General features: G+C 41.8%; 5 protein-coding genes across 5 annotated transcripts in view; 2 read left to right on the plus strand and 3 right to left on the minus strand.

The window, feature by feature from the left end:
• Positions 1-4,044: 4,044 nt before the first annotated feature.
• On the minus strand, positions 4,045-41,067 carry kcnc3b (potassium voltage-gated channel, Shaw-related subfamily, member 3b; the record flags this gene model as incomplete). Its single annotated transcript, XM_084567203.1, is given in 7 exon segments — positions 4,045-4,343; positions 10,464-10,484; positions 12,366-12,560; positions 13,649-14,630; positions 32,848-33,480; positions 33,482-33,535; positions 41,020-41,067. Coding segments are annotated over 7 exon segments (2,088 nt in total). The 3' UTR covers positions 4,045-4,188.
• Positions 41,068-48,791: 7,724 nt separating this feature from the next.
• rexo4 (REX4 homolog, 3'-5' exonuclease) lies at positions 48,792-52,945 on the minus strand. The gene is made up of 8 exons (XM_084567208.1): positions 52,431-52,945; positions 52,002-52,333; positions 51,769-51,915; positions 50,528-50,721; positions 50,303-50,391; positions 50,136-50,210; positions 49,961-50,035; positions 48,792-49,841 (listed from the first exon to the last, which is right to left on the minus strand). The coding sequence occupies exons 1-8, from the start codon at positions 52,635-52,637 to the stop codon at positions 49,695-49,697; spliced, it is 1,266 nt and encodes a 421-aa protein (XP_084423334.1). The 5' UTR covers positions 52,638-52,945; the 3' UTR covers positions 48,792-49,694.
• Positions 52,946-53,027: 82 nt separating this feature from the next.
• pigp (phosphatidylinositol glycan anchor biosynthesis, class P) lies at positions 53,028-55,014 on the plus strand. The gene is made up of 5 exons (XM_084567216.1): positions 53,028-53,407; positions 53,496-53,580; positions 53,787-53,859; positions 54,004-54,122; positions 54,413-55,014. The coding sequence occupies exons 2-5, from the start codon at positions 53,499-53,501 to the stop codon at positions 54,526-54,528; spliced, it is 390 nt and encodes a 129-aa protein (XP_084423342.1). The 5' UTR covers positions 53,028-53,407; positions 53,496-53,498; the 3' UTR covers positions 54,529-55,014.
• Positions 55,015-55,501: 487 nt separating this feature from the next.
• LOC311504201 (putative nuclease HARBI1) lies at positions 55,502-57,941 on the plus strand. The gene is made up of 2 exons (XM_084567210.1): positions 55,502-56,579; positions 57,145-57,941. The coding sequence occupies exons 1-2, from the start codon at positions 55,892-55,894 to the stop codon at positions 57,573-57,575; spliced, it is 1,119 nt and encodes a 372-aa protein (XP_084423336.1). The 5' UTR covers positions 55,502-55,891; the 3' UTR covers positions 57,576-57,941.
• A 33-nt stretch (positions 57,942-57,974) lies between these two features.
• Positions 57,975-71,089, minus strand: part of LOC311504189 (receptor-type tyrosine-protein phosphatase H-like) — a 15,527-nt gene continuing 2,412 nt past the window's right edge. The window contains exons 3-24 of the mRNA XM_084567195.1: positions 71,062-71,089; positions 70,439-70,693; positions 69,442-69,693; positions 68,864-69,118; positions 67,865-68,116; positions 67,287-67,541; positions 65,563-65,814; positions 63,827-64,078; positions 63,203-63,457; positions 62,605-62,856; positions 61,966-62,193; positions 61,488-61,751; positions 61,281-61,374; positions 61,147-61,197; positions 60,871-60,952; positions 60,620-60,710; positions 60,406-60,482; positions 60,064-60,198; positions 59,760-59,882; positions 59,425-59,585; positions 58,750-58,885; positions 57,975-58,137 (exon numbers count right to left, since the gene is read on the minus strand). The exon at positions 71,062-71,089 is cut by the window's right edge and continues 44 nt beyond it. Of these exons, the coding sequence (XP_084423321.1) occupies positions 57,991-58,137; positions 58,750-58,885; positions 59,425-59,585; positions 59,760-59,882; positions 60,064-60,198; positions 60,406-60,482; positions 60,620-60,710; positions 60,871-60,952; positions 61,147-61,197; positions 61,281-61,374; positions 61,488-61,751; positions 61,966-62,193; positions 62,605-62,856; positions 63,203-63,457; positions 63,827-64,078; positions 65,563-65,814; positions 67,287-67,541; positions 67,865-68,116; positions 68,864-69,118; positions 69,442-69,693; positions 70,439-70,693; positions 71,062-71,089 (3,897 nt within the window). The 3' untranslated portion in view covers positions 57,975-57,990. The remainder of the gene's footprint in view (positions 58,138-58,749; positions 58,886-59,424; positions 59,586-59,759; positions 59,883-60,063; positions 60,199-60,405; positions 60,483-60,619; positions 60,711-60,870; positions 60,953-61,146; positions 61,198-61,280; positions 61,375-61,487; positions 61,752-61,965; positions 62,194-62,604; positions 62,857-63,202; positions 63,458-63,826; positions 64,079-65,562; positions 65,815-67,286; positions 67,542-67,864; positions 68,117-68,863; positions 69,119-69,441; positions 69,694-70,438; positions 70,694-71,061) is intronic.

The following is a 71,089-nucleotide window of genomic DNA, read 5'->3' on the forward strand; positions in this document are numbered from 1 at the left end:
ACTTTTACATGTAAACGAATGTTCATTAAATTCAAGGCCCTGTCAAATAAGTTTACACAAGTACTTCACCTAATCTGAGCCAGGTAAATCTCCCAATTTGTTCAATCTGTTTTCACGTCAACAAGCAATGATTGCTCGCCAAAGAGAGAGACAGAGTAATCTACAACAGCCAGGAGCACGGAGAACCCGCGGTGGAGAAACGGGAGTTACTAATGTAACTTGGGTTCTGTGAATTCAGAATTTTGGGCAGCTAATAAGAAACCAGCCAAACTTGGGAAACCTCTAAGAGATGTTCCTAATGTGTTAGATGAAAAAGAAACTGCATTCTGTGGAAGGATTACAATTTAAAAACGATCAAAGGCAAGGTCGACAGATTACCATTGTTGTGGCTTGTCATGACTCCTCAAATGAGAGCAGTGAAAGAACAGATGAGACTGAGGGACAGTATGCTCTAGGCTTATGTCATATGCCCATGTTGGAATTACTCTCATTACTAAAGGGGAGAGACGTACGTTCTGCACTGCAGCTTTAAGTTGGGATTACAAAAGAATGAATGACAATATGCATTTAAACATATCCATATCATGTGAAAACGGTGCAGTAAAATAATAATAAAAAATAAACCTATTATGTCTGTATGTAGATAGTAAGTCTGGGATTTCACTGAGCAGTTTGCAGGGTAAAACCAAACACGCTGACGCCATATATCAGTTAGAACAGTGGTTATGAAACTGCCTGCCCCCACATTCACAAAGTATACTGTACATAGATGTGTTGACTTTATATGACTTTAATGTCTTCACATGTGTAGATACAGATATGTACATATCCAATAATAACCACTGACCTATTAAGCATTGCTTCAAAGGTTTGGCTAGTTAAATCTAGCTAGTTTGCATCCTAAATTGACATCAAAGCCTACAGGGGCCTCATAGAGGCACTTAGAACAAATGCCTGTTTTGTTTCCTTCAGAGTGTGCCAGGTAATTTGCAATGGCCGCAACATATGGCTCTTTTTAACTCATCAGATAAATCACTAAACAAACTTCTACACAATAAGTGTTCCAATTAAAGTGGAGATTGTGTTACTTCTCTCATCCGTTGTCAATTACAGCATTGAAAAACACTCCCCTGCAGATAAAAAGGATGGACATTTTCTTTCACTACAACAGAAAATGCACATTCCAAATAAAGTGACACACCAGTGTAAGTCTTTGCGTCTGCAAACTGTAATATCCACACTGTGGAGTCATTTTATGATTATACAGTATGCATGTGCGCTTAAAAGATATAATGAGGCTTTGAAAACTGAGAGACCAAAATCAGACCAACATTTACGTTTGCTCAAGTGGACTAAGATTAGCTTTGAGAATTTAAACCAGGTCAATCAATGTATGTCATCATGCAGTCGTTACATGTTCATAAAAGGTTTCTCTACAGGTTAAATCACTTTAAAAACCTACTATCCCAGAGTTTTCCCTACCTTTAACTGTACAGCTTGACATTATATATCAAAAATGGTTGAATTCACTAGAGAAACAATTCTCTGCATGCTGTTTCAGATATTTTCAGACAACACTCAATTACTGGAATTTTCTGACATCGTTACGGTGAAATGAAGCAACACGGAGAATGGCTGCCACTACTTTGCAACTTTGGTCTGAAAATATGTGCAATGGACTTCAAACAAACTACCTATCCTAGATGACACTCTACAACTTCAGCTGAAAAAAAAAACATTCACATGATGTCTTAGCTTTCCTATTAATACTGCATATTTAAGTTCTCAGAGTTATCTGGAAGCACGCTGATTTTTAGACAAAATGGCAATCAGGACTCTAGATTATGACAGTAGGGGTCTCAAGACCAGGCTCTAACGAAACATGGAAATATTCTCCATTTAAACCTGCAAATAGCTAGTTGACTCTGATGCACTTTTTTCCTTGACTTCAGTCTTACTACAGTTTTGCTGATTAAAGATGTTCAGGACAGTCAACATCATATGTCTTTGACAAATGTCCAGTGGTACAGAAAAAACATTCTTTACAATGAAATACACATTACCAGTACAAAATGAAGAACATATAAAACTGTTACAAAACCAAAACAATTAAAAAATGGCAGCTAGAACATCAAAAAGTCTGACGGACAACACTGGCTTGAAATAAAACGAGACAGATAGCTCATGGTACCGTCATATGTTTGCACACTTACAACTGGATCAGCTGAAGTCAAGATGATAACTCTGCTAAGTCTGTGCATTTTTTAAGATTAAAAATATATCTGTGTATTTACATATGTATGTGCACAGCATGTTTTCCACCATTAAACTAATATTGCACGTTTATTGCATATGTGAATGTGACATTTTAAAAATATTTTTTGTTGTTGTTGCTCAAGTTATAGCGTCTATTCAGATCTATTCACACGTGAGGCAATCTGAAGGAGGTAACCTAAGTTACAAAATTAAAAGCAATAATGAGCCTAATAAAAAAATATTTATTTTAAATTAATGGGAGAAATATTAAATTGTAACCACTGTCATATTTTTTTCAAAATGAACCAACAGATTGGTCATTTTAATTTGCAGTTTTGGATAAACATTTAAATAAATACAAAAAAAAAAAAGAAGAGTTAATAAGTAAATAAAATGATTATAAAAAACAAATGATGATGAAGTAAAACAGATAGATCCAGAAAAGCTGAAGGGATGAGTATGATTGTGTGTGATTGCTTTATATTCCTATTCTTAAAGGTAATTTGCTTTGTCATTTCCTGGAAAATGACTTAACAATGTTGATGACTCATCCTGCACTGCAGGGATGTGTACTAACTGTGCATCCAATGAAATGCTTTCTCTAACTTGCTCCCTCCCCCCGTCTCTCTCCTTCACCAGCAGCGCTGCTGCCTTCAGCTCTCTGCTCGAACACAATCGGACGGTGCATGTTCGGAACACTGAAGCTGACCTATCAGAACAAACTCTCCCTACCTTTCTGTTATTATAGGAAACACAAGCCAGGGCTCCACCTGCCATTTCATGGGGCCTTTGAGTTCGTATGCTTTAGCTAAGGCTAGTAGTATTTAACAAGCTAGTGCTAGCTCAGCTACCTTTATTGATCACATGGCCCTTGTCTTGTGCCCTTTAATTCCTCTTCCTCCTTCTTCCAACTCCAACTAACCTCATCTTTCTCCTCTGATTGTTTAAGTGAGTCTTTTCCTTTTGACAAAAAAACTAATATTTAATTTTTTTCTTATTTCTTGGAGCATCACGTGAAACAAATTGTTTGGTCTTGGGCGATTATTATAACTGTATATAGGATAACTATGACGATGGCAAAATCCTAGGATTGTATTAGATAACAGACTAGCAGCTACTAGCATAAAGAAATGAATGAAAAGAGGTTTAACTGTATAATTCATGGTAATATGAGATCCTGGCAGCAATGTAATAAAAGAAATACATGTTGTGCATTGCTGTGTAAAGATAGATTGCATGGTTGCATTTTTTTCTTTTGCTTTGCTATGCTCAACTCAGTGTTGAATGTTGTCACAGGAATAGCGTGCAAAATGAAGTTCTAATACACAAAGACTGAGTCAGTTTTATTTTTTTAGATTAAGAAAATTATGTTTAAGTTGTACTTATATTAATACTCACAAAGGACATAAAGTAGAAACCTGTTAAACATTTATCTAATTAATAAATGTTTATTTTTTCTTTGGCTAAATGAACAGAAGTATCTTGTTTCATGGTCATTTCACTTGACAGTGCTGTGAGCTTAGTTTAGTTTGGTCCAGAACACACAAAAATGGATGTCCATAAGACATTTAGTTCTAAGTTTTAAAATGTAACTGTGCGTGTTTACATCGTGTTTTTTTTAACCCATGATACTATTTTATTTACTACCCAATCCAAGTATTATTTTACATTTGTTCTAGTAATTTAAAATAACTATTTACTTTAAAAACTTTTTTTTTTATTTGTATTTTCTTTAATTTAACTCCATCCGCTAACCTGATGCATGCGTCATAAACCACTGGATTCACGAGACAAGAGGTCATTCTTCCTACATTCAAGTTCCTTTTATGTTATTGCTATTGTATTTGCACAAAGCAAATGGAGGCTTTAATGTGATCGGTCCGTAGCTAAACCGCTGCCACTCTTATCACCCAATCATGGACATCCTTTCTGCTACAAAATGGAGGGGATGGGGGAACGACAGCGGCGCAGGGGTCCTGGGGCCTCATAGGTCTCAAAGGGTGGGCTAGTGATAGGAGCGAGCCGCAGTGATGACCCAGCCATTCCCGATATGTTATTGAGACTGCGAGATTTCTCGTAGCCGGTAGCTGTGAGAAAGTAATTTAACCATCAGTCGATTGATTTGATTACATTACGTGTTGGTGTTTTGATATTAGATCAAATAAAATGGAAATCATAGTTGAAATGCATATTATGACAAATTTTCCACAGTCAGGTGAACATGAGGTTTAAGATGATAGTAGAAGTCAAAATAGAAAAAAAAAAAAAAAGCACATAGGTGAAGAGAACACGTTAAGGATAAGAAATTGAAAATGTTATTAAATAATAAAAACATATAAAGGAGAGACAGAGACAAGACAGACAAGACAAGACAGAACAAGAAAATGCGAGTTATGATATGTCTTTTTTTTTTTTTTAACAAAAACACAAAAGCAAAAGATTCTTTGATATTGTGAAATTTAACACCACCAGTAGTAGGCCCATTGCATAAATCACCCAACATTTTATTGTGAGAAGTGTAATGTGCAATGTTTAGGTGTTTTAGACAACCGTAAGGCCACAGTTTAACACAAACACGCGGTAGAACGTACGTATATCACGGATACATTGTAGGAGTTGACCACAGGAAGCTTCATATGAAAGAGCTTTTACGTAGCGTATACCACTAATTAATTTATGGAAAATATTTCTTCATTAAGAGTCCATTTAGTATTTGTCTCTGATTCTTGTAAACTTCAAATGGCCAACGCAAAAATGCCCCTTACAGTTTAAAAACACCTTCCATCCCCCAATCATTGCATCCTGTTACGAAGTCGATTCATTTTGTGTTTACAGTGGGAAATGACACCAAAGAGTGGTTCAGTGACTAAATCCAGCTGCGCAAGTTACTTTAAAGCACAGTTCATGGCTCTTGGCTCTCAAGATATCTTTACCGTAACCAATTTCTCAATGAATAGCACGTGTGTGTCCTTTCCCGCTGTATTTCTGGTATATAACATAGCATGCAGATGTTGAGTTCTCCCTGTAGGAAGCAGCCACAGAGAAGGTTGTGCTGACGTAGTGTTGTTGCATTGGGGGAAGTGAAATACGCCATTGGTAGGTAGCAGTTACCTGCGCTAGCAATGGCTAGCTGACATATAATGGGTGGAGTTTTACGGTTTTGTTTACGGAATGTATTATTAGCTGATATTTTAATGTAGTTGTAACGCTAACAGATTTCATGGCAGTTGCAGAAGGTGAAACTCCAGCCATCACAATGCCAGCGAGACAACAAAGAACACCCATTGGTACATTATGACGCCCTTTGTGCCTTCCTGCTGAAATGGAAAAATGCATCAATGCTGCGTTGCACAGTGGTCGACTCCGCCGCTCTAGATAACGCATCATTTGAGCCAACCATGAATAAAAGTCCTTTTTTTATTCTGACCAGCTCGGGAACATTAGTCGGATGGCAACTCGGTAAAATATTGATGATGCGCCTTCCCCGGGCTTTTTAGACTTCACGTCACACAAAGGTTTCAGGGGAGCGGTCTGGCAAATCTGTTTTGCTGATTCATTCTCAAGTTCAGACCCAAATATCGCAAACAAATTATAAGACTGCATCAAAGAGCAGCTGTATGCAGTATTTGACATAGACAAAATAGTTAAGAAACCCCAATAGGATAGTACATGGCTTCATACAGACAAGGATTTCTCAGGAAGTGATCTGCGCATGTAGTCCAGAGTATCTGCGTCTAATTTATATCACCCTCACTGTTTAGTGCTTACACTCTGACACAAGAAAGAGCTGAATTAAGCTTCTTCTAATGTAGCATTTACTGCTGCTGTTTCACATTAAAAGCATTCATCTGGTGAAACATGACCTGGCCTTTATTGCTGAGCAGTCGCAGGAAATCAAATGTGTTTGTGTTATAAATGTGACTATGATGGAATGCGAATTGGCATCTGAGTGACAGACTGCACGTCTCCAATTCCTCATCATGCTCATGCTGCCAAATCGGCTACGACAGAAACCTGAAGGACACTCTACTGTATATTAATTAACGAACCACGAAGCAGATAGTTTTAATATCTTGCTTTTGCCATAAAAAATAAATAAAGATAAAAACCTACCTATTGACTATGCTGTAGTATTTACTTGTATATTCATTCAGCTCTCATAGGAATGCCCCAAAAACATATATGCGACAAACTGTTTGAAGCTGGGTCAACTGCTTTACTTGCATGCTGCCGTTGATTAACATAGTTGAATGCCCTGCAGATTTGAAGTATGCATTTGGGGACTTATGAAGAATGTATGCATAATGTTTATATATGCAACTGAGAAATTATTTAAGATATATTCTTGGTAATTATTAAAAACTTAGCATGCATCATGCCTGGGGGAGAGAGAAAGAAACACTGCTCATGTGATTAAAAAACAAAAAATACTAATAACACTATTTTTGCGTAACTATGATGTAAAGGTGTCCATGTTCGTGTTATTTCGTCCTGGCTACGTTTTCATGTAGAATTAGAGATTTTGTAACACTTGCCAAATGGGATATCAATAAAATGTGAAAAGAAAAAAAAGGAAAAAGTTCCCATCTGTTGACCGGATGAAAGGTGAGAGTGATGGAAGATAATGAGGGTCAGGCAGTAACTGATGATTTCTGATGATCGTTTGGCTGGCTGCTCTGCAGTCAGGAGCTGACTGACGTTAGCTTGCTTTTGCTAAAAAAAAAAACATTGCACTGCAAGAAAATCTCACAGATGACAACCAAAAATGCTTCTAGAGTTAATCACGTGTCAGCCACTGCAGTTTGTCACAGTCCGCTCTCCTCCTCCTCCTCCTCCTCCTCTCTGTGCTACCTAGTGTATTTACAACATCAACAGGGGTTTTGTGCACTGGGATTCTTTGTCAGGGGAAAGCGGCGAGGCTTGCCTGTCACTGTATTCAGTGATGACATAATTCCTGCCCAAAGTCACACTTAATTTACACTATGGAGGGAGCATGTACCTACCTAGAGTCAGACTTTAGTTACACTTGTACTGCAGTGGCGGCCTGGGGATGGGATGGAGAATGAGTGTTAATCACAGAGGGAGAAGGTTGTGTAGAGGGACGACACAGAACAACGGAGAAAGGACTGCAAATACTGCGGCCAGAGTGTTTACCAGGGAAATAATCAGGCTCGTGTTCTTGTATGTACTGTATGCATGCAGAAGGCTGAGGACCACCTGACCACGTCTATCTCTTACTTCACATATGGCCTGCAATTTCAGGAGGGAGCACATGATTTGCTGACTCTTCAGGGTCTATTCTTAGAATGGCCATATGGTATCATTCTTACATGGGATCAATTGCCTGTTAATGATGGCGTGCTCTCCCGTTACCCATAATTAGACATATTGATCTCTTTATAACCATTTCTGAAGCCGCAGTGGGTGCATACATACAGTACCTGACGTGTCTTTTGGGGAAACTAAATGACATGCAACCGTATCCCGCAACTTCTCGTTAGCTGTATGTAGGTCACAGGGACCTATACAGTGTGCGTCAGATGTTATTATTAAAGCTTCGATACATTTAATATTTTATATATATTCTTCTCATATATATGCCTGAATATGTACCATATGTGCTGCACGTACATATGAAGGGACTGTGTATTATTTCCTCCGCGAGGTAAAACTCTGGCTCTGACAGGATATTTGCAGGAGTGTTGAATGATGAAGCAACACGGTAAGACACACAGTGGTCCTGGTACACATACTGGAACATGCATGACAATGTCGAACAAATTTTTACATACTGCGTAAACCTAAAAGAGTACACACAAGAGGACTGACAAGTGTTACCACATGAAGCACATTTTCACAGAAATTACTTTAGACAAGAACGCTTATTTATTTGTATTTGGCTGCAGCCTGTTGTACTAAGCCACTTGATGTAATAAAGACTGTCTACAAAAGACTGCAGGGAATAATTTAGACAGAAGCTAAAGATGCACCGTGGTTGCAAAATCTCTGAGCTCTGGGCCTGAAAATAGTTCCGTAATTTATAGTCTATCCTAATATACTGTAGTCTATCCTAACCAGAATAATGAATGGTAAAGGCTAAATAAGGCTGGGATGAATAGCAGATGGGGAGCAACTTTATAGGCATTGGTTGAACCTCTACCTCTCAGTTTATGAATGGTGGGGGTTGATAAGTAAAGTATTATCACAGTTACTTGTTTAAAAATATATAATGTTTTTGTCAAACGTGTCATTGAGAATGTCCTTAGCCAGATTTGCACCACTTTATGCTAATTCGCTAACTCCTTTTTTTTTATGTTGGCAGTTCCGATTCACAGAAGACACAGAGCAGGTGATGGTGAAACAAAGGAGAACACAGGAAGAACATAGAGGAGGTCAAAACACAAAATAGCCAGTTGTACAAAACTCAAAGACATCAAGAGAAAAAACAGACCACAACCACAGACAACGGCAAAATACAACACTTTGAAATGAATATAACTTAACCGTATACACTTCAACGAAGCATTCAGACTCAGAAAAAGAAATCTCTACAAAACTGCTGCATAAAACGAAATAATACACACCATAAATAACCACAAATAACACAAGAAAATAACAAAAAAAAAGAATACATTTATATTAAGGACAGAGAGTGGAGAGAGCAGAGAGACATAGGAAGAGACAGAGCCCGGTATGACTGAGATCCTTGAAGGAGGTCTGGAGGAGTGTTTTGGAGTGAGCAATCAAAGGGCTGATTGACCGTTTGACCTTTGTGAGCCATGCATATAGCACTGGGTGCATAGGAAGTCAAACAATCAAAGAGGAGACACTGAAAAGCTAAGAAATTAAGTTGGCAAAGACATCTTACGCGCATATCTACGAAATAAATCACAAATGAAGCACACAGGAAGGAGCTGTAGGCAGCGACAGAATCCCTCTTTAAAAACAAGGAGTCGCGTGTGTCATCACCAGCTTTGTGGACACATATACATTTAAATATCTTTGATTTCCATTAAACAAGATGTGGATAGCACCGTGGGCAGGTCATTTGTCTTTCACAAGGTTGTATACACATGCCCTTGTTATGAAATGCTAGAGAATCCGGTTTCAGAGAAAGCAAGATCGGATTTCTATGGTTTTGGAAGTTGAGTCTCTTTCTCCGGAGCACAAGGGTCATCATCTACGGACTAAAAAAAACACAAGGGCCTTTAGAGGTCCCCAGTGTAAAGGTACATCCTAGTGGCACTTATTTCCCTTAATGGACTCCTGATTTGTTTTAAAGAGGGATTTTTGCAGCACTTAAATTGCAGTTTATACATAAGAACAATTGAAAACTGTAGTGATGTCAGCGACCTCTATGTGATAGGCTTGGACAGCTCAAAGGCTTTCTTACCTTAGACAGCACGTGGCCACTTTTCAGTCAAATCTGTCACAGCGTGTCTGTATGTCTTTCTGTCTGTCTGGTCAGTAAGTGTTTCAGTCACCGAGTGCAGCTTATGTTCCTTTTGATTTCTAACCAGGTCTCCACATTGCAAATACAAAAAGGTCCTGAACTTTTGGACTACACCAGGCACTGAAAGCACGGTCACACGGTCTAGGGAATAGTATTTCAGATCCATTACACGCTCATTAGCACCACATTTTGTAAGTCAGCGTTGCAGGGTTGCAGCTGATTCGTGAAGTTGAATTGGGTTTGTTGCCGTCGTAAGACAGCCTCAGATGCTAGTTTCCAGCGTGCCATGTCTCAAGAGGTACTATCCCTCGACACAGATGGCTCCACTGACCCCAGTAACCACAGGCCTTGGAAATATGATGTACAGCACTGCACTCAGAGTCACATCTCTGTGACGCTTTCAAGGCTGGCCAATTGATTATCACATCAAATCTAACATATGTACATGTAAGTGTGCACATATTTGAGCCTGAAGTGTACTGTAGAAGGAAAGGGGCAAGTATGCCGTGCCTGAGTACATGTACATATGAGAGTAAGAAATTATTTTTTTTTTTGTTTAGGTAGCAACACAGTTCAAAATTGCAGTGCGTGCTTTTGTTTGCCAAGGAGGAGGTCTGTGGGGCAGGGAATAACACGAATAAACACAGTAGAAGGGAAATTAAGCCACGCACAACAACACAAACACGACACTCAGACGGCATTGAGAGGACAGAGACACAGTGTATAACACGTAGGAATGAAAAAGCCCACATACACACGCGTGATATGACACAACCTGAAGAGAGAGACAACAACAACACAGAGGCACATCAGACAACAACGTGACCCGCCGTTCCCGTTCATTCTTCTTCAGAGTGTGTTTTATTAGTTATTGACACAGACACAAACACTGGGTTATTTTTCACTTGAGCTGCTGGATGTATTTGCACATGTGCAGGGGATCACACGGACGCCCTCTTGCACTCATGGCTATTATATGCAGGTTTTAAGCTCTCACTGAGACACATACACAAACATTTGTCTGCTTATTGTGTGTCACAGGGCAATCCCATTTTCTTTGCATATTTTTTTTTTTTTTTTACATTCTTCAATGAGATTGTCGCTGAGTTCACGAAATTATAATAAATCTGATTCTTCTGCAGGTGGGATATTGGGCTGAGGTTAGGTTTCATTGTAAAAAATAAATAAATAAAATGAAATAAAAATCCCCACAAATCACATGGTGAGCCCTAAAATACCATTCGCCACCCAAAACCTTTACATTCATGTTAGCACCTAACCTGAGCTCAACTGTTTGCATATGCTTTCCACACTTTCAGGCACATGAGTCTACTTACAGGTGACACTACAAACTGAACACTGAGACACAACACAGTGAAAATATTGGTGTACCTGTGATTTGAAGTCATACATACTGTGTGCAGCTGCGTCTGTGTTAAAGTGGGTGCTATATTGCTGTGAAATAGTTGCAAAGCATGCTATGTCATGGAGAGGCAGATTGCTGATGTTTCCACTTAAGTACACTATGGGCTTTTTTTTTTAACTTGTTTCAGTGTTACCTCTGGTCTATGGTTTGATCCAGGAGGAGGTGGAGTTTGCATTGAGGTCCTGCTGTAACAGAGACCCTTCCATCTTATACCAATCCTCAGTCAGAGGGGAGTCTGGGCTGGGTGCCAGGGCTGCCGCCTCTAGTTTGTTGTCAACAGGGGGTGTTAAAAGTTTGGAGGGAGTGTGAGGGAGTGTTTTGGTGCAGGTTGGCGGCAGTGGTGGTGGTTGGATTGCAGTAGTAAATGAATCGAGGTGTCAGGTTGTCATGGGCATGAAGATAATGTACATGGGGGCAAAAAAAAAAAAAAGGGAAGGAGTTATGGTTGGAGCACAAAGGAAAAGAAGAGGAGGGGGGGGGGGGGGGGGGGGGTGAGGGTAAGGATGGAGGGGAGGGAAAGGGGAGCCAGGAGGGAAAACGTGGGGCAGGTTAGGAAGGAAAAGTCATCAAAAGGAGTGAAGGAGGGGAGGCAGGTCCAAATTTTTTTTTAAAAAAAGGACGATGCAAGGCAGGAGAGAGAGAGAAACAGAGAGAAACAGACAAGGAGAAACAGAAGTGACGAGAAGTAAATTAATGCATGGTCAACTGTCTGAGTCCAGAAGACAGAGAAAGACAGAGATTGTTTTTGAGCATGAATGAATGTGACATTATGGGACGGATAACAAAAACGCACAGACACCGTGGAAAGATGGACGATCGAGGCAGTGAAAAGAGAACGAAAATGGAGAGAAGTAGAGGGACAGAAAATCTGACAGAAGAAATAAAATATGATTCCAAGCGGTGATGGTAATACAGACAACATGAATGTGAGAAGGTGGAAACAAAGAGAGCAGAGCAGAAGAGCTAGCTGTGTGTGCTGTAAGTGTATGACTGTAGACGTGTGTGTTTTGTTGCTAGCTGTTATCGGACTCTTTTGTGTCCTCCCATCCAACCCATCTTTCCTAAATGTTCGATGTTAAAAAAATACACTGATCTATATGTGCTTTATCTGCATTGGCTGCACACTTGGCTGACAAATATGTGACTATATTGTTCGTGGCATCTTGCTGTGTGGCTCTGTTTGCATAAGGCGTGCGTGTTTACATATCCGTCTCATGGTGCGAAACATACCTTTCCGCACATTCCCATCTGTGGCACGGAATTCCCTGGTGTTGAGTAGGAAGCAGGCTCGGTCCTGCTGGTAGCGCTCCCGGGTAGGACCTCGCCCAATAGGGCTCCTCTCGTCTGGGCTCAGCACCTGGTCGATGGTGGGGCAGTCCTCGTTCGCCAAGGCAGCCGAGGCCGCGTCGCCGTTCTGCTTGGAATCTAGACGGGGCGAGGCAGAGGGAAAACCAGGAGGGGCTGGTGTCAGCGAAGAGAAGCATGTTGAACGAATGTGAGACAAAAATAAAAAGAAACTGATTACTTATTGTTAAGCAGATTTCTTTAACGGTCTTATTCATTTTAAACCTTGGCAACGTCAAATTTTAAGGCTAAACAGACAAAGAAAGCAATCACTACATCGATATATACAGTAGACATGAGCATTAGTAAACAGCGACCATAAAACTGTCAAACATGTCCGCTGCAGCAGTAACCCTCCTGTTCACCGAGGCATTACGCTAAGATATGTTGAGCGGAGAGAGAGCAGCATGACGATGCTGCTCTCTTGGAACCAGTATTCTAAAGTTTGACTAATACGACTTCCTTCAAAAAATAAAAAAATAAAAAAAATGAAAAGAAATCTATTGACACAACCTACAAACTGACTGGAAGAAAGCCAAGCAGACAAGATGTAGTAAAAGCACTGATGAAACCAATATTTTCTGGCTCTCTGATGACTAAGCAAAGACTAAAGAGATGCATTAAAAGGTGCATTACTGCTGCATGCGACTGACGCCTGATGCATGTAAAAAGCAGGCGATTTACCTCTCCTCCTGATTTTACCGCTAATGCCAGAGAGAAAACTTGCTAAGTCAGCACAAATTGCGACGCATTAAGCGGTTTTAACAGATAATTGAGTTCATTTTCCTTCCTTAGTGTTTGCTCATCACCGACAGATGGGTGCCTTAAGGCAACTGTGAACCTACCAGTTGATGGTAAATTACTCATGAGTTCTGATGGGCGAGTGATTTCTCCAGAGCGACTCGAGAATCAACTATGCATCACTTCTTCTCCCACTCCCACTCATTCTCTTAACTCTTTGACATTTTTAGTCTCCACCAGACCTTTAAGATCACTGTGACGCCCTAAAACCTGCCATCACTAAGCAGTTACATGTGGTAGAGGCATGTTGGTCAGTTTTAAAGAATTTAGTCTGAGTTGAAAAAAGCACACAAAGAATCTGACTCCTAATATAGATACTTCAACTGTTTAAAGAAAAAAGACACAACATGAAAATCTATATCACTCACCTCTGTTGATCTCTATAATTTCTTCTTGGGCGAGAGGACAGTCACCCCCTATGCCTCCAGACCCCATCACTCCACCTAAAACATTTCCCAAGATCCTCTGCGGTGACGCGGTGGCCATAGCCAGGGCATCTGGCTTGCAGTAGTTGGGGGACCCTGGTTGCGGCGCTCGGGGGATATGTTTGTTCTTCTTTTTGGGCAGCTTTTGTTTGGCCATGGCCAGAGAGTAGTACATGCCGAAGTTGTTGACAATGACAGGCACAGGCATAGCAATGGTTAGCACACCAGCCAAGGCACACAGCGCACCCACCAGCATCCCTGACCACGTCTCTGGATACATATCTCCATAACCCAGCGTGGTCATGGTCACAACGGCCCACCAAAATCCTATGGGGATGTTCTTGAAGTTGGTGTGGGCGCTGGCTGTTGGGTCATCTGGGTCTGCGCCGATTCGTTCAGCATAGTAGATCATGGTGGCAAAGATGAGGACACCAAGGGCTAAGAAGATGATGAGCAGAAGGAATTCATTGGTGCTGGCACGAAGGGTGTGGCCAAGGACACGGAGACCCACAAAGTGACGGGTCAGCTTGAAGATTCGGAGGATACGGACGAATCGGACAACACGGAGGAACCCCAGGACATCCTTGGCAGCTTTGGAGGACAGACCACTCAGGCCAACCTCCAGATAGAAGGGCAGGATGGCAACAAAGTCGATGATGTTGAGGGTACTTTTGAAGAATTCCAACTTGTCCGGGCAGAAGGTGACTCGCAGGAGCACCTCTATGGTGAACCAGATGACGCACACACCCTCCACATATGTCAACCAGCTGTCAGTCACCACCTCGTACACAATCTCCTCCCGGGTTGTGTTGCCCGTCGTGACGTTCTCCGTCCTGTTGTAGATGGTGTTGAAGGCCTCGTGCGTCTCCATGCAGAATGTGGAGATGGAGATGAGGATGAAGAAGAGGGAGCCGAATGCCACATACTGGAAGAAAGGAGGAAACCAGCGAATGAAAAACACACAGACAAAAAAAAGAAGAAAAAAAAAACAGAAGAAAGAGTCAGTTGCGAATTAAGAATAATCAGCAAGGACTTTTTTTTTGCTAAGTTTTTAGCCAAGTATGAATCCTCCAGCAAGGGGGAAAGAAAACCAACTAGTGCATGTCAAAAACCAAATACAAAGAAGTGATACAAAATCAAAATCCACTGCAAAAAAAGTGACACATGAGTTCATAATTGGGGCGGCTGTGGCTCAGTAGGTAGAGCGGGTTGTCCACGAACCAGAGGGTTAGCGGTTCGATCCCCAGAATGTGCCACATGCCGAAGTGTCCTTGAGCAAGACACTGAACCCCCAGTTGCTCCCAGTGCCTGGCACTGGTGTGTGAATGTGTGAGTGCTTGTGTGAGCGAATGGGTAGATGTGTCTATGACTGTAAAGCGCTTTGAGTACCAATAGGTAGAAAAGCGCTATGTAAAAGCAAGGCCATTTACCATTTACCATAAACTACAAAACTACCTCTCACTTTGAGACTGGCAGTAGCTACTTAAGTTGGACCTACTTTAATAATGAACCCAAATGTTTTCACCAGAACACCAGAACAAAAAATTCCTAAACTCTGAAGCCTATATATGATATTAATACTACCATCATCTTAACATTAAACTAATTTTTTACTATGTACCATGGTATGATGAGAGAGAAAATGAAAGCTGAAAGGCTAAAATGTAATCCCGAATCTAAACCGGAAAACACAAGTGGTTAAAAGCTCATTATAAACAAGAACATGGGGTAGGATGGAAAAACGATGAATAAATAATTGATCGTCGCACGATAAGCCCAGCAACTACTTGAGATTCCCGTCTATTCCCGTGGCTCAGCACGTAAGTTAGGTGAATCTTTGAGTTGAACTTTTCCAGAAACAAAACGCTTGTTTGTAGAAGAAGAATACGACGCCAGGGCCCATGAATCAGAAGTTGATTTGTGCCTATTTGAAGCCTGAGTTCAGGCAGATTCAACAACTAGGTCTCCAGTGCTTCAGACAACATTACCCTTCACTCAATCATGCTATCATTTAGCCTGCTTGAGTTGTCAATTCAAATTAGACCTCTTTATGACGAGCAGGGGATGCAGAGTACTCAATGTTTTTCAAGCATTGGAAGACAATTTGTGGATTTACTTGGAAATAGTATCGACCAATGCCAATGCTGCTGATGCATCCAAAATATGAAGTGTCTCAACCTTGAATTATATTTGAGGTTTACATGAAACATATTTGTTTCATATGAAAATACTTCTATAAGACCTCTTGGGAGTATTGGCACACTTTCTATAAGTGGCATCCTTTCTAAAGAAAAGTGTCCTGCAGCTTAATGTTCACTTCCAAAATGATATCCCTCGGGGTAACTTTCCTGGACACAAAGAAAAAAAGAAAAAAAAACCCAGCAGCCCAGCCACAGAGAACAAAATTTTTTCAGTGTCTCAAATTTGCTTATATTTCCACAACTTAAAGGGAATTTTCTTGCCATCTGTGTCATCTCCAAGCTCATTGCTCATTATTCTACTGCAGCCCATTCAGCTGTCAGAGAACCAGCTACAGCGGCGTGACAACACCAGTGTGTGAGTGGCTACTGCCCGGTCTTTTCCAGTGGCGGTCCACTGCCACAAGCCCTGCAGTGTATTTATAGGTGCAGTATACTTTGTGCTCTATCAAATAAATAATAAAACACAGACATGGCCTGAAGAGCAAAAGAGAAAGGTAATTCATACTTGAGTGGAGCCCATATATATAAGAAGCCTGAGTGCCATCAGTGCATTGTGCGTGTTGCCGTGTATTTTCAACATTATGCACTTATGTAATATCAAGAGCAACATACTTATAAGAGGAGGCCTTATAACTAAGCAAATGGAGGGAACCAGTGTCACTTATTTTTCTTGAAAGGTCTCGCTTCTCTCTCCCCCCTTTTCTTTGAATTGGAAATTGGATGAGGGCCTGCACATATTTTCTCTAAGTGCCTTTATGACAACAACAGATTAAGCGGAAGACTTAAGACTCTGAGCTGCTGTGTTGGTTGAGGAGATCGGCCGACAAGCATTTAGACAAGGAAGTGACCTTCCAGGAAAGTCAGTGTCCAGTCTGTCGTTCTCACATCGATTATGTCAGCATTCATGTATTTTTATTAGGGCATTCCATATACTTTAGTCATTAATGTTATCAGGTTAGCTCCAGCTTTTCCTTCTCTTCTCTGATCCGTCCCTCTTCCCCTTTCCTCTCCATCTGGATTCCCTACCTCGTCTCTCCTCTGCTATGTTTCTCACTAGTCTGTGTCTGACCTACTTTCTCAGATTGCTGCAGTGCTCTCCTCCTCTGTATCGTGAAAACACGCACACACACACACACTGTGGTTCTCAATCATCCTCCTACCTCTACCCCGATACCAGCTCCCCCGTCCCAGGGAAGCAGGATAGCATCAGCAGGACCGGCTCAGGATGCTCCCTTATTGGCTGAGCACCAGAAACTCTTCCAGTGTACAAATCAGGGCAGTGAGGAGAAGGGTTGTGCTCTCTGTATACATTTCTGCTATCTATATGTTACTCTACTCGTTACGATGCCATTTATTATGTATGTAATATATTAAGGCTTGGACAGAGGGAATGAGCAGCACTGGTGGTTTGGAGAAATTCATGTTGAGGATAGTTAGATCTGTCTTCAAAGTTTTTTTGCATGGTGTAGTATGCTCTTAACTATCATATATGTTAGAAAAAAGTGGAAAACCTGCTGTGTCTTCTATATAGGCTACACAGGTGGGGAAAGAGAGGGGGACAGACAGGTGGGAGGGAGACCAGACGATGTGGATCCATGCGTAAAGAACCACAAAGGGATGAAGTTCAAGGCAGTTCAGGAGAAAGGACAGAGTACAAAACAGGCGAGAGAGAGAGCGAGAGAGAGAGAGAGAGAGAGAGAGAGAGGAACCGAATGCCAAAATAGTTCTATTCAAACACTGGACTGAGTGGAGTATCAGAGAAGGTAGATCGTCGTTTTGATGATCTTGATGCGATGCGACTGTGTCATGAGACAAGGAAAGGGGCAGAAAGTATGACAGAAATGACAGTGAGGGGAAGAGAGAGAAGCAAAAAAAAATAAGCCTTCAAGAGGTGGAGGGCTAATGGCGAATGACAGGCCTTAGACATTAAAAAACAACTTCTGTCAAGCAGAAGGACAGATGGGAGTCCTGTGTGGGGGTTTTTCCAAACATGTAAGTCCATAAAAATCACTTGATCTTAACGCAGGTTGAGCCTTCATGTAAAAGCAGTTCCAGTGAATGAATCTGACTCAAAGCTGCATTGTCCCGTGTTTTCTGTGACACACAAGGAGGTCCAAGATATAAGAGACTATCTGAGACTAAGAACTATCATACTTAATGTTAATAATAAGTTGTAACACTAAAACCTCCAGGTAATGGGAAGTAAAAAGAAAAGCGATTTTTTTTTGATATTTTATCTATTTTATCTAAAATGAATAAGTACAGCTACAATACAATAACCTTGAACTATTATTCTTTACTTGGACGTGGCTGAATTAATGTCTCTGGCAATCTCACAGTTTGATTCAATTCAAATTGATTCTTGATTAAATAAGGACTAAGAGACGTTTTGGCCGCTGATCAGCGTGCACAAAACCATTGACTCCCGTCCTCTGCCGACTACCTGCAAGTTAAAAAAGTGATGAGGGACAATGGCTGCAGAGAAACAGAAGAAGGTGTATGAGAGTAATGATTATTTTGAAGTTATAGGTTTAAGTTCACTGAAAGCAACTTATTATAGTGTACTGTTCTTATCTCTTTCCAGATTGAGATGCAGTGTGTGTCCACTAACAATCACTGATAGGGTAATAAGTATTACTAAAATGCTTCATCTTTGTCTCATTAAGAGAATTGAGAGACTACAATATTACTCCAGTACATGCATGCCTTTATTATTCTACAACATAACAATAGTGATTACTGTTATTAAAAAAGAAACACTTTATTATATTTTTGATACAGATTCAGATGTGAACCACTCTCCCTTTAACCAGCTGCACGCATTAGCACACCGACACCAAAGAAATTCTGTCACATCTCGTCTAGCGGGTGCAGTACAAATACAGCAAGCACACCAGAGACTTGTGATGCTACTGCAAAGCCTCCCCTGACTTGCAGCTTCGCCCTCCTTCTCTAAATTAAACTTTGGCTGTTTTCACTGGCGGGAAATCTTATACACACAGGAAATGGCACGTCCGTATTCTAATCCGAGAACCTGAAACACAAAACGCGCACTCAAAACGGCAGCAAAGGAACGGTCGGCACGGCGGAAGCTCGACCTCGCGGTGGCGGCCAAATGTATCCCAGTCTAGAGCGTTACTACTGGACACAGCCGTAATCTATCAGCAGTTAATGTGACCCTGATTAGTTAAAAGCTGCAATCGAATGTTGCTCCTGATAAAACAAACGTTCAATTGTGGTTTCAGTAATTAAATCAAGCAGTATTTTAAGTTGACAGCGCACAGTGGATTACACTGTAGAGCCGAACGTCACATCAATAGTGATCAATCCATCACGGAGGACGGCCTATTTAAAATATACAGCAGCGTGTCAAGCAAAGGATTTCTGTCTGACAGAGAAGGAGGGACAGAGAAGAACTCCTGCTGCTGGAACATTAACTCAACTATTAATCAAACCTGTGGATGACTGTATACTGTATGTGTATACATCTGCTGGCGTAAGTGCCTGGCACCAGTGTGTGTGTGTGTGTGTGTGTGTGTGTGTGTGTGTGTGTGTGTGTGTGTGTGTGTGTGTACATGACTCACAATGTGAGAGAGACAAACAGCCTATGGGCACAGGAGGTGTGTGTGTGCACACTTGCTGATCACAGATAGTGAGTGGTAGCTGCAGGAGCACTGCATTGAAGTGATGGAGAGGGATGACCGGAGTGACGGAGAGAGAGAAAGAAAGAAAGAAGGAAAGAGGTGGAGGAAGATGATAAAAGGAGGAGTAGCAATCTGTCACTTCACACTTATTTATCTCCTCAGGCACTTTGTCACTGTTCTTTCCCCCCATCTTTCTCGTTTCTGGTACGGGAAGGTGCGTGTGTGTGTGTTCCGGTTCGAACAGCCATGTTAATGCTCTGAATACACTGTAATGCTGGTGGGGGGGCGCAATGTGCTGAATTCCCTGACAGTAAAGCTCCCATGTGTGACACCTGCAGCCCAATGACCTTCAAGGTCCGATAGAGTCCCCCTCTCTGTCTCTCGACTCTGAAATTAGATTTGGGAAGATCATCAACATAAATTTAAAAGAGCAGGAGTCAGAGACGGAGAGGGGAAGGGAGAGAAGCAAATGAAAGAGAGCCTTCGAGAAAGAAAGAGAGGAAAAGGGGGGGGGGGGGGGGCGGGAAAGGAAGTTGATGATAGACAGCGCTGATTGTGTTTCGATGGATGAATGAAGAAGGGAGAGTGAAGGAATGGAGGGGAAGGAGATGAAAAGATGAGCAGAGGAGAGAAGACAATGATGTGAATCGCACCAATCAAGAGGAGGGAGAGAGAGAGAGCAGGGCAATGGAGAGTGAGATTGCAATAAAGAGATAGAGAAGAAGAAAGGAGGAGGTGTTGGGAGAGCATGAATGTAAGTGATATAACCGAGGGGAGATTGCCGGAGCTGATATTAGCCCTACAGGCGTTTTTGCATGCACGGCGGTGCGCTGCGCTCTTCCTTAACGGGACCCTAGTGGCGCTGTGTTTACTGCGGCACCATCCAGAAGAGCTTTATCATTACAGTATTACCACAGCCCTGCCTGGCTCTCAGTCACCATGACAACCACTGCGTTAGCCTCTGCTTTCAGGCACCAAGGACAAGACTAAGCCAAATACTGCTCCTACAGCTGGAGTAAAGGGCTGAATATAGAGGAGCACGAGCCAAATTGCGATCGTTCTGTGATCACTCTGTCCGGCTCTTGATTGTTCAGGGAAAGACTGTAATCGGTCAGGTCAGGGGTGAGTGACCTTGGCAGATATAAAAGGCACATAAAAGATATTTTTTCTCCCCATTAACAGGGCTTTTGTTCAACATACACTGATGACAGTGATGTCTGATCACCATTGGTATGGCGAGCGCGCGGACTCTTCCTCTGAGGGCGAAGCAAATGGGCGACCACGGCTGCAGAGTCAGCAAAAGATAAGGAGACGTTGAAGGATGATCGGAAATCTGCGCGCGAACGAGGCATAAAAAATGAACATTTAAGCGACGTGAAACCCGGGACGTTCTCCTGAAGGGCAAGCCGAGCAGTGGTTAAGACTGGAAATGGTGTGATTAGTCTATTATCTCAGGAATGACTGGGGCCATCCTTCAGAGACTTCCGAAGTAACCACTCAGTGTGCAGCGTGAGTGTAACCTTGGGTGGGTTACAGGAATAGCCTTCATTTGTGCCATCATTATCACCGGTGTCATCACCGCTGCAGAGCAACATTGAAATAGAGAGAAGGTTGCGCCGCCCGCGTTGCAACGAGATTCCAAAAAAAAAGAGAAAAGAAAAGAAGTCTTGAACAGGACGAAAAGAACAACTAAAATGTCAAAAGAGAGAGTTGCCTTCAGGGATATACCGTGTGAAATGGACAAGCAATAAAAGTGTGTGGAGAGGCAGAGACAGGATTACAGACTTTTAAAATGTGGCATAGGTGGCAAAATGTATGATCTGGTTAAATCAATGTATTCGGAAAACATGTGTGCTGTTAAAATTGGAGACAAATTAACTGATTTCTTCCCCCAGAGAAGAGGTGTTCGGCAGGGTTGCAACCTAAGTCCGACGTTATTTAATCTGTATATAAATGAACTGGCTGTTGAGTTGGATAAATGTGCTGCTCCGGGCCTCTCCCTCCTAGATAGAGAGGTGAAGTCTCTGTTCTATGCTGATGACCTTGTTCTACTGTCTCCTACTGAACAAGGACTACAGCTACAGCTGGACGTAGTAGAAAAGTACTGTCAGAACTGGGCCCTGGCAGTAAACATGAAGAAAACAAATGTCATGATTTTTCAAAAACGCCCCAGGTGTCATGAGAACAAACACCAATTTACCATCAATAATCATGTCATTGAACACAGCATGAGTTATACCTACCTTGGTATAACCATAACAGCATCAGGGAGTTTCAACATGGCAGTGAATGCACTAAAAGAAAAAGCTCGAAGAGCTCTATATGCAATTAAGAGAAAATTTTATAATGTCCATATTCCAATAAAAATCTGGCTTAAAATATTTGATAGTGTCATCCAGCCCATTGCGCTGTACGGTAGTGAAGTATGGGGTCCACTCAGTCATCAGAGCTTTATCCGTTGGGACAAACATCCAACAGAATCTCTACATGCAGAATTCTGCAGATACATTTTACACGTACACAGAAACACACCAACAAATGCATGTAGAGCAGAATTAGGCAGATACCCACTGATAATCAACATTCAGAAGAGAACGCTCAACTTCTTTAACCACCTGAAATCCAGCCCCAGAGACACCCTCCACTCCAAAGCCCTCCAAACCCAAGAGCTTAGCCCAGAGAAGAGTCCCCTATGTCAGTTGGTACTGAGGCTAACTGCCCCCTCTCAGACACAGTCTGACCAGCCTCACAACAACACTGCTCTACAAAAAGTAATCAGGGTAAATCAAATTATAGCACAATGTAAAGAAAGCTATCTGGACCATTGGGAAGAAACAACTAAAAGCCAAAGTAGATTGGAATGTTATCTTGCCCTTAAAAGAGATTATGAATTAGCAGAATATCTCTCTACTGTCAGAGATAGAAAGCAGAGACAGATCCTAACCAAGTACAGGCTCAGTGACCACAAACTGGCAATCCAAACAGGAAGACACAAAAAATCATGGCAACCAAAAGAAAACAGAAAATGTGGTCACTGTTCGACAGGTGAGGTTGAGACGGAGATGCACTTTCTCCTACAATGTACAAAATTAAATGACACTAGAAAAATTTATTGGAACAAGTTCAGCTCTTTGGTTCCAGGTTTCAAAGAGCTGGACGACCTCTCCAAATTAAAAATACTCCTCGGAGAAGGAGAGCGGGCACACCTTGCTGCCCAGTATGTGTTAACATGCCACACCCTGAGGGACAGTGAGTGATCGAGGCACACACACACACACACACACACACACACACTGTATATAACTAATAGAATGTTCATAATGTATATATCTTTGATTTATTGTATTGTACTTTAATGCTCTGCTTTGGCAATATTGTTTTTTTTTAAGAAACTTTCATGCCAATAAAGCCCATTTTGAATTTGAATTTGAATTTGAATTTGAATTTGAGAGAGAGAGAGAGAGAGAGAGAGAGAGAGAGAGGGCACAGTACAGAAAGATGTGTTTCTTTTTCTTTCCTCTATGATGAATTAGTTCAGCTGCTTTTAGCCTCTTATGACCCCCCCAAAACCTTAAGGCCTCTCCACATGAGTTTAAGTTATGGTGACTTTGCTCATCCAATGTGTCAAAGAATGTTAATCACACTTATCATGTTGTGTCAGCTCCATCTAAAACAGCTGATACAGACTGCTCTTCATTAATCTGGGGTTTCCTGTGGCTTAGAGGTCTAGAACAAAGTCCGAATCTGTGCTGACCTAGACGTCTCTCCTACGTGTTGCAAGTTAGATGCACTGATTACTCTTGTGTCTGCCAGCAGACAGTCAGCTTAACTCAACACCAAGCCCAGGTAAGAAATGGTGAAGCAATAGAAATTCATTTTGTAAATTGTAAATGAACAACAAGACAAACACTTTTCATTTTCGAGTGGTCTCAGTTTCAAGGTGCGCTAATCCAAGGGCACCTCGGCTTATTTTAACTATGCATGACTGTGATGCTGAAAATGACAGACATGACAATTGGCAGAAAACAACAGCAGCTGAGACGTCTTAATTCTTGCAACTCTGCCTTCCAACCCTGCAGCCACCTCTCGGGTAAACAACACGGATGGGCGACGGCGGTGTCCGAGCCGGGGCGGGCAGTTAAAGTGGACAGCCCTTGTTAGGGGTCACCCAGCACCCAACACCACGGGACACTGCGGAATTTAAAGGGCGGGAGAGCTGAGGCGTGATAAAAAAAGGATGGGAGTGGTAGACGTAGGTGCGGGATGGGCAGGGGCGGGACGTAGCGGGACAGCTGCGTGATTGCATATGTGCAAAACACGCGGCTCGGTGCTGTCCTCATATGCATGCATCAGGAGGATCTAAACACCTTAATGCAGGAGGAGGAGGAGGAGGAGGAGGAGGAGGTGGAGGAGGAGGGATGTTGGAGCGAGGTAGTGAGATATAATTAGCTCCTGCTCAGGGTAATCCTTGCGTATATTTTATTTTCTGACTGCTAGAAACACTGACTCTCTGAGGTCAGTGCTCTTGGAAGTAATCCTGGTAAAATTTAAATTGCAACGCCGACTCCGTTTCAGAGATTCCCCGAATGACTGAACTTGTCGACATGAAACAGCAGAATTGATGAGCTTTCCTGCACACACTCTAGTCGACACGTCACAGTGTCGTATACACTCTGCAGCATTTAGGCCCCCTCCGTGTCGTTCCCACTGAAGTTCTGTCCAACATTTCTCAAGACAAATGAACTCTCTGTGGAGGTGAGTCAACTGTACTCAAGGCTTTTCGGTCTCATCTGCTCACTATTTTCTGATTACCGCAGCATACAGGAGCATTTGTCCAAATATTTCTTTTCTTTCCCACCGTCCTCCACCTCTTTCTCCAACCGTCCTCTCTCCTGTCCTGTTTGTACTGTTTGACACTAAAGCGAGTCTGTTCTATTAGCTGTGATGACCGACTGTGTTCACGCCGCCTCCTCTTTTTTTCCCAACTCCCTCTGTCCTTTCTCCCGCTGAGCTTCTGTCCATAATGAACCTCGCTGCTCTGTCATAAAAAGACAAGGACATGCTGCTCAACAAAAACACCCAGAACTTTGTGAAACTGCTGATTAGTGAGAAATTTCCCGTTCTAAACAAACCTCCACGGCACAATCTGACACATTCCCATCCAAATCTGCTCCCGGATCAGACTTCTCCGTATCGTGTGTCTATTTAAAGTGGTCATTCGCTTGCACGCGCACTCTGCCTCCACTCTGCTGCCACTTGGACAGGAGGGACAATCACAAGGAAGCAGATGGTCACACAGGAATCGTCCCAGTATACGCCCTCCAATGTCATTTTCCAAGGGAACGAGCAGGGATCCAGTTTGACTGTTTAAGTGCCACATGATGACATGCGGCCAGCCATGCAGAGACACCCGCAAAACCGGAGCGGCGCAAGCAGACGGTTTAACGACGGCACGGTAACCGTCGGCAGATCAGTTCTGATAGATGTGTGATTTATTCTGTGCAGTACTAGTCAGCTTAAACAAATGATTTAAACAATCTATTTGGTGTTTTGAGATGTTGGTCACACTGATTTACTCAATTTTGGACATTTAGTATAGTATTAGGAAATTAGGAAACTAACTGATTGGCTGTATGACCAGAAAAATAATTTTCGTCTTCTTTTTGCATCATGTGAAAGAGATAAAATAAGCAATTTGTTTGAGAAACTGTGTCTGGAAACACTTTGAAATAATGTTTCTCCTATTTTTTTCAATGCTATTTTTTTAATTAAATAAAATTAATTAAAAATGCAGGTACATAATGCAATAATTTGCTATTTTCTCTGCGTCATTATGAACCGAATTTAAATAAACTGGGCTTTGGACAGTTAGTGAGAAAAATGAAGTTACTGACTTAAAAATGAACTGACAAATTTCAAACATATCAACAGAATATTTAACATCAATTAGTTTGGTCCTACAGGAAATATATCTGCAGCTTGATTTCAAAAGCCGCTCGTAGCCGCATGACATACGCGTGTGTGAGAGTGAGCTCCAGGGCGACATGTGGAGGCACGTCAAATGATGTGATTCATCTGTGCGCCGTAAGTGTGAGCGCTCAGCCGAATGGTTTATGGGCGGCTACACTTACAGAGTATGGGCCAATGTGCAAAGGTGAGAGTGCTGAGAATGATTTATGTTCAGCCAGGTGTTTGCAGGGGTCAAATGAAAGATGCATGCTGTAGTGGAAGCAGTTAAATGTGCTTCCCCGCCATGTAAGGCCTTTCTTTACTTACTGGATATTGTTTATGAATAATTGACAGCCCCGATGCTGTAAAGGGACTCCTGATTCAGCACGCAATTAAAACAATTCTTCCCTGTCAGTTCTATGTGCACGCTGTGAGCTTGTTTGTTTCCATATACATGTGTTTGTGATTGTTGCACACAATGTGCTGCTCCCTCGTGCGACTTGACAAGACTCCCATTTAGAGAATTTAGACCTACCACCGTAATCGGCCCTGGCACCGTGTGAGCCCTCAAGCCGCGCCACTGCTCTGACTCATTTCAGTTCCTGAGCACACGAGCAAAAATGTCCAGGGTTTACCACGAGGTCCGACTAATTGACCGTCCGTACAGGGCCGTCCGGCTCTGATTCAGCACTTAACCGGCGTGGCTAAATGGACAGGGGCTAAGATGAAGGAGGAAAATGGGGAAGCTGATTTTGCAGTATAAGTACATAAACGCGCTCAGCGCTGCCTGAAATGTAATGTATCACAGGAGTTTGACATTTTGTGAGGTCGCTCTAATGTGTTGCCGAAAGTAACAAAATCCTCATATGCGCTCCTAGAAACCACTGATTATGTCTTATTTGTTCTAATCTCTACAAAACCCAAGTGTTCAAAAAAAAAAAAGAAAGAAAGAATACAATTCACAGTTTTACAGAGGGCTATGTGTCAGACCAGATCTTGGCTCTGAGCAGTTGCCAGGCAACCAGAGGAGACTCCGGATAGTCACTGGTCCTGGCTAAGACATCCAACATAACATACCCCACTGTAAGGTGGTGAATCATTGTTTTTACACTTCAGTTTTCACACGGGTCAAAGAAACTAGATCTAATGTGTTACAGTGAGCTTCAAGAGGTGCTGGTAGGTGTAGTTTGTCACTGGGCAGAGCCAGGCTAGCCGTTTCCACCTGTTTCCAGTCTTTATGTTAAGCTAAGCTAACCGTATTTACTGTAGAGACATCAGAGTGGTATCAGTTGTCTTGTATAACTCTCATCAAGGCAGGGACTAAGTGTATTTACCAAAATCTTGAAGCATTTAACTGACAGCTGCTAAGTATTTTGGCACTGCAAAGTCATCCCTGAATAAATAAAGCAGTCAGGTTTTGTGTGGTACTCAGAATATGAAACACCCTACATGTAAATATAACCTAGAAAATGTATTCACGAAACATATTGTGTTACCGTACACTAAGCCAAACCAAACCCTGGTTGATTTATTTACTTGAAGGGCTTCTTGCTTATTCAACACAGAAATCCTGTCCCTGTCCTTGTTATGAGACATGGAGCATCTATCCAGTCAAGTATCGCCAACACGCAGCGCTCAAGTTACAGGCCAGCAAGCGGAGCGGACGGTGACTTCCGAGGATGCAAACACAATATGAGAAGGACTGCGGTACAAAACCTTGTCAGGGAAAATTGAAACAGAACGCGACACATTTACCAATGGCAGGCACGGGCGAGGCAAGTTGACTAATCGGCACGCCTCCTCCAGCAGCAAGTGCTCCAAAACAACCTTACCTTTACCTTAATTAACTCAGTGAGCACCTAGGAATATCTGTTTTTCTCCGTCAAGACAGCTTGGGCGCTTTAGCTATTTTCAGACTTGTGTTGTCTTAAGTATTGTTTGCCAAATAGTCATACAGGTGTAGAGTCTCATCCATCTCGCATCAGTAATGGAGGAATAGATTTGCCACCAGAGAATGAAATTAAGGCCTCCTTTCTTTTTCTATTTTGCTATTTTCAGATGCAGCCCACAGGCAGAGGAACAAGAATGGAAGTGGGAAATAGGGCTTTCAGCCGGGTCGGATATTGAATGGAGACAACTTGGATGCACGCATGACAGGCCCCATTGCTAAGTAAAATTTTAAATCCATGCACTTAAAACCTTTCATGAGATCACAATAGAGAATATTAAAGTAACAAAAAAATCCTCTCAGTTTCACCACTGACACAGAGGGAAGCTACCGCTTCGAGCTTCAAAAAAAGGATGTTAGTAGGGTAGGAAGAGCGCTGTAATGTGTTGGGCGTGCACAACAAATAACTGAGCAATAAAACAAGGTCAAGCCAGAGATTGGCTACAATTGGCTGGGGCCTGCACAGGCAATAAACAGTCACCTTCACCACTGCACCCATTAAGATCCGACCAGGACTGGGAGGTACTTGGAACTGCGTGGCTCTGGGGCAAGCAAAACTGGTGCAAAAAAATCTCACAAGACTACGCTAAATTAGAAGTGACCTAGTATTGAACAAAGGCCTGTGTCTGATACGATTAATACCAAAAAAAGGGGCGGCACGCTTTATTGAATATTGTTGCCAAGGAAATATTTGGATTCAAATCATATAAATGAAGCTGAATGTTAAAATCCAACAAGATTCTTTGCCCAGACTCACACAAGTCTGTATTTTTACTTCTGATTAGGCTACTAGCACTTTAAAGCTGCTAGTCTTAATTAGATTCTTCCTTCCCTGGATTCTGTGGACAATCACTGATCGAAGCAACAGTCCAGACCTCCCATCTGGCCGTATGGTGTTTAAGAGGGTTCTGAACTTCAGCAGTCCCATAGTTGAGCTTCTTTGGCCCACAGCTGGGTACTGCTGAGGCTCTAGGGCCTACCCTGGTTTCAGAAATGCTCCTCTTGGCAGCTGATTCTTTCCAGGAGTCTTTCGATCATTGACATGCTTTAGTCAGGGCAATGGAGTGTCCCCAAACCCTCGATAAACGCTCTCTGCTTCTCTATTCTCCGTACAAGGACATCCTGCATTAATTCATTCACAGGTGCTAAATTCGTGACCTCTGTTTTAACAAAAACAAACTATTCTGGTTCATTCTTAAGCAATGTACCCAATGTTCAGGTCACGGCGACCGCGATCCTGCAGCTTTACTGATTTGTTAACCTCGCACTCAAAACGAAACTCAAGCATGTCCCCTTCTCTCACAGAATTTCACTTCCCAGTTTCACTGTTACATTGGACCAAAATACTTCTTTTGGGGGTTACCAGGTGTTAGTGACATGCAGTGGAATAGTCAACAACCCGTTCTTGTCGTTCGATGGTCTGGACTTCCTGTGTTGGAATGGGCTGGCTCAGGTTTCCTCCATTGCTCAATATTCTCTGGGCTAAGGCATGGCTTTCTCTGTTTTAACTGAATCTACTGGTAAAAACCTTACTTTTGTCTTCTTCTGTACACATAAAACTTCCTCTTGGACATACTAAAACATCCTTTTTTTCCATTCACTGGTCTAGAGTTGCAAATTTTCCACCCGGAGATGACCTGCTCTGAGGCCGTCCGGCATAGTGGCACGTCACATTTGTGTTTATGACAGCGCTGCACCCTTTAGCACCGAACGCAGTGAGAAAAGAAAAAAAAACAGCAAACAATGAACCACAAGACGTGACCTTCAGGGATAGGTGGGCTCAGGATACGGTGCCGTATCCCCAGAAACGAATCACATGCAGGCACGCAGGGCCCGATTCGGAAGGGGCAAAGGGCCGTCCCGTACACGCTGAGCTACAAATGGTGCTGTCAGGAGTTTGCTGACAAAGACGACCATGCCCTTCTGGTGCAAAACTGGAAGTAACCAAAACACAGATAGACCTGTGAGACAGTGGGACGAGTAGAATGAATGTCGATGAAAAATGTAGATTTTAAGCAGAAAGCAGTGAGATGTGTATGAATTTACCTTGTATTATTGTACCGTATGTTGCGTTAGAGTCCAGAATTGACAATAATACAATCTTGAGGGCTAATTAACATGAATTCAACCCGCCAAGTGACAAGTGGTCTTCAAATTCCATTACCTCTGGATCAGTGACAGAACACTGACAAAGAATTACCACAGTTCATCAATATTAGCGAATCCTAGGGTATTCACTTAGGCTCGCTGTCGTTTAAGCAAATTTGAGTTTAAAAACTTTAAAGTTTATCAAAAACACATCAAACAAAGGGCGTAAACGGCCCCCGGGAACAAAAGCCGTCAAATAGCGCCATGCCGCCTCGCCTCCGCTGGGAGATCTATGCCGAGCAGGCGCGGATCAATAGGGAAATCACATGCAAATCATATTGTATAACACCTCATCAAGGAGAAGCGTTGTACGGCCATAAATATTGTCAATGGTTCAACGGTCGTACGGCTGTTCAACAGTGCCAAATGAGCCCAAGTGCCTGTGGACTTTGAAAGGTGACAGGGAAAGACAGAATGGCTTTAAAAAACAGACAAAAAGAGAAGATAATCAATAAAATATCAATCAATGAGCAGCCAGGAGGGCCGGGGTAGGAAGATTGGATGGCTCAAGCCTTCACAGATAATCGAACATGCTAAGACAAGGGTGCCCACCCCCATCATGCAACGGCTCTCTTTTCTATGGATGTCACCTCCTCCCTGTTTGTCTCAATAGCCTTCTTTTACCTCTCTGTCTTCCTCTTTCCCCGTCCGTGTCCCTCACAGGCTCCCCTTCAGCCCCCGTCCCTCCGTTTCTCTCCACTATCTCACCCCTTCTCCATTTCTCTCTCCCTCCCACCCCCTCCACCTCTCTTCTCTTTCTCCAGTGCTCCCCCTCGCCGCCCCCCACCTTCTCCTCCTCCTCTCTCCCGTGTCTACTGCAGCAGAAAAGCCAGCACAGGCACCAGCATGTGTGCGTTGGTACATGTCTGTGCTACTACGGTAAATCCACGAGTGAGCCCCCTCACGATGACGAGCGGCGGAGGTGAAATTAAGATAAAGCCCAGCGTGGCCGTCGAATGCTCTGATCAACACATTGATTGCTGCTGCGTTACATCACAGCCATGCAAACAAACCCCCCCTTTAAATCACTAGAGTAATGTCTCTCCTCCTGTCTCCCTTTATTTCCTCTCGTCTCCCTCTGTCTCTCTCTCTCTCTTTCTCTCTCCCGCTCTCATCTGCCTTGTTGTATTTCCACATCAGCATCTCATTTTTTTTTCTGTTCCCTAGCATTTCTTGGCGTCTCTGCCTTTTCTCTTCATATATCATTCTCGAGACCGAAAGGTTCTGCCACATTGGACAGGAAAAGAAAGAAAAAAGAAGCAAGCAAGGGTGGAAAAAAATAGCGATCTGGGTCACATCGCTGTTTGACGTATGGTGCTGGCATATTAGACCTAAACAGTGAAATGGGGCTACGTTTCCCCATAAATGGAGCCAGCGTCATGCAGCCACTGAAATGAATCCCACCTACCACCTGCTCTGTTCTCTCCATAACCCCGCTAGTGTCACAAACGACACTATGTGCACCGTTTGTTTTGTTTTTTTTGTAAGATTCATGATCTTGGCCAGTGGATGCTGTGTTTAACTGTACATTGCATAATATAGAGCAGCTAGACGGCAGGTACAGTTTGCTTGCAGTCTTCTTTTGCTGCAAGAATCTAAGACCGGATCTGTGCATGGGCACGCTTGCAGCATCCAAATTTGTTTTGTTGAATAGTCAAACACTGAAGCTAGCTCCCTCTCATGCAACACCTGCACCATCTGTAAATAACACCCCAATGAGCTGGGGTTTTTTTTGTTTTTTTTGCATGGAGTAGGGGTAGAGAGGGTTGAGGTAGTGAGAAATCAATCCGATGATGGTTAGAGAAGCACTTCCTGCCAGATCCCAAGTCCAGAGAAGCAGATCAGGTGGCCTAAACCAGACTATGTGTCCGTCACAGTCAAGCACTTTCCATTTCCTCTGGAGGAAACTGAATCTAGGTATGTGGGTCTTTACCTGCTGCCAGAACAAGTGTGAATGAGAAGAGAGGGGAAGAGCTTTTGTGTGCCAGTATTATCCTTATCTGTGCTTGTACACACAGTATATATTGCTGAGTGTGCACTCATTTATGATTTCAGATTTTGACTTTCTGCTATATTTAGGGAGATGGCATGAGTGCCTGGCCACTGCAGGTGTCTGCTGACTGTCTGGTTTTGCATTTTGGACCTACAGGATGCATGCATTCCCAGTATCGACGGGTTCTCACACACTCATAATAAACAACGCTACTAAGAAAAGCAAAGACAGGGTGAAAGATGAGGATGATCAAACCACAACACCAACAAAAATCAAAGCAGCTATGATCAAGCAGCTGGATTCGACTGAAAAAAAAAAAGAACCAGGAGACCACTGTAACTGTTTTCACGTAGCACGGATCAAAAACACAGTGAGGGATACTTGTTACTCGTACACCTGTATGATCAAATGCAATCAAACGGTAGTTTTTAGGAGGTACCCCATCAACTACATGAAAACAATAAGGCGCGAGTTATGCGTAACTGCAATAAAGCCCGTGCGTAAAAGGCATGTAGCAATCAACTGGGAGACGGAGCCCTGACAAAAACCAACACAGCAGAGTGCAGCTACACCAAGGGCAAATGTATGAGAAGACATGCACTCCAGCGCGGACGATCGGGCGTCGCACAAGCCTCCTCTGCGATGGGATAAAATAAACATGACTACCGTGAAATACGGCGCATTGATGTGCATCGTAAATGGACAAGTATCACCTAATGAAGGCGTTTGGATGCAGGAGGCGCAGCGGATGCTGTGTTTGGACGCATGTATCATACCCGCTTAAGCAGGAGAATAGGACGATGGGAGTTATGATAGCAATAAAAACGGTATTCAGTGTGAATCCGGCTCGTCTATACCGCCGTATACATCATGTGTAAGACGTGCAAGCGATGGGTTTGACACCCTTGCTTGTCCCTTCAGCAAGTGCCCATCTACCAACACAGATGACATACCATTCTCCAATTTTTCCTATGCTATCAACATTAATTATTCAATATCAGTAGGTCTACAGCATATCTCGCCTCTTAATATGAGCTATGCTGTGAGAGATAACATACCAGCAGTCAGTGGCATGCACATGATTATGAGGGAAATTTTTTTTTCCCGTTCTGCAGTGATATCTAATGGCAACACAATGTTTAAAAACAAAGTTTATAAAACTTATCATGACTCATGCAGTGGCCTGAGACATCAGGAGGCAGAATATGCAACAGTACAGACACAAGTTGGTCCCTCCAGGAGAGACGTGGGAAACTCACCCGGGCATATTTGGAGGAATACGGGTCTTCAAACAGTGCCCAGATTCTGGGCTGCCAGGTTTTCCACCAGCCCGCTTTCCTCGCGTCCTCCTGCATGCACAGTCTTTTCAAGTCCCCATCCGCACCGCCCAGAGCCGGGTCGTCGTCCGGCGCGTCTGGTTCTGGATTCTCGAAGCTGTCCAGCGCCTCCTCTGCATCCCGATGCTGCCGGTAATTCATCCAGCAGCACGCCTCCACGTCCGTCTCATCGATGCCCCAGAACGCCAGCTCCTCTTCGAACAGGGGACCGCACACATCGTTGGGACAGTGCAACTTCCCGGTGCGGTAATAGTTGAGGATGAAGGAAAACACTGACGGGTGGCGGTCGAAGAAGAACTCGTCTAATTTGGGGTCGTAGTCGAAGTTGCTGAACGCGTCCGGCTCGGTGAGCCACGATAAGCGGGTACCGGGCAACGTTTTTAGGGTGCTCCGGTATGTCTCATGCCGCACCCCCCCGCAGTTTATCACGATTTTCTCGCTTTCCGACGGACAAGTCATGTCTGCGCTGTAACATGCTTTGTTGGACGACTTGTTCCCACCCTTGCGCCCTTTGAAAGAGGATACACACACCGAACTGAGCATAGAGGACCGGGGGGGAGGGAGAGGATGAGAGAAACCGAAGGGAGGAGGAGGGAGGAGTCTGAGGAGTCTGCGGGGAGAGAAAAAGGGTAGAAATTTTAGCAGAAGGGAGAAAAAGATGTGGATTATCAACATTGCAATACAAATTAAGAGTCGAACGCCACGGCGGTGCCAGCTGTATGTGCAATTATTCACTTGATAATCGACTGATGGAAGGGCACAGGACGACCTTGTGCAGGTGCAGAGGGTGACGGGGGGGGGGGGGGGGGGGGGGGGGGGGGGGCGGCAGGGAGAGGATGGGTGGCAAAGTTGTTTTTAACACAAGCATCCTGGAGCAAAAACGTGCCAGTGCCATCACATGAAAACAGGTGGCTGTGGACACATTCATGAGTCAGCATCCTCATGGGCTGATTGTTGACACCAGCTCAGATGAGGAGATTTGAGATCCCAGCCTTATCTATTATGATTTGGGTCCCAGGCCTGCTGCCGTCCCTTTATTCCCTCAGTGGCATGCTTCCGTTTAACCACCTCTGAATTCAAGTCCATTCAAACCTTCTCTCTAATTAGGCCACCTACCACTCACCCTCACTCCACCTACAGAAAAACCGCTTTAATGTTTGCATTGGCACCCATGGGTATGTGAGAAGTGAGAGAAATATGGGGGGGAAGAGAAGAAAACTGGGGATCCATCCTCTCTGACGTGGTGGTGCAGCACTGTGTGTGTGTGTGTGTGTGTGTGTGGTGTGTGTGTGAGTGTTAATTGCCTCCCGAGAGTGCGGTGTCCGTACTAATGTTAGATCTCCTCAATCAGCCTGTGTGCGTGCTACACACACTGCTGCAGCCCCCTCCGACCGCACCGAGATTCATGCGATGCACAATTATGTCAATGCTCTCTCTGCCACTTCTCCCATGTACTCTGTGTGTGTGTGCGTGTGTGTGTGTGTGTAAAGGCATGCAGATAGACGGGAGGAAAAGGGAGGGAGGAAGGTAGAGGGTGAGAGTGAGAAAGGTTGAGGGGGAGGATCGGGCCATAAATCCATTTTTAATGGAATGATCGAAAAGGACAGAACAATCAGGAAAAACAAGGCAGGCTCAAACAAAGACACTAAGGAAGGGGACAAAAGAGGGAGAAAGGGGAGGATGTGGGGGGAGAGGAGAGGGAGAAAGTGGATGCAGCACACTCACTGAGGGCAGTTACAGTGAACAGCTAGTGTAATATTGTCTCTACTCTAGTAATGGAAAAAAGGGGGCAGAAGAGAGTGTGCAGGGGGGAGGAGGAAGAGCATCGAAAGGGAGAGTGCACTATAAAAGTGAATGAATTCTGCTGCAGTAAAAAGCCTGAGTTATTTGCTCTCTCTCTCTCTCTCTCTCTCTCTCTCTCTCTCTCTCTCTCTCTCTCAGAGAGGTCTGATTGTTCACCCGTGGGCTGCGTTTACCATCCAGAGGGGCTCACGACGCTTCAGAAAAGACACGCGTTCACAGCTTTAAAAAAAAAAAAAAGCCCATACACGGCACTGTATCTATGTTGTTAACCTTTTTCTCTATTCAAAGAAATGCACCACTCTCCTCCTCCCTCCTCTGCTGCGAGCTCTCGCTGGCCCTCCCCCTCTCCCTCACTTTCTCTTCCTCTCCCGCTCTCATATTCCGCATAAAGGAATCACATTTCATTGAAGGAGGGGGAATCAAGGCTTCATCTCTCCTTCCTCTCACAACAGTCACACTCCTCTCCGGTGTCCCCTTCTTTCTCCATCGGTCTCTCTCCATCCTGTTCTTTCCACCCTCTATTTTCTTATTTTTTCCCCTCGCTGCATCTTCCTCAAACTCTTTTCTTCCATTTTCCCCTCACTTTTGACTCACTCATTCTCCTCTCTCATCCTTCCCCCCCTCACCAAAGTAAGTGTCCTTCACTTTGGGTCAACTCTTCCCTCCTCTTTCCCCTCAGACTTTTGCTTTCTTTCAGGCAGGACGCTGCAGCCTCTCTCGCTGGCTCGTTATTTGTGCTTACTTTGCTGCTTTGATCATTTCTCTGCACTTTTTATCTGCGGAAACAACTTTCGTTCATGGAAAAGTTTGCAGTCTCTATTTTCTCTTCAGATTTTTTTTTGTTGGCAATGAGTTTCTTCTTTAATTTTGACCTTTTTTTTTGGTGTGATTGTATTTTCTTTTTTCAATTTTTGGAAATCCTGGAAAAAAGACAACAATCAGGTAAGATATACCAAGACCAAGGCTAGTGCATGGGATAACAATCTCTGAACAAACTGCGCACAGCCAACAAGAATTTAAATCTATATATGTGCACAGATTAGATCATTTGAGCATGTAACATATCAAATTCCTCAGATTTCTACTTTTCCCCCCAGTTTTCCCAAGTCTTTGCAGTATTTTTTGCTGCAGGAGCATCAAATCTGCTTGCTTGGCAGAAAAAAAAAAAAATCCTGCACTGTGAGTTTGTGAGTTTCGCTGCACTATTAATGCAAAGCACTGGAAGCTTTAACATATACAACAAAATAAAATGAAGAGAATATCTGAAAGTCAAGCCATGCATAATAAGATCCTAACACAGAGTCAGCTTTGTCCTGTGGGGCTTTTAAGCTGAGAGTACTTGTGTCTTGGGATGGATTACATTTCAGCACCATGGACAGCGGCACTCTCTGCCTGTCTGGGACAAACTCCCTCTAATGGGACACTGAAGTTTTTGCAGATGCAGCTTCTGTAAACTCTCTTTCTTTTTAGACTTTTATGCTTTAAGTAACTTTTCTGGCTTCTCTTTGCAACTCTGCGCCCTGACTCGCACTTCATAGGCTGTTGTAGTGCTGTAGTTGACCTGCTGAATATTTTATACATGGACAACCACAAGTCTGTAACCGTGGTTAAATGACCGTGTGTTCCCTCATGCGCGGTGAGCTTATTGATTTTATAAATACACTTTTATGTATCAGAACTGTTAATTGGTGAAGTGTGCACCCACACTTTCTTAGAATTGTAAGACAACATTAAAAGCCGTCATCGACAAGGTCAGATTTCCAGATTTGAACAAGTTGAACACTTTCTGGCTGTATTTCAAGAGAATGGCTGCAGTTTTCACCTTAATAAAGGGGAGGTAAGCAGATGCCTTAAAGAGTCTGCCTCAGCACCTTTATCACTAGCAGCAGCACAGAAACACACCAGAGAGCAAAGGGGGGGGTAACGCGAAGACAAGCATGTCCATGCGTAAAATGGAGGATGGAAGTCGAGTGCCAGTGGAGACGAAAAAGCCCAGAGGAGGGAAGGAACACAGAATGGGAGTGCACATGAGAAAGAGGATAAAAACTCAGTGATAAGTGAAGGGGAGTGGGGTGCAGAGGAGCTGAGGCAAGGAACAACCCCCCCTCCCCCCTTGCAGCACCACCGCTTTCTCTCTCCTGCAGCATTTCCTGCCTTGGCCACCATGTCCTGCGCCACCCTGCTACTACTGCCTCACCACTGCACTCGTACACAGGGGAAAGAAAGCGAGAAGCAGGGTAGAGGAGGACGGAGGGAGGGGGTGCACTCAAGCTCGCTCGCTCACCTGGCTGCAACAAACAGGCTGGGGGTGGGGGGTGGGGCTTTTGAAACGTGCCTTGATCATTCTAAACCTTTACGGGCAGCATATGATTTCTGCTAGATGCAGAGAACAGTGCTCGGGGAGGAAAAGCGTGTGCACCCAGCTCATGTACGAAGACTGCACTGACGCTAATATATATTAGCAGAAACACTGCAGCAAGAGGGGGGAGGGAGCACGAGATTATGGGATGCATTGACTGTGAGGTACCAGCAGCAGTAACCGGGGGGGAGGGGAGGGGAGGGGAGGGAAGCGCACGCTGGAGTGAGAGAAAAAGAGAGAAAAAGAGAGAAAGGGAGGAATTTGGAGGAGTGCTGACTATGCGGAACAGGACCGGCAGTTGGCAGAAAAAGCAAAAACCTTCACCAACCTCAGAGGGGGAGATAGGGGTGAGATGAGAGGGAGTGAGGTGTGATGGAGAAGGAGGAGGGCTGGAGAAGAGCGAAGGATGGAGAGGTTAGGGGACAATAAGGTAAAGGGGAGAGAGAGAGGGAATGGTGTTTGGGGAAAATGGAAGAGGGGAGGGAAAGCAGGTGGGGGAGGAGAGAGACTGAAAAAGACCTTGCAGTGCGGTGCAGTAGCACCTGAATGGCTGCGAAGGTGTGGGAGGGTGAATAAGAAATGTCCTGCAGCACCAATGAGAGGCATGGAAACAGTGCAGTGATTAAAAGAGAGGAGGGGAGGAAGGAAAACAAGTGTAGCCGTACAGCTGAGCTGAATGGTAAATGTACCACCGGGGGTAAGGAGGGCTCTGCAGGCAAGTGTGTAACGTCTGTTTCTGTGTGCGCGAGGGAGAGAGAGCCCAAATGGCGCATGTGTTTGCGGTGCACAGCCTTTTTTTTTTTTTTTTTTCTCCCCACCCGCTACCTCATCAAAGGATGTAACCACAAGGCTTCACGCTGTTCCATCCATACCGCCGCACTCCCTCCCTCCTTGCCTCACTCCTCTCTCCCCCTCGTCTCTACCTCATCTCCCTCTCCTCTCTTTCTCACGCACTCCCCAGTGCTGAGGAGACCCCAACAGGAGAAAGTGAAGCACTGCAGCTCGGTGCGAGCACTGCGGTCACCTCCCCTTTTAGTGCAGTGTCACACCACACAGAGTCCTCTCCCCCCCTCGGATCGTCACTGCACCTCATGTTGTATGCTTCTGCCAGGAGAGGAGAAGCCAGAGGTGTGAGTGTGTGTGTGCGCGCGCGAGGGATAGGTAGAGTATGAATAGAAAGAATTAGAATGACTGGAATTGCATGAATGGATATAGAAAAAAATAAAGCATGAGGAGAAAAAGAGAAAACAGAGCTACACAATGACCCAGCAGCTCTCACATAGCTAATATATACAGATGATGGAAGAAGACGAAAACAAAGCAATTCTCATCAAAGAAACAAATCTCACCAGTGACCAATTCCCTGAACATGAATTAAATAGCCAATCAATTAAGCAAGCAGAAAGGGAAACGGCCAATCTACCAGAGGCAGCTCCTCTACTCAGCAACACCAGTGAGCAGATCTCCAGGGGCTGACCAATCCACACATACAGCAGCACCAACACCCCTACCGGGGGTCTTGAAACTTGTGCATATTGGTCAATCACGCCTGCCAGAAGCGTGCAGCTGCTGCTCTCTTATTATGCTCTCTCTCTTTTTTTATGACAAGAAAAAAGAAAAAAAGAACCATGCACTCCTGCTTTTCTCCTTTTAGCTGGCTGGCGATGATTAATACATAAAGCCATTTTCAGGAATAGACTAGCAGCAGTGAAGCCTGTAATAGAGCACTGAGAGCTCAGTCAGTGTCCATGACTAAAATCTTTCCTGCCCACAGGACAATGAAGCCTGAGATATCTAATTTTATTTATTTATTTATTTTTTTGGTGGGGATAGATATGAAACCCAGATGAAAGTTCACTAGTGACAGGAGGATGCGGGGAGAAGGGAGTGATGATAGAAGAGGTACTAAATCTTCCTTCAAGGAGAAATTATTGCTGCAGGAGAAGTCAGACTAATCCTGAAACAGCACAGAGTGCAGGGGGGGAAAAAAGCGACAGGATAGTGTGTCACGCCGGTGAGGAACTCTATTTTTGGACCTGGATAAATCCAAGCTTACATCCCTCTTTGAATTTCTTGGAGAATTTGCATCAGGAGCAGATAGCTTTACCCCGCACACGTCCCGACTCCCTCTTAGGCCGTCTAAACCTGTCTGCTCTTAATTAATGATCCTGCCCTTCCCGCGTGATTAGGACCATTATATGATCCAGCAGAGCAATGATGTGATACACGGGGCCAGACAGACAAAGCAGGGACGAGGGATGAAGTATCACCGCGCTGATCCCTGACCTGTGAACTAGCCAGCAATTAGACATAAAGGAGGGAAGCTGAAGTCCCGTGTGGGGTTCTAAACATCTGGACAGGAGGGAGAGAAGCTGGGTTTTAATGTAGACAGGAAAAGGGAACAATAGGCACGAGAGGAGATGCAGGGTGAGCTGGAGGTGAGCCTCAAGGTCAAGCATAGGTTTAAAAGGCCGGACCGGCTCCAATTAGCTGAAGGGCAGAGGGAGAGTTCTCATGACTGAAGCTGGCTCAAAGATGGGGGGATGAGTGAGAAAGCGTCACGGCCAAGGAGAGAGGAACGGGTCAGAGAGGCAAGAACACACACAAACCCAGGACACGACACATGCGTAATTCAATCACTGCCTCAAAATAGATTTATTCCCCCCGTTGCTTAAACAGCAGCGTCCTCCTTTTAAGCCCCATCCCTTCACTGCCAACCCCACTGACAGCGTGCCACTGTCTCCGATGGGGAGGCTTCGTCTCTCCTTTTTTTTTTTTTTTTTTTGTTTGCTAAAATCTAAGGGGTGTTTTCTGGGTTACCCTCAGTCTAAAAATAGCACCAGCTGTAGATTTATAATGCAGGACTGAAGGGAGGAGAAGCAACGAGAGAGAGAGAGACAGAGACAGAAACAGAAAGAGCAAATGGAGGAGAAAAAAAAGAAAAGCAAGAGTTCCCATTAAGAGATGAACACGCCGGAGCCAGTTGGCAGAAAAAGGGAGGCATGTGCTGGAAAGTGAAGGCAGAAGAGGCGTTATGAAACCAGAGACTTTGCGTGGAATGCAGTGGAATGCGGACCAGGCAAACTGTCAGAGCATAGGTGATGTGTCGGAGGGGTTTTGTAGGGGAAGAAGACCGCGTCTAGACATTTAACTGCCCCCCTAGACTTCCCAGGTGAGATCTCAGTGATGCTATGCCCTTCCTGTAGTTCCGCTCCAGTGCCCCCAACCCCATCTCTCCCTCACATCTTCTCCTCTCCCCGTGTGCGTTTGTGTGTCAGCAGCCCCTCTCGCCCTACCTCCCGTGGCTCCTTCATCAAACCTCCATTTCAGGCCTTGACACTCACCCAGTGCTGCCACGACGCGCAGGCACACGCACAGAGACACGCTGAGGGCACATGCAAGTAAAACAAATGCATGCCAGCAAACGCACAAAGCAACACACACATGGAAAGGGACGGACACAGAAATGATGCAAAGAGGAATGCAGGCACACATTCCTCTCAGAGGCATGAAGCTGCTCTGATCTGGTGGTGTACACGGGGAAACACCCACCACGCGTGCAATGAGGAAGGCTAGGATTTATAAAACGATTTTTTTAAGCAGGTAATTCTGATCAGACTGCAAAAGTGCAGTGCTCCTTGTGCTGAATAATAACAAAACACAGTGGCGAGGTCTGCGAGTCCAATTCTTAAATCATTTCCACACACTGTGATTGGTCCAGATTTTGATCAGGACACAAACAGGCTACGGATAATTTCGCAGTTATCGAGCACAAAACGATACTTGTTGAATGTAGGTTAGACGCCGTGTTTGTGCCTTCTTTTTTTTTTTTTTTCTCTGCCCTGGCCATTCAAGTCTCTGTTGTTAGACGGATAAGCGCAGAATAAAGCCACCAAAATACAGACATATACACAGACACGGTTCATACTCACTTGCTTTTGGTTCAGGTTCGTTTCGAGTGCGCGGAGAAACACGCACATGAAGCTTAAAGATCAATCAAAATGTAGTTTTCTTTGTTAGATCGCTCTTTCTTTATGATTTCCGAGAGTGTCCAGTCTCTCGCAGGCATTCAGTGGATCTTTTTTTTTTTTTTTTTTTTTTTGGTCCCGATTATAACAAATCAAAATAGGATTGCGCGCGTCTGTTGCTGGAAATCTCGTTTTGATACCGTTATTGCCGAATGTTACTTATAGCTTATGGTCATGCTGATGATGGCAAGGGATGAGTCTTTCGGATGAAATGAAGCAGAAGTCCCCCTGAAAACTGGCTCTCTTTTTTGAGATATTTCCCCTCGATTTCAGAGCCCCTCTCCCACCTCTCTGTTATTGCCAAAAAAAAAAAATAATAATTGCCAGCCTTTGTTACAGTGTCTCTACGCTTCCAGGCGCAGGGTGTAGCTACACCATTCAGCTCTTCCTCTGTCTCCCTCTTCCAAATGTTTCAGTGGAGATGCAGCCTGTAGACAGCTCTCTCTTTGCCTTTCCCTCTCTGTGCCTCTCTCTGTTCCTTTGGAGGAGCGTCACCTTCTGCACTATTTTTTTCCTCAGACGATACATGTGGGCGGATTAGAGAGCAAGACAGAAGGGTGGGAGGACCCCGGTGAATACAGAGGCTAATTTCTCATATGGCTGCTGAACTTCATAAATACATATGGAATAAAAACACACACACGCCGGGCTATAAGAGGGAATACTGCGTTTGATTTATGGTCCAATTGATTCTTTTTCTCTGTCTTGTCTCTCTTCCCCACTTTAGCCTGTAGAGCCCACACACTCTGCTGGATGGACGCACAAACACCATTTTGTCTACAGGTTCCCAGCCTTGAATCTGGCTTGTCTGACATCAGCAGTCATGTGGTACAAGAGGAGCAGGTGGATTATACGTGTCTGGAGTGGAGTAGTATGTTTATTAGTAATAATAAGACCAAACCAATATCTCAAAATGTCTGAAATTCTGTTTTGAATTGTCAGAGGAATTGTCAGGTGTGTTCTACCGTGCATACATTTCTCTTGCGGGAGGCCTAATGGTCATATTCTCGCAGAAGTACAGCGATCAGCAAGCAATACTGCTGACGCACTTATTGACAGGAAACTCTGAAGGAGTGCAACATCGCCTCATAAAATTTACAACGGTAGGACGAGGGTAAAAGGGTATTGCTTAGGTGCCTTTAACATTGCGCTCTGACCACAAAATGTTCTTGTAAGAGCAAAGTGGAGACAGGCAAGGGGTTTGTAAAGGAGCCGCAGGAAGACGGGAAAAGTTTAAGTACGCTGAGAATCAGTGCAGAGGACATACTGTGAAATCTGACGTTTGCGAATAAAAGTCCACAGAACAATAAACACCAGTTTGTTTATTCATTTGTTTTTCCTATTTATGCTTTTTAATTGATATTTAGTTTAAAACAGAGTTTGTGTGTGTTCCAACCATGGAAAGATAAAGGTTTCTAGTGCATTAAGGCCTTAATACCAAAGCCATGACAGCCTCCTTTAAAAGTGCTGATCACATAATGTTGTTCGGGAGTTATATCAGGTGGGTGACCTAGTGTTTAGGCTAAACAAAGAAAAAAAAAGAGTTTAGTCAACAAAAACAGGAAAATAAGGAAATCAGACATGTATGATGTGCAAAATCATAAGCCTACTAGACAAAAAAAACAGTTTGGATTGGACCATAACACAAGTTTACAAGTTTGATGCCATCAGTTATGTGTTAAGATGTCCATTACTGAGACATTGTATGTCTGTTTGAACATGAGCTGCATTCACAGCGTGAAAGTATTTTGGGGCATTGCTGGGTTGCTTTTTCTCAGTATGTAGGCATTCATGTCTAATATTTTCTAACTAAGTCACGCTTCATAAGGCTTCCGAGCAACACCTCTAATAACATCACCTTCAGGAACCTTCAGGAACCTTCAGGAAACATTGCACGTATCTATTCTGAACTGTATCACTTCTTACTCATTTACACTTCCCAAAGCCCTGCAGCACAATCTAGGATGAGTCAAACAAAAGATTAATGCAGATGTACTCAAGAATTCATGGGTAATTTGAAATGTTATTAAAGCTGCCACTGCACCTATGGCCAAAATCTGCATAAGCTGTATACATTTTGAAAACATCATTAGCATTTAGTATGTTAAAGGAAAAAAATAATAATACTATGAGTATTTGCATGCTGACGTGCTCTTTGTGACAATGTGTAAAAGAGACCAGAGAAATAGATTTTGATGCCAGTTTTAGGAGGCCTCACAGGCCGCCGTATAGGCCACCAAAATAGAGAAAACCATGCAGAAAATGGAGAAACTGGTTAACAACAGACTAAGAAGGAGGAGACCGCCAAGAAGAGAGAACCCCAGGGAACCCATTCTACCACACGAGGTACCAGACAGAAATGGTTGTGGGCTATTCCACCTGCACGTTACCAACTCCTGATATGCTATTTTGCTGATCATGCATATTAAACCCATGTAACTGTAAAACTAAGAAGTGAAATACTGATGTCCGAACAACAACGGAGAGCTGAATAACTAAATCAGCAAAACTACAGGATACCGTGCACCGGACATTACGCAGGAATTAACAAAACATCTGGGTTTTTATGATTAAACACAGGAACGAAACTGATCCACTTCCATCTGACCTGTTTTGTAAGATTAAAGCGTTCCTCAAACTGGTGAAACAAATGTATTTGACTGCAGGGTTAAAAAAAGGTGAAGACAGTTCAATTTTGATTTGTATGGAGCCACACCAGTCACATAGAAAGGGGTCAGATGTCCATCATATTGCTGGCATCCACTGAAAATAAATAAATTGTTTCACTGTGAAAACGCAGAATTAGGTCTGACCAGTAAGAGTGCTAGTGGAAAGTTAGAGAGGACAGCTTTGGCCATAAGACAGAAGCTTGATGAATCTCTTTTGTTCCAGTCTATTCTATGTGCGTTTTAAGATGTAATCAGTATGTAACGGAGTTCCTACCTAACAAATGCTAATGTTTAGCAGGGTAACAAATGCTAATGTTTAGCAGGGTAACAAATGCTAAAGTCTAGCAGGGTAACAAATGCTAAATTCTAGCAGGGTAACAAACGCTAGCAGAGTGAAAAATGCTAATGTTTAGCAAGGTAACAAATACTAATGTTTAGCATTTTCCATCCTAGTCTAGCATGTTCATATGCTAATTAATTATAAACATAAAGTACAGCTGTGGCAGATGGGAAGATACGTTTTGAAGGATTTGTGTTATAAACCAAAGTATTGGAAAAATTGAAACTTTGATTTAAAAATAGGAAGCACATTACTTCTATGCAGTATGCTATTTCTAAAGACATTTCACACTGAAAAAGTTAATGGGTACTAGAGAAGACATCTTGGGGATATTGTAGTGGAACAACTAACCAACAGGCTGATGTTGCCATCCATAGCCATCGTGCTAGCATGGCTAAAACCATTAGCTACAGCAGTAGCTACAACTAGAGCATATAGTTCAGTATCCATATTATATCCCGCTTAGATAACAGCATTATTTGCCCCCGCTAACAATCTTATATACAGCATTTGTGTAGTCAGTTAAGATTAAGAGTGCCATTAACAACAAAACTGTCAGTTACAGCTCATCAAGGTACCATTCTCTGCTTTCAGCTCAAAGTGAATGCACCCTCAACGGCTAGAACAGATGAGCAGGAAGCCTTCCGCCGAAAGTAGCTGACACTGTTTCTTCATCAGCCTACATAAATACTGAATGTTCAACTTAGTTCGGGCTAAGAGTGAGCATTAGTCAACACAGACACATTCACAGGCAATCTCTTGGCGGCAGCATACCACAGCTCATGCATAAAGAAGTAGTGAACAACAGACCTTAGCACAAAGAGAAGATTCTCAGGCAGCTCTGTACATTGCTCTGTCCTCAGTCTGGTTCATTATAATTTCCACTAAACAATTGTCTTTATTGTATGGAAAGACATTAAATACTAATTATAGAAGAAACATCCTGTTATATTCTGCATTTGGTTTATATCTACTATGTATTTGCGCACATGGGGACAGTAGTATAGAGTAAACAGATGCTGGTCTTGAGAATGCCAAGACTGATTGACAATGTGAAACTAGTGGTTCAATAACCTTTATTGATGCTTTGTACCACAAACTGAAAAGCAGTGTACACTGACTTAATGCGTCTCGTGTTCAGAATGCAAATGTCACCCCAAAGATAATCCTCGGAGAGATCATCAGTCACATAACATGTTTTATGTTCAGTGGAAGGTGTACAAGGGTATAAAATTGGCTTTGTTAAGGGAGGTATACAAAATATGCAGAGGCACAGTTTATATGCAGAATGGGACGGTGGGGCAACATTTTATAGAATTATTAACCATGGTGTCATGGTAACAACAAAAATCTAAACGAGGGGCCTTTCTTTGGAATAACTGAGAAAGATGCTGGTCATTTCTTAGTGCTGATTGCGTTATTTAAAATGTGTTTTGTCAAAACTGAGGTTCATCTGTTTCCTACTCGGTGGAATTAAATTAAATTAAATCTGCAACTAGACTGTATCGTCTTGCACTTAACCCAGACTGAGCAGGGTAAGATGATGAGTCTTTTGTTAAGCCTTCCTCCTTAAATGGCTGTATTCACATACATTACTTCATTGTCTAAGGCCCACAGTCTCTCTAAGCATTCAAAATCCTTTTCTAGTTAAACTTGTTCATTCATGATAAGAAGGTGGCCTCATTAAAAAAGACAGGTGAAGCCTAACAGTTTAATACGTATGCTTAGCTTCCTGACTTTTAATTTACATCCCTCTTTAGTCTACAAGCAAAGAAAACGCCATAATTGAAAATATGAACACTAAAGAAGCCATAGTGGTTGAGAGGCTGCTGCTGCTTATTTAGTAAAAAATCATCCCGGTTGTTTTGGTGCAACACAAGATCATAATATAACTTTACAGAACTCCTTATCCAGAAAACCTCCAATTTGTGTCAGCAAATGAGGCCATTCCTTCATTCCAACATACCTAGTGTATGTTGGAAAGAAATTCTTGTGTTCTGCCCGAGGCCTTCGCGGCATCTGTCTGAGCTCCATACAGGACCTAATTTAGAGCCTGGAAGCTTCAGACCAAGGGCGTTGGTTTCATTTCAGCAATGTACGGCACAGAGTGCATCACTCCCTGCGTAGCAAATCACACTGACAAACTGCTGCTACCAGGGAAGCCTAAATTCATTACTCCATCAACATAGCAGAGACAAACACACAAAATTAAAAACACCAAACAAATTATTTCTCTTAACATTTCAATCTCCTGTGTCAGGTGATACTGAATTTAACTAAAATAATCATAACCAGTTGACTAACTTTCAGAAATGTTAGGGTTTACATTTAACAACCCAGGTAGGGTACAATTGTTTTTGAGACTTAAGTCAGAAATAAAAAACATAGCATTTGAAGAAAAAAGAGAGCTAATACTTCTTATCTCTTTTGTTCTTGTCAGAAAAAGATTAAGAGAGAAAGTTTGTCCAAGGCATCCTGGGTCCATAACTTAATAGTGTCATTTAGAGGCGGGGACTGTTCCGACCAAGGGTGTGAGTTTAATTTCTGCCATATGACAGAGGCTGCAAATCACACTGACATACTGGGGGCACACGAGGAGCCTAAATCCCTCGCTGCACTGAAACTGAAGCGTAAAAAACACACACAGAACCCTAGCCCAAAGAGCAATGACAAGTCAAACTTTAAGGTTAATATGCAAGAAATTAAAATGATCTGCAATCACAAGTTGCAAAAGATCTGACTAGTGTGAGTAGTATTAAGTTTGCAACAAGATTCAAAGAGACTTGGGGTATTCCATAGGTCAACCATCAGTCCTCTGCTGTTTAGAGAAGTAAGTTTTAAGGCAATATTGAACTTTAATAGTTTAATTTCTGTCTCTGTCAAAAACTACGGCTGCAGAGAAAAGGCATCTTACATATTTTATTCATGCCTTTTCAACCATCCAAATTAGCCAGCAACAAGGAATTTTATAAACCAGGACACAAGAGACTACAACCACGCAATCTGTGCCTGTGGACAAGAGTTCTCAAGAGCATTCAGAAAAGGGAGCTGGATGCTGAATGATTTGCACGTGGCTCTGACTACGTGTATAATCACACTGGGAAATGGGAACAGCTAATTTAATGACTCACCATTCTGAGGTCCTCTGGTGGGACACCACTGGCAGTTGTGCTGTAGTCTTTCATCTAAAAAGCATCAAATATGATTACAAGTTGCAAGAGACATATCATAGTACCAAGTTAGTATATATAATAGTACCAACCACAGCAAATTACAGAAAACTTGAGCATAAATATTCACGGTAGAGATTTAGGATATTTCTGCACCTGTCAGATGCTTGCAGAGACCCCTGGGCCAGCCAAGCATGCATTCTATGTCCCTGAACATCGTTGGGAGGCATGATCAGATCTTCTGGAGTTCTTCTGACATTCCCAGTCCACCTTCATTACACATTTGGGTTAACCAGGACTGTCTGGCAGCAGTTCCCACCAACCGATCCACCTTACCACCAGTTGGTGGCCAGATGACAGCTCTGCTCCTCTCTTTATTCGAGTGTCCAACCCATTGGGTCACAGATCTGACGATATGACCACAAACTTAATAAACAACCTTTGGCTAAAATGTTCTGGTACCAAGTACACTTATGATCTACCTTTTGCTTGAACATGCCTTTAGTTATGGACTATCCAGGGCTAGCAAAGAAGTCCAACTACAAAACGGCATTTTGGTTCAGGTCAGATAAGCCATTCCTCTTAATCACCTCCCTCCAGGTTTCTTCATCACTGTCGTCTTTGAGAGGAACTATGTAATCTTCACTTTCCGGGACTCCACTCAGAGTTCCAAGACTGCCAGATACCCTCAAGTGATCCTTGATGCAAAAACACACACCACAGTCAAAGTCCTACCCCCAGCGACTCACAGTTGCATATAGGTGACCCTTTGCACACCTCAGGGAAGACTCCAACATGGAGGAGCTCAGTCAGTCACTTGTGAGTATCCCCACACTGGCCTGGCACCTTTCACATATGGCAAAATGTCAGGAGTCAGCACATCTTGGTCCCAACCTTTGCCTGCTGCCTGGTTTTCAATGCTCCGACCATAAGATGCCCATTCCTCAAGTTTCACAAAGAAAAACAACTCTGGGGGACACCTGTCGAAGGCGGTAAATGAACATCTTTTAATTATCACTGCTGTTCTAATGGTTTGTTTTGGCACAACACACCATCGTTGACAGCTGTTCTGTAGTCCATTATCTTCTCTGTGGGCGTCACTTATTTGACATCTACATAGGTCTCAAACCAGTTCACAAGGGCCAAAATATTGTCCTCTCCACCAGACTCCTACCTATGTCACAACAGAGACAACAAATCACACTGTCATACTGAAGCCACACGGGGAGCCTACAATATATCCCTCATTTTGTCACTGGAACTAAAGGCATTCATTCAAGACTATGCAACCATGAGAACCCCAATCCAACAGACAAGTCTGGCTTAGATCATCCCTATGGTTTATATGGAAAATATGCCAAGAAATGGAAAAGAATCAATTGTGATTACAAGTTGTAAGTAAAGACATGCCATAGTACCAAACCTCTTCAAAGCTCAGCAAATTACATGAGCATAAACATTCAACAAAACAATGTTAGGTATTCCATATTCATTCATTCAATTTCTGTAATGGCTTGTCCTCTGGAGGAGCACGGCTGGAGGCTATCCCAGCCGTCATCGGGCAAGAGTCCAGGTCGACAGTCTATCGCAGGGCTAACACAAGGAGAAAAGACAACCATTCACACACCACAGCCAATTTAGAATCACCAATTAACCTAACAAGCATGTCTTTGGATGGTGGGAGGAAGCCAGAGTACCCAGAGAGAACCCACACAGACACAGGGAGAACATGCAAACTCCACACAGAAAGGCCCCAGTCAGGCGATGGGTCCGAACCAAGAATCTTCTTGCTGTGAGGCATCAGTGTTAACCACCTCACCACTGTGCCGCCAAATATTCCATATTCCAACAGTGAATCCTCTGCTTTTAAGAGAGAGAAGTTAAAGACAAAAAACACATAACTTTCAATTCTGGAGCTGGCAAAAAGTCTTAAACAATAATTGGAACACAAACGTATGGAAAGAATTTCTCACGTTTTATTCATACTTTTTCCAAACAAATTAAACAAACAACGGGAATCATTACCAGGTCACGAGATAGCACAAAAATAAGCGGTAGTTCTCATAAGTAGAGGAAGTTGGATGTGAAACATATTGGGTAATAACGTCTTGAAATATTTAAGAAGAAATGATTCTTAAAAGGTCACTGCAGAAGAATCCTGACTGAGCACTAAAGTGTTCCAAAGCCTTGATAAACAACTCTGAGGGACTCAGGCTTACGCAGTCACCACCAGTCAAAAAACACATTTTCCCTCCATGTTTAATTTCTGCTGCTATTATAATTGTTGAAAGGACACTTGGGGTTTTCTCCTTCTCGAAACTAATTCAAACCTCTGATAATTTCAGTCAGGTGCGCTCTGATGAGGAGATGGTCTGTTGTAGATTTAAATTCAAAATATCTTCAGTTCTTGCCCTTGTTCTTGGGAATCTTTGGCTTTCTCTGACTCTTCTTTTCTGAGTCTTTGTTTTTCTGATGGGTTTTGATCTCAGCTTCCCACTGTTTTTTCACCAGTGTGTACAGCCTCATGGTGGCCTGAGCGTCTTGGACCTGGATAACGCAGAAGGAAAGTGGCAGCAATCAATCAGTTTTGTAATGTTGGCCACTAATATACAGGTGTTTAAAGCATTTGTGCATGTTCCCATTATTTTATTTAAATGACAACTTACAGATGAATGTTCACCCTGTTGGACATTCACGTTGAGGATTTCCCTACAGAGGGCTTTCAGCGACGGTCGACTGCTCTAAAAGAAGAAAATCATCTCATTAGCACCTAAAATTCATGATAAGACCATTTTTCAGGCTACCTCATTTGTTTTTTTGGGGATTCTATTAAATATTTACCTTTACAGCCTTCCTAAAAGGTTTGTACTTCTGAGTGTCCCGAATTTTCTTTTTTGGATGATCCAAGAGCAGAATCTGAAACAGGAGTTTGTTTAAAGTTAGTTTACTAGTGCTCATATTTAGTTTAAAATGTCTTTGTTGCTTCCTAGATAGTTTATCCAGGCTACCTTTAGGTCATTGTGTATGGCATGTCCAACAACTATTCTCCCTTGTAGGATTTTGGCAACTTCCATCTGCACAGTCTTTATATCCTCACCTGCAGTTAAAAAAACAAGCATGATAATATTTTTTTTTTTTTAAAGAAAACACACATTTATATAACCCCCATGCTTGGCAATCATTATAATTAGTAGCAATACAATGATTCATTACAATTAAACTTTATGACTCACCGTCTTTGATGTCCTCTGGTCGGATACCACTGACAGCTGTTCTGTGGTCTGTAACCTTCTCTGTTGGTTTCACATATTTGTCATAGATGCATTTCCCAAACTGGTTTACAAGGGACACACGCGCCAAGATGCTGTCCTCTCCACCAGGACCGACTCCCACCATCTCGCAATCAATGGCCACGACTCTGGTGATGCTGGGTTGGTGAATACAAACATGAAGAGAGTCTTCACTACAGTTTCAACTGACCCGAGGAGCGGTGCCTCTCCATTGTCTCAGTTTTTGCAGTCGCCCTTCTTCATCTCAAATAAAACAACAAAACCTAACCCTCTTGGCATTTACAATATCTAACCAGGGTTTACACATCACTTTTCTACACCATCAATCATTTTAACCTGTAATAAAGGCTGAAGACTATATGGAACTGACCTTGTTGTTTACAAGCTGTATAGCCACAAAATAAATCACAAACAAATACATGCTTTTTCCAGTAACAGTGAGTGGATTCTTGAGTTAGGGATATAGGAACACTACTACTTAAGCATGAAGTGTAAACATCTGTATCCCCATCAAGAGATTTGATCATACGGTACTGCAGCAGCTGTAGCATCAATTTAAACCACTTTGACATGCCACAGAAAATAGTTCAAAGCAATGAACATGTTGTTCATGTAGTAAAGTATTAGAATAAACAGTGTGGACTTATAAAAAAAACCGAACTTTTTTAGAAAAAAGATTGGCAGCATTGCCTTGAAGCCAAATCTGATTTATTAGTAACTGACAGTGAGCAGTTGGCACTGAAGTAACATAATTTTGGAGGTCAGATTTGTTTATTTAATGTTAATCTTGCATGATTGTTGCATTCTGAATTCTCTCTTGGAGCAAAGCTGTGCGGTTCAAACAAGAAACTGGATGTGTACTGTACTGACCCCAGCCGCCACAGCTATAGACTATTTACACTCCTACCGTCTGGCAGGCGGTTCCAGAGCACTCGAACCAGCAGGTTAAGGGACTGTTTTTATCCACAAGCCATCAGGCTACTGAACAGCTAAATTGCCACACACACGCACAATTCCACTTCATTCTTTTTCTATGTATTTATCTTATTTTGCCACATATCTTTTTTCATTCTGCGAAGTCACGTGGGCTCAAAGCACCAAGAATTTCATTACTGGTAATGATGTCGCATTGTTACAGAGATTTGACAATAAAGAATCTTGAAATCTTCAATCTCTTTACCTACCCTTCAAAGGCTTTCTCTTTGACCAGGGTGCTCTCTGTGTTATTGGTCTTGTGTATGCCCTGCTTCTTCCTCATGATCTCTGCAGCCTCTGCTCCCACCGCTGCCTCAATGTCATCCGGGTCAACGTCATCAAACCAAAGGTCCTCTCTATAAATGCACGTACAACATGAGGTTAGCAGCCATTACTATTGTTGACCCAAACATGGAAAGAAATCATTGATATATATACATACTCTGTAGGTTTCGTCTCTTCAACCACAGACTTTTGTTTCTTGGCTGCTTGTGAGCTGTTCGACTTTGCACTACTCCCTTTTCTTTTTGGAGCAGCAGACTGCCTCGACTCCGGCGCAGCTGGCACTTTCGGGTTCTTCAGAGTCCCCTTGGGGAGTCCACTGTTAGGTGCAGTGTTATGCTTCACCTTTTTCTCTGTGTCTGTATGGCTGGGGACTGCATTGTCCTTGGAATCCTTTTTAGAAGATTTTTCTGTTGCTTTTTTGGCCACGACACCGTTCTGATGTTTCGGCGTCACAGGCTTCTTCTTCTCTGGTTCACTGGCCTTTAAAATCTGTGAAAGGTTTAGCAAAGTTGAGGGTTATCTTCAGGTATTGGCAAATACAAATATGCATATTAGACAAACTGGAGAAATGAAACAGCTTACAAACCGCTTGTAAGGTTTTCCAGTTGGCTGAGAACTGTTGGGCATCTTCTGGAGGTGCAGTTTTCTGAGCTTTAGACACTTTTTCCTTGATGAACGTCTTCCGTTTCTGTTTTTTCCTGTTCTTCTTCTTTATTTTGTTGCTTTTCCCTTTAAATGGGGGCTGGCGTGTTGCTGGGTGATTGTGGGGTTTCTTTGCCGCCGCTTTAGACATTATGGACACTTCTGTTTAAATGTTCTGTGTCATTTGTCAAGGCGTGTGAATTCTTCAAGCAGTCTTCTTCAGCCACGCTGGATGCTCAGGGCTCTGTCACTTGGATGCCAAGTACCACTTAAAAACATAAAGATCCGTTTTGTCTCTCCAAAAAAAATGCTTCTCCAGAGTATTGGAGTATTTTTACTCTGTAAACACACAAGTGCAAATTATTTTTGCTTATGTTTTCCTTAAGTGCGGATAAAAACGCTCAGTCGTCGACTTCATGTACTCCGTAGCCATGCTGCAATGTGTATTTCCGAGATGTGCATCGGTCATATATGTCCGTCAAAAACACATTACATCGTTACATGTTGATGTTTCCGCTCAGTCGCGGACTGAACAGTCAAACCCTGTGCTGTGCTGTGCTTTGTCACAAGCATAGATAGAAATAATATTTTATAATCTCACAATATGTAAAATGTTTTGTTCTGTGGTTTGTTTAGCATATTTCTCCATATGCAGAACTAATTGTTTTCGCAACGTTTCACATCGTACTGAATATCACGTGGGACCGTGTTTTGAGCTGTTGATACTGTGGCAGTTTAATGGCTGTAGTATATTTGTTAAAAGAAGCAGCTTGTGTGTTAACAGACAGCTTTATTTACACTTAGAATAAATACGTCGCGTTTATATTTCATCTCTGTAATTAACGTTAAATCAAGAAAGCTCGGTTTACAAAAATCTTAATCAGAACCTGCTCAACGAACTGAACACATAGACTTTTATAGGTATGTAACTACTTTGGGTCTTAAGGTTTCATTCTTTTTTCATTACGCTTCCTCATGTTCCTGTTTTATTTATTTATTTTAATTTCAGATCATGGTGGAAAACTCCCCCTCTCCTCTTCCCGAGAGAGCTATTTATGGGTTTGTCCTTTACCTTGGCTCACAGTTTGGCTTGAGTAAGTTGATCACTGCTATTTTCTCTCTTCTCAGTCAAAGTATAAATTATTGAAAATTATATCAAAACAAACAGGTGTATACATTCAGGTGTACCAAAATACTGTCAATCAAAACGTAACTTTAAATAAAACAAATTCTTATTTTGGGTGTGGTTTTCAAACCAGCCTCTCAGCCTTGTCTGTGTATTCCTCTCCTTTCTCTACAGTTCTGTATTGCATCTGGGCATTCATACCAGAGGAGTGGCTTCATTCAATAGGGCTCACCTACTGGCCTCAAAAGTAAGTAGAATAGCTCTAATCTGATACTAATTATCCAGTAATGAGTTCCCTCTCATGATTCATAAATAAATGCATGAGTCAGGGAAGTATGTGTACCATGTGTTCCTCTTAATGAAACATTTTTCTTGTGTATTTCCCGTGTAGGTATTGGGCCCTTGCATTGCCAATCTATCTACTGGTCACCTTAACGATCATTGCGGTGCTTTTGTTTGGAGTGAACATGAACAACACAGCCCCGCTCGACTCTGTGGACAACATCACAGGTGAGGACGTCATCAAATGCCTACTGTAACATTAAAATTTTATATTCAAGTGAAATTAGTACCACACTGACTACTGATAATACCACCGCCACACCGGCCAGTAGAGTGATCAGCGCTACTTCTTCTCGAAAAAAATTGTTTCAAATAGGAATCACAACGGAAAAGCAGTTTAGACGATGATATGACATAATGTACCAAATATTAAGACATGAGCAAACACTGAAATGAAAAGATTTTGTCATGGAGCGCTGGACTTTCTGTCACCCTTAAATGTGCCCTTCCTTTTGCAGATGTGTACGCACAGGGCCAGAGGACTGAAAGCAGCCGTAAGGGCGGAATACTGCGCCTGAAGGATGTCTCCATTAGTGAAGTCAATAAGATGTTCTATTTATCACCCCAGCCGTGACAGATGAGAAGTGAAGCTCCTGGGGATTTATTCTGGTGTCGCTGTTTACATTTTGTTCATGAAAGATTTATTATACTTTATTTATAAAAAGATATCCTGAATGGTTTGACTTTTTGTGATCCTTTACATGTCCTTATTGGGCAAACGGATGTATTGTGTGTTAATAATATTCTGAGTGTGATGTAACAACATCAGGATGTGATTGTCAAAGAAACTTATTTTATACAATAAATATGTTGTGTTTATATTTTATCTCTGTAACGCTTGGTTTAGTTGCATGAGTAAGAAACCGTAACAATGCTTTTATCTATATTTTGTGCAAGGACTTAACATTTGATGCCATTATCATAAGAAATAAATGAACCATACTGTACCTCCTATTCATGATATTTAAATTATAAGGGGGAGGTTCAAACTTATAGTTCAGCATAAATCAGAATTAGGGTTGTGACAAAAGGTAATCAAGATCCCAGGCATACAGGTTTATTCAATTATTGAAGCATGCTAATTCCCAAAAGAAATCAAAGCTCCCTTCGGTTCATAGAGATTCCAAAGATACCAAAGTCGAGGGTTTGTGCTAATTTCAAGAATATTATGTGATGGAATGTGAGAAAGGAAAGATCAGACTGGAGAAGTTTTTTAGACTTAGATAAACTTTATTCATCCACAAGGGAAACTGCTTGGTCACAGTAGCTTAGTTGCACATAAGAAACACTCTTAGGAACCACAGATAAAATAAAAATAAGTAAAATAAAATCTAGTAAAATAAAAAAAAATAGTATAAGCAAAAATGTACAAATTAGCATATGGTGTACGAATTAGCAAGGAAAATGGATGTTAGTGTAGAGTGCAATTGTGAACTAATCTGTATAGTACACACAAACGACAAAGATTCAAAGTATTTCCATTATGTATAAAAAGTTTAACTTCCCACTTTTATTGAAATATAGTAACATTGGCATGTAGTGAGTATTTCTGTCCTCTGGATGGCGATAACTCATAGCTAAATCAAACATTCAGGCTACTTGCTACTGCAGCTCCTATAGTCATCCTGGAAAACTGGAATAATAAATAAATAAATTCGGGAATATCTGCGCAGTGGTGGACTACACTACAAAACATAGGGAGCTGTTGTAATGGCGGATAACAAGCAGCAGGGGGCAGCAATGCACCAATGCAGCGCTTAGTCTGCTTCACCAAATACAGAAGAAGACAGTGTTTAGCGGCTAAACAACAGTATCATCTTGGATGCTAAACTTTAGCCCATTCATGTTCCAGCGGGTTATTAGTCGTCACCGCTGCTGCACGTTTTTGGTGGACCCAGATAGAAACACATATTTAAACACACTACAGTAGTAACCAGATGGCATTCGCTATGCCGATATGGCTTGCGGTTCAGGACGAGCTCCTCAAACATGGAGAGGCAGAAGAGGGGACTCGAAGCTGTTTCGACGATTTCGACGACGACACTTTGTTTCAGATGTTCCACCTCACCAGACCGTGCATGGAGTTCATCACAGACGCCGTGGGCATCCGCATGAAGAAAGACGACTTGAAGGATCTGGCGCTGCCCGTGGACTCGATGGTCATGGTGGCGCTCAACTATTACGCACACGGAGTCTCCTCCGCCGACATCCTGAAGAGATTCGGGCTGAGTCAGATGGACTGCCTCACCACTATTATTGGCACGGTTTCCGGTGTCATAGCAGGTTTGTCCGACCAGTTCATATCATTCCCCCTGACCACAAAGACTAGAATCAAGGTGGCCGCGAAGATAGAGAAACTCTGCGGGATCCCAGGTGTTCTGGGGGTCCTGGCTCCAGCCCACTTCAGGACCAGAGTGTCTCCCTATGAGAAGGACGCGTTCAGGTCTTTCGTCAACGCCCAGGGCTACACGTCGGTGGTCAGCCAGATCATATGCGACAACGAGGGCAACATACTGAGCGCTGAGAAGTGCTGTGTGGGCAGCACGTATGAGCAGGACATGTGGGACTCTTCTACCAAGGGGAGGGAGATGGAGGAGGAACTGCACGGCCCTTTCTGGGTTGTTGGTGAGATATTCAAAAAGATTCATTCCAGTGGACACAAGCACAGAAATCCATAACTCTCAGTACTCAGTGGCACCAATAACAGATTTCCGGTCCAGATTTCAAATCACTAGGTTTTTCCACAGCCTCAACCATGTCTCACACCTTCAGCAGACTGAATTTACTTAGTTGCCAAAGCAACCAGCATTTGAAGTATAGGTGAAATCTCTGGAAAAGCTAATGGACAGTCAAAGGTCACATTACATACTCACAAATTCTAGATACCCAGGGAGTAAAGTCTAATGTTGGTTTCTTGTGGTCTGACAATGCCGTCATTCTACCCAATATACTTTATAAAGACAGCCCCTTGCCAGTTTATTAGGTACATTTGCATTCTAATGCAACAGTCCTGCATTCAGTGTAGGTATGAAAAACAGTATTCAATGCAGTACTAGGATACAGATGACTCACTGTTTGACAAGGCCAGTTGATAACATTCTTCAGTATTAAAATGCAGTCTTTGAAATTAACATTTGAATGTTCCCCCGTGATGCTGCATTAACTGTGGTCTCTCGTGTTTCTTTTTAAGGGGGTAAAGGTTACCACTTGAGCAAACATGTCTTGACTCCTGTGTCTGAACCTGCAAACGACAGCGAGATCCGCTTCAACGAGGCCCACGCAAAGATCAACAATGTCATGCAGACAACGGTTGGCTCCATGAAGAGGCGTTTCAAGTGCCTGATGCAACTTGGTTTTGCACAAGAAGGCTCTCTGAACAAACAGTCTAATACTATCAAGGCATGCTGTGTACTTCACAACATCGCCAAAAAGTTCTCTGTCCCCCCTCCGCCTGCAGTTGGTAAAATTGAGCCGCTGCCTCCTGCCAAGCAGCATTCGGTGCCAGTAGAGATCAACCCCGAAGCTGTCAAAGCCAGACAGGAACTGATCGACAGTCACTTCTCTGTTGTTTCTAATAATCAGGACAATCAACGAAGTAACATCACAGAGGAAGATCACTGACGCTAAGAATACACACTGGAACCAACACCCAGTTTACACTGATAAATTTATGCACAGTTAGTTTGAAAATAGTACATTATTTGACAACTTACTGCATTTCATTTACAGACTTGGTAGAAGCACGTTCTGCTATTTGTTTTAAACAAAATATTTTTATTTTTTGTACAAAGAATTGTTTTCTACCTGCATCTGTTATTGTTAATAAATGTAATATTAAAACATTCTTTGGTCATCTTTTCTCATATAATTACAGTAATCGTACACATTTGGTAGGATCAAGATGTAAAAGTTAAATAATATCTCAGGTGTGCCATTTGTGTACAATAAATAGATAAAATGTAAATCATTGTAATAGAATAAAATACAACATGCAGTTTTTGATTAAGTGCTTAAAGGATTGAGTGCAGGTTTGACACTAGTTATCTATCTTGTTTTTGTGAAACTCTCTGAGTGCAGTGGCGTTGACATATATCATGTCCACGTTCTCATACAGATTCTCCTCAGGTATCTCTTTTGGCTGCAGACGGTCCATGATGCACTGGTGCAGGAAAACATACTGGGACTGAAAAGAAGTGGCACAAAAATTGTAGGTCATTTGAAATGTAAAAAAATACCTTGTGTTTATATAATCTATGTACGCATTGCAATCAGACTTCTTTGTATGCAGAATTTCTATTGAAAGGGTAATGCGTCAGTGTTTGCTGAGTAGGCACTCGTGTTTGCACTTGAAATTCAATAGCGGAAAAAATGTAAATGTACATAGAAACAAAGGTACAGTGTGGTTTTTATTCACTGAACAAAAAGTAAGGTTATAGTTTACCTACATGCAAACCCTTTCCCTGTAGTGGGGCTATTTATGGCCGCCTCACGTGGTTGGTTTATATTTAACTAACTGAAGTTTCAAAATGATTGAGATGTTTATACAAGGACTTGAAAATAAGGACAATACGATTTCATTTTAAATCTTAAATTCAGACAGACTGACTTGTGTGGAGATTTAAATAGGGCAGTAGAAAAGACATTTTCAGACCCCTCTTGTAGAGATGAAAGAATAAAATTGAGCAGTCACATAGACATCGGAGCATAGCTTGCAAATGCCCCAGCATCACCAACTAAAAGGAAGCGGAGCTGTACTTAAAAAGGAAGTGGCTGCTCTGATGAATAGAACTTTTACCTCTGTCTGCACCATGTGTGGTCGATTCAGTCTCATCTTGTGCACAAAGGCGTTGATCCCCACAGCTTGTTGATTCTGCAGCTGCTGAAGCAGTACATCCAGGGCAATTATAGTGCCTGTCCTCCCCACTCCAGCGCTAAAAGAGAAACAACACAGCACAAGTGTTATCACGGGATACTCCTGATGGTTTTTAATTTTGTGTAGAAACGGTCGACACCTGACCTCAGAGCACTGCCTCTTGAGCAGGAGTTACAAAAACACACACACTTAACCCGCACGTTATGCACTTGATGCTTTTAAGTGGTATTTAGAGCTAACCAATGTCCCATAATTCAACACAGTTTACTGTGGCACACAAAACCCGTTGTTTTATTGTGCCTATATGCCGACAATATGTTCCATACCTAGAACTTTTAACAGAAAGAAACAATTCAATATAATATTAAGCAGTCTCTTTTATGTATAGTACACCTGTTTTAGATACTGTCATTCTTTGTTAACTGTATTCTAACAAGAGCGCGATTGCGTCATAAACAGTATTTGTGTTCTAGCTAGCTAATAAAACAGTTTTTGACATTTTTGTTATCTGAAGCTAGTTTTCATATGAAGGCACCATGCCAATGTGTATTTTTCTCTCCCTGGATCCCATATTGAAAGAAAACAGTTATTCTGTACCTGCAGTGAACCACAGTTGGTGATCCAGACCCTTCTTTCTCGATGTGCTGTCTCACCAGTCCTCTGAATTGGATCAGGACTTCAGTGCACTGGGGGACTCCATGGTCGGGCCAGGCAGTGAAGTGGAAATGTTTCACTGTGCGTTCTTGTGATGTGTTTTTCTGTGAAGAGGGTTCATACTGAGCAGTTCAGTTACTGTAGGTACTCTGTTTTCTTCATTGAGAGCAAATATGTGTCCGTTACAGCAATATATTTATGTTTGTTTTTTCTGCCTTGGAGATATGGTAACATGTTAATATTATTTACACTTTTAAAAAATCAGAGATGTTTCGTACATGTTTCACTCTAAATTCTCTCAGTGTCCAGTTTGCCTGCTGTTGCTCATATCTGCTGTGGACCACCAACTCTCCACAGAGGCAAGGTTGGCTGTCTGTGGGCCAGTACTGTTCACACTTGGTCTACGAAAGTGAAACAAGAAAATTAACAATTAAAAAAAATCCTTGATCTGTATAGTGTTTTGTGTGGAATGAGGACAAATCAGATCAGCACACAAACTACAATGCATCTCTAGATTTTAAATTTCCCATAAAATTCGTCCATAAAACATGTTAAAAATTTTCCAAAGGCTTAAAGCCTTACCCGTCCTCCTTCAATGCAGTTGGTTACCATCACGATGCCAGTCACTTTTTGTTCCCAGACCATTCTCCAGAAATCGTTGACTGTGGAAGGCAGAGGACCTTGAGTGGCAATGTATTCCCTGTTGCTGTTGTACCCCTGAGAAGCAGTAGACACTGTTAATGTATGCATTTATTATATGTCTAACGTTGGTCAGTATAGAATAAAAAATTAAATCACATGTATAGATATTTTATCGAAGTTTCAGGTTTATTTAACCTGTCCTTTCTCGCTTAAGGACAGTTTGAATTAAGATTTTTGTAAGTTTGCTGTGTTATAGTTACAAAAATATAAAGTAAAACGTACTGGCATGTAATTGGCATTAATGTAGTCTGAAGTCCCACTAGGATCTGATGAGGTTAGCTTCACCCGACACCAGTCATCTAGAAAAAGAAGATGGTTTAACTGCAAAGTAGACATTGCTTAAATAACCACAGATGATTAAGTAGATCTGGACCACTTCATGAGTTGTAGTATGGAATGTTTGTAGTGTGGTCCAACAGTGAGAGGACAGACTTACATGGCAGGACATTGGTGAAACGATTTTTCACTTTGTTCTCAGGTAGAAGAGCTGCCCTTCGTGTCTGGTCCGTGCCGACAGTGCTGAGGTCCTATGTTACAAGTTGGCAAGTGACGTGCCGTGACATTAAGACAAAGCCAACATGAAAACAAATGAAGCAATACCCCAACTGTGCACACACAGCTTTGTCGAGCTTTGTCAGGAAAATAAGAACACGTGGAAGAGAGAAAGATATAATTCAATTTCTGCACCTCATATTCCTGGCTGAAACCTCTGTTCTCATCCAAACTCAGCTGATTGAAGTGGTCTGGAAACTTTGCTGCAGATATGGCTCTGAAAAACAAGAATTCATATCACTTTGTATACACGATGGAACAATAAAATGAACAGCAATCAGGATTTAAATTCATTTTAGATGCAGTACATATTTCCTATGTGGTTGTGCATTTTAATACAAAATATAATAAAAAAAAATTACTACAATGTGACGGACAACACTATGAAGAAATGATGAAACACACACTTACTTGGCCTCTTTATTAGACTGTTTGGATCCACTAATGAATGACTTTTTTCTGCTGTGAGAACAAATCAGAGTTTCACTAAATGAGTCTAACAGACTAAAAGTTCAGGGAGAATATATAACTTGTGTTAGACCAACCTGATGATGTCTGGTCTTTTAAGGAAAATGAAGATAGCCAGACAGACCAGGATACAAAATAGCACTACAGCACATACAGAGCCTGCAATGACTCCTGCATGGAGTAAAATAATGAAATGCTTTGAAACCTAATTATTTACAACAGTCCCTGTTTGCATCACAGTGACATATCTTTATATTTTGCTTTTCATGGTGACTTTTACTCACCCCTTGGATCAGAAGGACAATCAAACTCAAACGTATTACTTCTTACAGACCCAGAAAGTGAAGTCACTGACACTTCATATGTTTTAGCAGGTTGGAATCCCTTTAATATGAGCGATGGGTGTGTCTTGCCTTTAGGACTTTTGTAAGTTTTTCCAGTCACGTTCACTTCCACAGAAGTCCACACACCATCCATTACATTTAATACAATGGCGATAGAGTAGCCACCACCGCTGTACTCACAGTGAGCACTTAAATCAGGAGCGCCTGGGGGAAAAAAAAGAAAGGAGGCCTCACTCAATCGATGAATTAGTATTTAAAATAATTAAATGCAAAAGATTCCACTATTATAGCTAAATTCTTGAGAGCATTAATCTTAAACTAGACTGTGAAATATGCTTGTACTCAATATTATTTCTGTAGAAAATGTAGACAAACATTTGTTTGGGTATCAGCTGTGGTGAGACAGGTTTATACTTACGGAGTGTTAGATTGTGGCGACACTGTGTATAAAAGGTGTTATTCATTTCATACTGTAGATGAATCTCGTAGGTTGCACCGGGGTAAAGTCCAATAAATAACACATTTCTATCTCCAGGACGGACAGTTTGTGATTCATTAGCGGCAGTTGCAGTCGTGAACAAGCCTTCAACCATTCCACGGATTGTTGAGTTAGTAACATGCCAGTCTGCAGTGGCACAGTTTATAGCTGAAAAGAAATGGATGACATAATAGTTAGTAACTACTTGTTACTACTTATTAAGAGTTTTTATTTGTTGAAGTTATTCAACCAATAGAACATTAACTTTAACAATTTTACAAGATTAAAACAGTCTTACTTAATTTTCAAAAACAATGATAATTTAATATTTTTGTGTGTTGTTTTTTTGTAAGTTTTATCTTCTCAGAACAAATCATACAGGTAGAAAGATTTATTCAGTTCAAACTATTAGCAAATAACACCCTTCTGTTATTGAAAAACTTGAAGCCTGCAGCAGTTTGTATGATAAATTATATCTCACCAGATATTTATAAATAAACAATCATTTTAGTTTGTCTGATGACTTGGGTGTTGTAAGAAAAACATCAGTTTACCAGTTAATATTCAGAAATCACCTACTTGTCACTGCACTAAAATTGTATCCAGTGCTGTGGACTCCGTTAACCACAGCGATGAGAGTGAAATTGTATAATGTCCCACCATACAGACCAGAGACCACAAAGACTTTTTGTGCCCCTTCTAATGTAATGTTCTTGTCCATGCCATTATAACGTAGGATGTAATTCAAGCTGTCATTAACCATTTTCCATTTCAGAGTTATACTAGTCTCACTTCGTGCAATCTGCTCCACATTCTCAACATTTTTTGGAGCTGAAAGAAGACAGAGGACAAACTGTTATTTCAGTAGAAAAACTAAATATAAAACAGAATCTTACTTCATTTTTAAAAACAACAATAATTTCATATTTTTGTATGTTGTTTTTTGTAAATTTCATTCTATTTTCAAACAGTCATACAGGTAAAAAGTTTTATTCAGTTCAAACTATTTTGTCAAAAATCTTAAATAACACCCATTACTGAAAAACCTACAGCAGTTTGCATGATACATTATATCTCACCAGATATTTACAAAAAAACAGTCATTTTAGTTTGTCTGATGAATTGGGTGTTGTAAGTAAAACATCAATTTACTAATTAATATTCAGAAATAACCTACCTGTCGCTGCACTAAAATTGTATCCAGTGCTGTGGACTGTGTTAAAGTCAGTGATGAGAGTGAAACTGTAGTTTGTCCCAGCATACAGACCAGAGACCACATAGACGACTTCTTGTGTCTCTTTTAATGCAATGTCCTTGTCTATGCCATTATAACGTAGGATGTAATTCAAGATGCCATTAACGTTTTTCCATTTCAGAGTTATACTAGCCTCAGTTTGTGCTATCTGCTCCACATTCTCAACATTTGTTGGAGCTGAAAGAAGACAGAGGACAAACTGTTATTTCAGTAGAAAAACCTAAAACTAAAACAGAATCTTACTTCATTTTTAAAAACAACAATAATTTAGTATTCATGTATGTTTTTTGTAAGTTTCATTCTATTTTTATATTTGCTCCAAAACAGTCATAAAGATAAAAAAAAGTTTTATTCAGTTCAAACTATTTTGTCACTGTCAAAAATCTTAAATAACACCTTTCTGTTACTGAAAAGCCTACAGCAGTTTGTATGATACATTAGATCTCACCAGATATTTACAAGTGAACAGTCATTTTAGTTTGTCTGATGAATTGGGTGTTGTAAGTAAAACATCGATTTACCAATTAATATTCAGAAATAACCTACCTGTCACTGCACTAAAATTGTATCCAGTGCTGTGGACTCCGTCAAAGTTAGTGATGAGAGTGAAACTGTAGTTTGTCATAGCATTCAGACCAGAGACCACGTAGACTTCTTGTGTCTCTTCTAATGTAATGGCCTTTTCCATGCCATTATAACGTAAGATGTAAGTCAAGGTGTCATTAACCTTTTTCCATTTCAGAGTTATACTAGTCTCAGTTTGTGCAATCTGCTCCACATTCTCAACATTTGTTGGCGCTAAAAGAAGACAGAGGACAAACTGTTATTTCAGTAGAAAAACTAGAAATACAACAGAATCATTCATTCATTAATTCATCTTCTATAAATGCTTGTCCTGTGAAGGAACAATAAAACAACAAAACAAGAATAATTTAATATTTTTAGGGGTCCATGCAACAACGTTGCAGGATCCCTATTGATTTTCTTGCGATTTTTAATCTTCTTTGCCTTAATGATTAATCTCCTTCTGCTTGACTAAAAGTGTGTGCTCAGAATAAACTGCAAGGGCGAAAGGCATCAAACCTGGTAACTTGGTAGAAATCTGAGCATGTCACTTTGCCAAGGTGTCAATACAAATGCCCTCTGCTAGGTGGCGCTATAATAAGCCAATTTACATTTTGGCTCATATCTCGAGAACCGTGTGGCCAAGAATCAAAATTCTTTCTCCCTCTGATTCCTTATATAGCCCTGGTTCTAATGGACTAGGCCACACCCATTTCCGCCTGCCATTTTTTTCCGCCATTTTGAAAAAATTGCACCTCTTAGCAAAATCAGCTCTTCCTAGCATGTTCATCCAATTCTCACCAAACTCGGCATATATCATTTATGGACAAAGATAATGAAAATTCTTCAAAGGAACTTTAGGAGGGTCACTGATTACAAAGTTAATGGCTAATTAATTCTTATGGTGCGGCGCAGTAGGCCTATACTTCCAAAGCTAATATTTTGTTAAATATATACCCAAACTTAATCAAACTTCATACCATTGATAATAATATGATTCTGTACAAGCACCCCAACTTTTGTGACCCTTGGGTCTGTAGGGGGTGCTACAAAGGCAACATTTCAAAAACTCAAATAGCTAACTTCATGAAATTTGGCATACACAGTCTGTAAAATATTGTGTAGATGCCCATCAAATTGCGTGACATTACGTCTACAGAGGGCGCTACACGTGACATAGTAACTTTCATATGACTTTAAGGCCTATAACTTTTGAGGTATTCACCCAATCCTTATAATCATGCCAAGTTTCGTGAAATTCGGGCAGTAGGGGGCGCTACAACGACTACATTGTAGTATCTCACAAACCACCACAGTAAACCGCTTGAAATTTGACACTATTAATCTGTGGATGACTCCTTACAAGCCCACCAAGTTTTGTGCAATACGGTCTATAGGGGGCGCTACTGGTCACTTATGTCTCTGCATGCCGCTCTGGGATGACTTTGCCATGGCATGGACCCCTTTAGGATCGCTTGCGATCATGTAGTTGTATGTTGTTTTTTGTAAGTGTCATTCTGTTTTAACATTTTCTCCAAAGCAGGCATACAGATAAAATTTTATTTACTTCAAACTATTTTGTAACTGTCAAAAGTCTTAAATAACACCCTTCTGTTACTGAAAAGCCTACAGCAGTTTGTGTGATACATTAGATCTCACCAGATATTTACAAATAAACAGCCATTTTAGTTTGTCTGATGAATTCAGAAATAACCTACCTGTCATGGCACTAAAATTGTATCCAGTGCTGTGGACTCCGTCAAAGTTAGTGATGAGAGTGAAACTGTAGTTTGTCCCAGCATACAGACCAGAGACCACATAGACTTCTTGTGCCCCTTCTAATGTAATGTACTTGTCCATTCCATTATAACGTAGGATGTAAGTCAAGGTGTCATTAACCTTTTTCCATTTCAGAGTTACACTAGTCTCAGTTTGTGCAATCTGCTCCACATTCTCAACATTTGTTGGAGCTAAAAGAAGACAGAGGAGAAACTGTTATTTCAGTAGAAAAACCTAAAAATAAAACAGAATCTTACTTCATTTTTAAAAACAACAATAATTTAATATTTTTAGGGGTCCATGCAACAACGCTGCAGGATCCTTATAGATTTTGTTGCGATTTTTATTCTTCTTTGCCTAATGATAAGTCTCCTTCTGCTTAGCTAAAAGTGTCATCAAACCTGGTAACTTGGTAGAAGTCCAAGCATGTCACTTTGCCAAGGTGTCAATACACATGCCTGCAGCTAGCTGGTGCTATAATAAGCCAATTTACATTTTGGCTCATATCTCAAGAACCGTGTGCCCTAGAAACAAAATTCTCTGATTCCTTATATAGCCCTGGTTCTAATGGACAGGGCCACACCCATTTCCGCCTGCCATTTTTTTCTGCCATTTTGAAAAAATTGCACCTCAAAGCAAAATCAGCTCCTCCTAGCCTGTTCATCCAATTATCACCAAACTTGGCATATATCATTTATGGACAAAGATAATGAAAATTCTTCAAAAGAACTTTAGCAGGGTTATTGATTACAAAGATAATTGCCAATTAATTTGTGGGCGTGCAACAGTATAACTCCAAAGCTAATATTATGTGAAGTATATACCCAAATTTAATCAAACTTCATATCATTGATAATAATATGATTCTGTACAAGCACCCCAACTTTTATGACCTTTGGTCTTTAGGGAGTGCTACAAAAGCAACATTTCAATATCTCAAAACCTGCAATAGCTAACTTCATGAAATTTGGCATACACAATCTGTAAAATATTGTGTAGACGCTCATCAAGTTGTGTGACATTACGTCTACAGGTGGCGCTACAGTTTTCACGGAAACATTTCAAAAGATTTGTAAGGCCTATAACTTTTGAAGAATTAACCCAATCCTTATGAAACTTAGCAACCCTCATTATGATATGCTTGTGTACAATCACGCCAAGTTTTATGCAATTCGGGCTGTAGGGGGCGCTACAACCACTACATGTTTATATCTCACAAACCACCACAGTAAGCTGCTTGAAATTTGACACTAATAATCTGTGGATGACTCCCTACAAGCCCACCAAGTTTCGTGCAAAACGGTCTATAGGGAGTGCTACTGGTCACTTATGCCTCTGCGTCCCGCTCAGGGACAACTTCGCCATGGCATGGACCCCTTTAGGATCGCTTGTGGTCATCTAGTTGTATGTTGTTGTTTTTTGTAAGTTTCATTCTATTTTTATATTTTTTCCAAAGCAGTCATACAGATAAAGTTTTATTTAGTTCAAACTATTTTGTAACTGTCAAAAGTCTTAAATAACACCCTTCTTACTGAAAAGCCTACAGCAGTTTGTATGACACATTATATCTCACCAGATATTTACAAATGAACAATCATTTTAGTTTGTCAGATGAATTGGGTGTTCATATTAATTTACCAATTAATATTCAGAAATCACCTACCTGTCACTGCACTAAAATTGTATCCAGTGCTGTGGACTCCGTCAAAGTTAGTGATGAGAGTGAAACTGTAGTTTGTCCCAGCATACAGACCAGAGACCACATAGACGACTTCTTGTGTTTCTTCTAATGTAATGTCCTCATCTATGCCATTATAACGTAGGATGTAAGTCAAGGTGTCATTAACCTTTTTCCATTTCAGAGTTATACTTGTCTCAGTTTGTGCAATCTGCTCCACATTCTCAACATTTGCTGGAGCTGAAAGAAGACAGAGGACAAACTGTTATTTCAGTAGAAAAACTGGAAGAAAAACAAAGTCTTACTTGATTTTTAAAAACAACAATTTAATATTCATGTATGTTTTTTGTAAGTTTCATTCTGTTTTTATATTTTCTCCAAAACAGTCATAAAGATAAAAAGTTTTATTCAGTTCAAACTATTTTGTCACTGTCAAAAATCTTAAATAACACCCTTCTGTTACTGAAAAGCCTACAGCAGTTTGTGTGATACATTTGATCTCACCAGATATTTACAAATAAACAGCCATTTTAGTTTGTCTGATGAATTCAGAAATAACCTACCTGTCATGGCACTAAAATTGTATCCAGTGCTGTGGACTCCGTCAAAGTCAGTGATGAGAGTGAAACTGTAGTTTGTCAGAGCATTCAGACCAGAGACCACGTAGACTTCTCGTGTCTCTTCTAATGTAATGTTCTCGTCCATGCCATTATAACGTAGGATGTAAGTCAAGGTGTCATTAACCTTTTTCCATTTCAGAGTTATACTAGTATCAGTTTGTGCAGTCTGCTCCACATTCTCAACATTTGTTGGAGCTAAAAGAAGACAGAGGACAAACTGTTATTTTAGTAGAAAAACTAAAAATACAACAGAATCATTCATTCATTCATCTTCTATAACCCCTTGTCCTGTGAAGGTTCGCGGGGAGGCTGAAGCCTATCCCAGCTGTCATAGGGTGAAAGGTGGGGTACACTCCGGACAGGTAGCCAATCTATCACAGGGCTAACACAGAGAGACAGACAACCATTCACACTCACATGCACACCTATGGTTAATTTAGAATCACCCATGAACCTAATGAGCATGACTTTGGACGGTGGGAGGAAGCTGGAGTACCCGGAGAGAACCCACGCAGACATAGGGAGAACATGCAAACTCCACACAGAAAGGCCGAGTCGGCCCATGGATTCGAACCCGGGACCTTTTTCCTGTGAGGCATCAGCGCTAACCACCTCCCCACTGTGCCGCCCAATACAACAGAATCTTACTTAATTTTTAAAAACAACAATAATTTCATATTTTTGTATGTTGTTTTTTGTAAGTTTCATTCTATTTTTTATATTTTTTCCAAAACAGTCATACAGATAAAGTTTTATTTAGTTCAAACTATTTTGTAACTGTCAAAAGTCTTAAATAACACCCTTCTGTTACTGAAAAGCCTACAGCAGTTTGTATGACACATTATATCTCACCAGATATTTACAAATGAACAATCATTTTAGTTTGTCAGATGAATTAGGTGTTCATATTAATTTACCAATTAATATTCAGAAATCACCTACCTGTCACTGCACTAAAATTGTATCCAGTGCTGTGGACTCCGTCAAAGTTAGTGATGAGAGTGAAACTGTAGTTTGTCCCAGCATACAGACCAGAGACCACATAGACGACTTCTTGTGTCTCTTTTAATGCAATGTCCTTGTCTATGCCATTATAACGTAGGATGTAATTCAAGGTGTCATTAACCTTTTTCCATTTCAGAGTTATACTAGTCTCAGTTTGTGCAATCTGCTCCACATTCTCAACATTTGCTGGAGCTGAAAGAAGACAGAGGACAAACTGTTATTTCAGTAGAAAAACTGGAAGAAAAACAAAGTCTTACTTCATTTTTAAAAACAACAATTTAATATTCATGTATGTTTTTTGTAAGTTTCATTCTGTTTTTATATTTTCTCCAAAACAGTCATAAAGATAAAAAGTTTTATTCAGTTCAAACTATTTTGTCACTGTCAAAAATCTTAAATAACACCCTTCTGTTATTGAAAAGCCTACAGCAGTTTGTGTGATACATTAGATCTCACCAGATATTTACAAATAAACAGCCATTTTAGTTTGTCTGATGAATTCAGAAATAACCTACCTGTCATGGCACTAAAATTGTATCCAGTGCTGTGGACTCCGTCAAAGTCAGTGATGAGAGTGAAACTGTAGTTTGTCAGAGCATTCAGACCAGAGACCACGTAGACTTCTCGTGTCTCTTCTAATGTAATGTTCTCGTCCATGCCATTATAACGTAGGATGTAAGTCAAGGTGTCATTAACCTTTTTCCATTTCAGAGTTATACTAGTATCAGTTTGTGCAGTCTGCTCCACATTCTCAACATTTGTTGGAGCTAAAAGAAGACAGAGGACAAACTGTTATTTTAGTAGAAAAACTAAAAATACAACAGAATCATTCATTCATTCATCTTCTATAACCCCTTGTCCTGTGAAGGTTCGCGGGGAGGCTGAAGCCTATCCCAGCTGTCATAGGGTGAAAGGTGGGGTACACTCCGGACAGGTAGCCAATCTATCACAGGGCTAACACAGAGACAGACAACCATTCACACTCACATGCACACCTATGGCCAATTTAGAATCACCCATGAACCTAATGAGCATGACTTTGGACGGTGGGAGGAAGCTGGAGTACCCGGAGAGAACCCACGCAGACATAGGGAGAACATGCAAACTCCACACAGAAAGGCCGAGTCGGCCCATGGATTCGAACCCGGGACCTTTTTCCTGTGAGGCATCAGCGCAAACCACCTTGCCACTGTGCCGCCCAATACAACAGAATCTTACTTAATTTTTAAAAACAACAATAATTTCATATTTTTGTATGTTGTTTTTTGTAAGTTTCATTCTATTTTTTATATTTTTTCCAAAACAGTCATACAGATAAAGTTTTATTTAGTTCAAACTATTTTGTAACTGTCAAAAGTCTTAAATAACACCCTTCTGTTACTGAAAAGCCTACAGCAGTTTGTATGACACATTATATCTCACCAGATATTTACAAATGAACAATCATTTTAGTTTGTCAGATGAATTGGGTGTTCATATTAATTTACCAATTAATATTCAGAAATCACCTACCTGTCACTGCACTAAAATTGTATCCAGTGCTGTGGACTCCGTCAAAGTTAGTGATGAGAGTGAAACTGTAGTTTGTCCCAGCATACAGACCAGAGACCACATAGACGACTTCTTGTGTCTCTTTTAATGCAATGTCCTCATCTATGCCATTATAACATAGGATGTAATTCAAGGTGTCATTAACCTTTTTCCATTTCAGAGTTATACTAGTCTCAGTTTGTGCAATCTGCTCCACATTCTCAACATTTGCTGGAGCTGAAAGAAGACAGAGGACAAACTGTTATTTCAGTAGAAAAACTAAAACTAAAACAGAATCTTATTTTATTTTTAAAAACAACAATAATTTAATATTCTTGTATGTTGTTTTTTTGTAAGTTTCATTCTATTTTCTCCAAAACAGTCATAGAGATAAAAAGTTTTATTGAGTTCAAACTATTTTGTCACTGTCAAAAATCTTAAATAACACCCTTCTGCTACTGAAAAACTTGAAGCCTACAGCAGTCTGTATGATACATTATATCTCACCACATATTTACAAATAAACAGTAGTTTTGGTTTGTTTCATGAATTGGGTGTTGTAAGTAAAACATCAATTTACCAGTTAATATTCAGAAATCACTTACCTGTTGCTGCCCTAAAACTGGATACAGT

This window comes from Chelon labrosus, assembly GCF_963514085.1.
Source record: "Chelon labrosus genome assembly, chromosome: 19".
Lineage (NCBI taxonomy): Eukaryota > Metazoa > Chordata > Actinopteri > Mugiliformes > Mugilidae > Chelon > Chelon labrosus.

What these genes read in the sequence shown, in the direction of transcription:
- rexo4 (XM_084567208.1), bottom strand. Translation starts at nt 52,637, where the DNA reads ATGTCTAAAGCGGCGGCAAAGAAACCCCACAATCACCCAGCAACACGC. An exon ending in ACCAGAGGACATCAAAGACG is followed by an intron (nt 50,392 to 50,527) that starts GTGAGTCATAAA and finishes TTTTAACTGCAG; the next exon opens with GTGAGGATATAAAGACTGTG. An exon ending in CCATACACAATGACCTAAAG is followed by an intron (nt 50,211 to 50,302) that starts GTAGCCTGGATA and finishes CTCCTGTTTCAG; the next exon opens with ATTCTGCTCTTGGATCATCC.
- pigp (XM_084567216.1), top strand. Translation starts at nt 53,499, where the DNA reads ATGGTGGAAAACTCCCCCTCTCCTCTTCCCGAGAGAGCTATTTATGGG. An exon ending in TGGCTCACAGTTTGGCTTGA is followed by an intron (nt 53,581 to 53,786) that starts GTAAGTTGATCA and finishes CTTTCTCTACAG; the next exon opens with TTCTGTATTGCATCTGGGCA. An exon ending in CTCACCTACTGGCCTCAAAA is followed by an intron (nt 53,860 to 54,003) that starts GTAAGTAGAATA and finishes TTTCCCGTGTAG; the next exon opens with GTATTGGGCCCTTGCATTGC.
- LOC311504201 (XM_084567210.1), top strand. Translation starts at nt 55,892, where the DNA reads ATGGCATTCGCTATGCCGATATGGCTTGCGGTTCAGGACGAGCTCCTC. An exon ending in CGGCCCTTTCTGGGTTGTTG is followed by an intron (nt 56,580 to 57,144) that starts GTGAGATATTCA and finishes TTTCTTTTTAAG; the next exon opens with GGGGTAAAGGTTACCACTTG.